The sequence below is a fragment of the Vigna unguiculata genome, chromosome 11 (genome assembly GCF_037176805.1).
Source record: "Vigna unguiculata cultivar grain cowpea cultivar isolate G323 ecotype 2 chromosome 11, ASM3717680v1, whole genome shotgun sequence".
In the NCBI taxonomy this organism is placed as follows: Eukaryota; Viridiplantae; Streptophyta; class Magnoliopsida; order Fabales; family Fabaceae; genus Vigna; species Vigna unguiculata.
This window is the reverse complement of record NC_140802.1, coordinates 14,536,895-14,608,983: the sequence shown is the minus strand read 5'-3', so window position 1 is coordinate 14,608,983 and position 72,089 is coordinate 14,536,895. Positions and strand designations below refer to the sequence as shown.

Below are 72,089 nucleotides of genomic sequence, written 5' to 3'. Positions count from 1 at the left end.
ACAATAGATGACTGTTATAGTAGACGAGTACAAAAATACAGTAAAAAAATACAGAACATAGCTAGTATTTAGAAAAACTCCTATCTATTTTAGAAAATATAAATACATGTTAAAAGCCAGAAATAAGGATAGAAGAAACATTTAGAAGGTGTAGACTATAACTATGAGTACAAAATATGAATCATTACCCATCTTGACTACTTTGGGTGTCAAGGAATGGCATCGCGGAACATTTATGGGAGAAGTTGTGGAGTGGCAATGTAATGCCCATGTTAAACAGAGTTATAGTGCAACACCCATGCGAAATGACAAAGTGGTAGCACAATGCCCATGCACTAAAACCCTAATGTTCTCTCTTTCCTTATCGTGAAACTTGTCAACCTATTTAGTGAAGCTTATTATACCAAGTTTTTCTTTTTTTCTTTAAAAAAAAGGAGTTGGGCCATACAACCTAGCCCAAACCTAACATTAAAATGTAATATTGACCTAGCATCGTACACACATTACAACAACCTCCTTTATGATTGCACAATGCAATTAGTGTTGTCGCCATGGTTGATGCCAGTTCCCAAAGATTAGAGTGAATCAAGTTAAATAAGAAATTACTCTTTTCACCTGAGATGGGATAAGATGCACAATAATGCTTTGACAGTTGACAATTATGATATGTAAAAGACTCTTTGTCGTCATTGGGAATTTGCCCCCATATCTATGATATTACTTGTTGGCTTATGACCTTTGTTTTATTTTGGTCTTTGGATTCCAAAAAACACAACCTACTTTGCTCCTTACCAATTAAAACCATCTTGAAATACAAAATAAGAAGACAAAAATGTTAAACAATTTCAAATCTTTTGCAAGCTTTTGTATAAAGATAAGATTATTGGTCAATTGTAAGACATATAGAACATCTTCTAATACAATTGATGATTCTAAAGTTATATTCCATAATCCACATACGAGTACACTATCACCACTTACAACTATAGTGAATTTTTCATTGCTCATTTTGACATACAAATTGAAGAGCTTAGGAAAATGAGTTATTTGATCAATTGCTCTTAAATCAAGAATCCAAAGAACTTGAGGCAAAGGGCCAATGGTATTGAATCTACTTTTACCTTTTATGTGTAGGGTATACAATTCGAAAGGCTTAGTCATTGATTTAATTATTGTTTTCAAATGATCAAGTTATTCTCTTAAAGCTTTCAAAACAAGCACTGAAAAACAAACACAAAACAAAGGGATAATAAAGATTCAAACCTTACCGCTTTGATTCATAACAAAAGAAATCAGTTTGGCAAGAGAACCAAATCAAAGTCAAATGAGATGTCACCACCCGTTGAAATGGGCTCAAGAGGTCATGAAGACCTTGTCTATAGCAAGCAGGTGAGTGGAACACACCTTTTTGGTCCACCGCTAACCTCAAAGACTATGGGGAACAAAAGTAACCACTATTAATGAGGCAACAAAAATAAGGCTCTCCAAAGATCAGGAGCACTGATATTAATTTGAACTATGTAAGAAAATAAAGAATTATTTTATTGTTAACAATCAGACCAATTACATTCTTATCATCTTTATTTGTAATAATGAAAACCATTAAAACGAGGATAAAAATATGATGAAATGAATACAAGAGTTTGAAGATATTTTTTCTAAATTACTATGAAGAAATTGAAAATATTTTTATCCTAATAATATATGCTTCCACATAGGAGTTCTTGGATGTTTTTAAGGTTGTTTTCGGTTTGGTTATGGCTTGGCCTTGGCTAGGGAATGTGTAGGGTTAGCCTAGGTTTGTTTAAGGGATTCATGGTGAGGTTAGGTTGGTTCTTGATGAAGTTCTTGGAGAGAACTTCAACAAGGGTTGGTAGAAGCTAGGTATTGACAAGAATTAGGTTCTTGGTTTCTTTGATTGGTGATTTTGGAGTTCTTTGGCTTGGGTTATGTTGTGGATGGTGGTGGGGGTTCTAATGGTAACATTTCTTGTGAATTATGGACAATTTTTTGGAGGCCTGAAGGGAGATGGGTAAGATTCAAGGAACCATGGTGTTGCTTATTTGTTTCTTGCATAATTTAGCTTGGGCTTTTTGGCAGAGTGATGTTTTTGTAATTTGGTAGGTTCTTGGCTAGCTTAGGAAGTGGAACAAGGGAGAGGATGAAAAAATAGAAAGAACACAAGATAATAGAAGCAAGAATGGAAAGAATGGACAAGAATAGATTCAACAATATGGATGGGGAAGAAGGATCTTACCTTTGACCACTTACACCACCCAAGAAGAGTGGGAAAGACCATTCAACTCTTGGCACACTCTTTTGGATGCTTTAAGAAAGGCAAAGAGGATGAGAGATTACTTAGGAAAACTCCACTTAGATAACTCACTACACAAGAACACACAAAAGGCTAATAAAACTTTCTAATGTATATTCCATTCAGAGGTGTTTTTTCACATGCTCATATGAGTTTCTTTTTATAAGGTCTTGGTTATTAGCATCAAACCCTATTTATAGATGTTCTTGCGGAAACAATAACAGAATATTAGGAAACACAAATCATATCTTACCTCAATCATTGACTTCTCGGACTGGTTTCTCCTTGACTTTGATGCGGCTTCTCCTAATGTTGGTGGTCTGGATCCTCAAGGGGTTACCTGCGGAAAGAACTCCAACGATCAAGTCAGCAAGGGCTCTCAAAAGTCAAATCTCAAATTAGTGAATTAATGAAAGTGTACCTCTTAATTATTGGGGTCCACGTGTATTTATAGAGTCATTAATTGTGTCTGCCTTTTCTCATGGGCTGGGCCCCCTTTTAATTATGTTGGGCCAATATTTAGATTCTAGATGGGCCTGGGCTAAGCCCTAGTCCTGTGTCTCTATGGGAAGACAATAGGAGCTTCGCTTGTAATTCCCTAAGTTTTGGAGTTAGCGGCTCTCCATTATACACTATACTTTATAGTAGGCGGCTTGGGCCGTCACGTGTGCTATTTTATTCGGTTGACCATCCGTCTACTCTTTCTATAACACGACTATATGTAGGCGGTTTAGACCTAGTAGTTGTTTGAATTTGTCTAGGTATAGTACAATAGAGGTGGGACTTGAATTCCTACCTAAGGTGTTAGCTCACATTCTTATTCCAATTCTAACCCAATATAAATTATTCTAGGTATTACTAACTTTTGTCTCTTTTCAAACTATTTTTGTTACAAGGTAGGCTAAGAAAACTTTCTAATGTTGTATATTCTGCTCAAAGGTGTTTTTTACATGCTTATACGAGTTTCTTTTTATAAGGTCTTGGTTATTAGCATCGAACCCTATTTATATATGTGGGACTTGAATTCTTACCTAAGGTATTAGGTCACCTTCTTATTCCTATTCTAACCTAATATAAATTATTCTAAGTATTACTAACCTGCCTCTTTTTACAATGTAGGCTTTCTTCTCTATTGTTTTCTCATCTATACCTTTTAACCTATCTTTTTGAGAATTCTCTTTTTCTTTACCTTGACCACATCATCCTATGGGATACTGTTAGAGATATCGCGTTAATTAGGGAAACATAAGCGTCGGTTGTTTATTAGGAAAAATAGACATGTTTGATATTGGTAGATATTGTTGACATTGTTTATTACAATATCTTCTATTTACCATATTTATGTTTGGTTACCATATATACTTGTATCACTTTTTATTATAAATACATTCACCCTATGAGTAATTTAGACACAAGGGAGATTAACCCTATACAGTTTTTCTCAATATTCAACACCTATGGGATACAAACACACCTATGACCATTGAAAAAATATTGCTTGCATTTTGTAGGGAAGTAGAACACATGGTAGTGAACCATGTTGACTTCTCATATTTGTTAAGTAAACTTATATTTTGTCTCTCAATCGAATATTGCCATTCTTGTCTACATTGTATTGCCTTGTTGATCTCAAAATTCTAATGCAATTATTGCCTAGTGTGACTTTATAACTTTTTTTGTTTTTGTTTTTCACTCTCTGTAGAGAGGATGAAATAGAGGACATTCAGAAGGTACTCATAGAATCTTACATATTACTACTACTTTACAATGTGCATCTTTTACCAACTATTTGATGTTCTTTGTTCAATAATTTCCATTTTTTTTTTCAGGAAATTTCTGTTCTGTCACAATGTAGATCAGCGTACATTACTGAGTATTATGGTTCCTTTCTTAATCAAACTAAACTTTGGATAATAATGGAATACATGGCTGGAGGCTCTGTTGCTGATCTAGTAGGTTACTTCTATTGACATGCTTCTATATGTTTGCTGCTTGGAAATTATGTTGATCTACTTTAGAAGTTACCTTAATTAATAGAACATCCCCTGCATGTCTTTGAATATTTTCATGTGTTGCATTCCTAAAGCACAATTGTTGAGTAGAAAGTGTGGTTGCATATATATTCATATTAACATGGTTAGTGAGTCAACTCCTAAATTTTCACTACTAGTGTATGTTCCTACACCGACAAATGGGCTAATGTTTTGGAGTAAGTTCAAACTTGTGTAAAGTTAGGTCTTTATTTTGGATTAATTTCACGGTTTTCACTCCTTTTCACATGTTCCATATATGTGTGGGACGACACTGTACCTTCCTGCTCTTTGTGTGCAGCTTCTACATATTATAATGTCATCCACATAAATTGGTAAATAAACTATACAGTTTTGATGACAGTAGATTAATGCTAAAGTAAGGTGGTCTTGAGTCTCTCTAACTAGGGATAAGGAGCTTGTTTGAGATTGTAAATGGCTTTGTGAAGCTAGCAAACCAGGGAAGCATCTTTGGCTGGCTTTGATTTCCGGTTGTTGAGACATGTCAACCGTCAATGCTCGTGCATTGACCACCTTCCAAGTCTCGTTCTTTTGCAATGATTCCATCTCTTCATGTATGATCAGAATCTAATTGTTGCCCTAAGAACAAACAAATGCCTTATGCAGCATAATTGTCCATCAAAACATTACCACCTTCCAACCTTTCAAAGTGGTAAACTAGTTTCTTAAGGACTCATGTGAAAGGAGCACCCAAAATCCAGGACCATGACCCACCTATTAGACAATTGTTGTCTTGAGGCAATGTTCAATACTTGATTATCATTAGGTGACTCCACCTTCTGAACGATTGTTGTCACTTGATCCTATTCTCCAATGTTGAACAATCCTTCTAATGCCTTGACTACTTGCAATATCTACATACATCTTTCGGATCAACCTTAAACTTTTTTTATTTGTTGACCTTTTCTTTCTTGAAGACCACCATGCATCTTAACACTCTTGAATCCTTTTGCTATGAAATTCTCTTGTATATAGATTGGACTTAACCTCTTCAAGTGTAATGCAATCCTCTACTCTCAACGAACTCACCAAGTTCTCGTAGGACAATGGGAAGAAGCCAACAAAATCATTCTGGTGTCTTCATGTTTTATCTTGATGTCTATGTCTTGGTGCCCCATCAAGTTAGAATTAAGTTCATCAAGATGAGCCTTGAGTGGCATACCCTCCTTCATGCAACACCCAAAAACCTCCTCTTCAACCGAAGCCTTTTGCAAATGGACTTTAGCATGAATAACTTCTCTAACGTCATCACAATGATTATGAGATCTTCTCCTTTGCAACCTCATAAGTATCCTCATCTGACTACGACAAACATCATCAAATAAGCCTTTTCCTCCATCTCTTTGGGACCTATCTATTCATTTGTGATGTGGTTCTAGAAAGCAGTGCTCACAACCCTTGCTCCTAGAACAAGGCTCTCATCTTAATTCTCCAAAGGTTGAAACTGTTCTTCCCATTGACATTATTGATCTTGGATGTGATACACATCTTCTTGCAAGACCTTTTTACTAATGTGCAATGAGACTGAAAAGTAGCTCTAATACTAGTTTGTTGTGCGCCTAGAGCTGAAATGAGCTCAAAGAACGACAAAAGAAACAATGCTATATTGATTTCTAATCATCCCAACTGGAGATCTAGAATAAAGAATGCACAAAAGCATAATAAAATTGACTAATCGTCTCATTTATTATCTTAATAACCGTTACAATACAATAATTTATTGTGTATTGTACAATGAATACATGTATAGGGCTACAAAATGGTTATATGTTGGTAAGAAGTACACAACAACAACTAACTAGCATAACATAACATGTAGAATAGACTGCTTGTTCACTAGACGACATAACATGAGTCATCAGACAACCTTACTATTGATGACATAGAAGTCCCTATTATGAGATAACATCTACGATCACTGAACACTATATCCTATAAATTGCTTGTTCAATATAACAAGTTTTTACTCTCTTTAAAACAAATACTAAGATACAAAGTGTATGGCTAGAAAAGCATAAGAAAGATAAAAGATGTAGTAGTTGATGATGATGTTGTTTGTCTTCATTATGTGTTTATAGTTGCTCAAAGTTTGACTGTTTTGAGCAATCTTCCATTGATGATATCATTGTTATTCTGATATTGTTCTTCAGTCTTGTTACTTGATTTAACTTGATTAAACATACTTGTATATTCTTATAGAAGGTCTTTCCTTTTTGTATCGATGCTATATAAAATTGGAAACATTCTGCAATGCATAATATCATAATATATTTATAATCCTTTTTGGCATTGTGTGGTAAGCATTCTCATTTGATCGGTATAAATTCTTTCTATATTTTAGGTAGAGTCGTTGCAAATAATCATTTAGATATTATCAACTAAAATATAGAAGCTTTCTTTATTACCAACACTATAAACGTTGGGTTGTCTAAATGTTTACAACATTTAGAAGGTTTTGTTATTCGGCAAGGATTTATTTCTTTCTTTTTACCATATATATAACAATGTCAATGGAAATAATCAATTCAATGTTTAATTATATTTATTATTATCGAAATTTCTTAACACAGAGGGTCGTCTAATGCTCCTAAACAATATTAGATATTCAGGTCTTAACCGAGAATGATAGTGCCATGTAGCTTGTATTGGAGTAACTAGTGGAGGAGGCAGAGGAAGCCATGGGAAAGGATGGGAGGATTAACATGCTCTTGATACCGTATTGCATAATAGAAAAAGATAAATGATTTAAGATAAAATGTACAAGAGACGGTGAAACTCCGGCGCAATGAGTATATGTATACAGGAGCATAGCATCATCACTAACCTACAGCTCTCAGTTTTACCCAACTAACAAACTACTAAGCAACATTGCTACATTGCTGGGTATTTGGGATTGTGTTGCTACATTCCACGTGTGTTGCTACATTCCACGTCGTCTCAGAATATTATTCAAAGTCTTTATTTATTTTATTTTCCTTCTCTTAAACACTCTAATCCCAACTTTTTTTTCATTTTTATTCTTTGTATATTTTTCTTGCTAATTACCAAAATGCTATATGGTGCTTTTGCAGCTGCAATCAGGTCCCCCACTTGATGAAATGTCAATTGCTTGCATTCTACGTGATTTACTTCATGCAATTGATTACCTACATACTGAAGGAAAAATTCATAGAGACATTAAAGGTATCAGCAGTGATTCTTTCCTTTTTTTGTACTGTACTTTGAATCTACTTTTCCTCTTCCATATTTGTAAATTTTATAATCTTGGACTTCACTTTTTTATTAGCTCTATAATTCAAAGAATTTGATGTCAATTTTGCAGCTGCAAACATTTTATTAACTGAGAATGGTGATGTAAAGGTATGTCTTATTCTGGAGGCTATAATTTACAAGTTCTTTTAAGACAGAATGATTTACTGAATAAAAGATAAAATAATTAGAAGTGTGGGCTAACATGCATTTGAATATGAATTTCTGTGTTTTTGTGACTTTGTTACAGGTTGCTGATTTTGGAGTTTCTGCACAGTTAACAAGAACCATATCAAGGAGAAAGGTAAAATTTAATTAATGTTTTATTCAGTGGAAATTTTTTGACTGGGTAGGCTAACTGTTTGATAACTGCAGACCTTTGTAGGAACACCATTTTGGATGGCACCCGAGGTTATTCAAAATTCAGAAGGATATAATGAAAAGGTTACCTTATAGTTATTACAAAAATAATTTATTGTATTTTCTGAGTCCAACCTATCATAGTTCTTTTTATTCTCTTTTCTGTTCCGTTTTTGTTTTTATCCCAGAAAAAACATCACTCTGTATCTTGTTTTTACAGGCAGATATCTGGTCTTTGGGGATTACTGCAATAGAGATGGCAAAAGGGGAGCCTCCACTTGCAGATCTTCATCCAATGAGAGTGCTTTTCATCATACCACGAGAGAATCCACCACAAGTTCTGTGCTTTGTTATATCAAATTAATTGGTCCTTCAAGTTGCTAAGTATTTTTAGTTCACGAAGTTTTCCTAATGGAGATGATTTTCTCCGGTTAAGAGTTAACATTTAATGATATTTTTGTGCAGCTAGATGAACACTTTTCTCGCTATATGAAAGAATTTGTTTCATTGTGCTTGAAGAAGGTTCCTGCTGAGGCAAGTGTCTATGTTTTACTTGATCTCATTTTCAATATTTACCTTTTTTGCTTGTACGCTAGATTAGTGTATATGTATTCTTAACCAAATTGCTGTTTCATTTTCTTTCTTTTTATGTTGTTAAGATTTTGGTTTTGTGTAAGATTTTTTTTTTTGTATGAGAAAACAATTTTTTTGTTTTCCTTAAGAACTGGGCTTTAAGCTTAACAATCTACCAATACCAAACCAGCTTACAAGTTGATGTTTGCACACACTTATATACTATAATTTTGTTTCATCTCTAGTTGATGTGAGATTTCTAACATACCATCCTCATATATATCTCAAGTGTGAGATACTTATGGGTAGTTCAATAGCGTCTTAATAGCGGGTAGCATGATAAGCCTAACAAACAACAAATCTCACTAGGATAGACTTTTTAAATGACTCGGATACCATCTTAAGAAGTGAACTTTCACCAATTCAACCCTAGAAAAGCAACTGATAAAGGGAGGTTTCCATCTACTTATATATTATATATTTGCCTTATTTTTAGTCAATGTGGCATCTCCAACACATGTCGAGGCGAGTACATCTTGAGTGAGACTAGATATTTGTGGGTGGTCTGATAGCGACCTGATAATGAGTGACATGTTAAACCTAACAAACAACAAATTTTGCTAAAATTGGCTTTTTAAATGACTTTAATCACATATTAAGAAGGTGGCTTTAAACTTAACTCTACAAAACTGACCTATAAAGTGAGGTTTGCATCCCACTTATATACTATAAATTTATCTTATCTCTAGTCGATGTAAGATCTCTAAAAATTTTATAATGCTTAATATGATTGTTTAAGGCATTTATTTGAAAGAGGTGTGATAACAAAGAATTATTTTATTGATAGCAATCACACCAATTACAACACTCCTCCAGATGTTGGTAAACGTATACTAGTCATTCCCAACTTGTTTACAAAATCCTAGAATCTGTCTTGAGGAACTCCTCTAGTGAAAATGTCTATTATATGATGTCCTGTAGGAACAATGATTGCACTTGAGAATAAAGAAAATAGGGATTGAGATTAATCTCCCTTGGGTATAAACCACACATAGGGTAATCTATTTATAATAGAGAGAGGTACAAGTAAAAAGAGTAACTGAAAATAAAAAGATTAAATAGAAGATGTTGTTTGATATTGTGGTTATCAATATCTAACAATATCTTAATAATATCAAACAATATCTAACACTCCCCCTCAAGCTGGAGCATACAAATCGTATGTGCCAAGCTTGTTACAAATATAATCAATTCTAGGCCTCGTAAATACTTAGTAAAAATATCTGCTAACTAATCACTTGAGTTAACAAATTCAGTCTTGATGTCTCCAGACATAACCTTTTCTCGAATGAAATGACAATCAATCTCAATGTGTTTGGTCCTCTCATGAAAGACAAGATTAGAGCTAATATGAATAGCAGCCTGATTGTCGCACAAGTGTCATTTGAGTAACATCTCCAAATTGTAACTCTTGAAGCAATTGCTTGAGCCAAACAAGTTCACAGGCAGCTGAGGCCATAGCTCTATATTCTGCTTCTGCACTGGATCTTGCTACAACACTTTGTTTCTTACTTTTCCACGAGATCAAGTTACCACCAATGGAGACACACTACCCAGATGTAGATCTTCTATCAGAAGGAGATCATGTCCAATCAGCATCTGAATAGCAAACAACTCTTGTATGGTTATTAGAACCATATAACAATCCTTTTCCAGGGAATCTTTTAATATACTTCAAGATACGAATGACTGCATTCCAATGATCTTCACATGAGGAATTAAGAAATTGGCTTACCACACTGACTGCAAAGGAAATGTCAGGACGAGTAACAGTAAGATAATTTAATTTTCCAACTAATCTTCTATACTGTTCAGGATCAGATATAGGCTCCCCCTGATTTGGTAGAAGTTTAGTATTGGGATTCATGGGTGTATCAACAGACTTTGAACTCACTAACCCAGTTTCCTCCAGAATATCCATGGCATACTTTCTTTGAGATATAACCATACCATCATTGGACTGTGCCACCTCAATACCCAAGAAATATCTGAGTTTGCCAAGATCTTTTGTCTGAAAATGGTGACAGATATGTTGTTTCAACTGAGAGATGCCATGATTGTTACTCCCTGTAAGAACGATGTCATCAACATATACTATTAAGTAAACACATTCAGCACTCGAGTGTTGGTAAAAGATAGAATGATCTGCTTCACAAGTCATACCAAATTGCTGAACAACATTGCTAAACTTTCCAAACCAGACCCTAGGAGATTGTTTTATGCCATATAGTGATTTGCGAAGACGACATACCATCCCAAAAGACTCCCCCTGAGCAACAAACCCAGGAGGTTGCTCCATATAGATTTCTTCTTGCAAATCACCATTGAGGAAAGCATTTTTAACATCTAGTTGATAAAGAGGCCATTGCTGAAGAGCAGCTATTGCGATAAATAAACGAACAAAAGCCATCTTTGCCACGGGGGAAAAAATATCGCCATAATCCAACCCAAAAATTTGAGTATAACCTTTGGCCACAAGACGAGCTTTGAGGCGATCAATAGTACCATCAGGTCCAACTTTGATAGCAAACACCCATCTGCAACCAACATTTCCCAGACGGTAACGGGACTAGATCCCAAGTTCCACTATTATGAAGAGCACTTAGTTCATCTGTCATGGCCTAACGCTAACCAGGATGGGCTAAAGCTTCACGAACAGTTTTTGGAATGGTCACAGAAGAAAGAGAGGAAAGACATGTATAAAAAGGTAATGACAAGCGATGATAACTCAAAGTAATATAATGGGGAGAGGGATTACGGGTAGAACGCATACCTTTTCGGAGGGCAATGGGAAGGTCAGACTCAGGTGTCAGAGCCAGAGGAGATAGAGCAGTTGACACTTGAGTGGAGTCACATGGTGGTAGTTGTGATCGGTTTCGGCAACTATAAACCTGAAGAGGTGGTGGAGAAGCGGACTGTGGAGCAGGAACCGATGGTGAAGAAGACACAATAAGAGGGTCACAAACAAGAGGAACATTAAAGGTATTAGAAGAGTAGTCAAGTCTAGATGGAGTTAGAGGTGAAGTTTGACTCTTAAAATAAAGGGAGAACTCATCAAAGGTGGCATCTGCAGACACAAAATAACGGTTAAGAAAAGGAGAAAAACATTTGTACCCTTTTTGTGATCTTGTAAACCCTAAGAAAACACACTTATGTGATCTAGGAGAAAGCTTGTCAAGACCAGGACTGAAATTATGAACAAAACATGTAGACCCGAAAACTCTTAGAGGTAAGGGATGAAGAGGGTCATGAGGAAATAAAATGGAATGAGGTATGTTATTCTTTAAAACCGAAGAAGGCATGCGATTAATGAGATAACAGGCAGTAAGAATAGCATCACCCCAAAAATGTTCAGGAACCTCTCCAGGAATTAAAAGAGTGCGAGTGGTTTCAATAAGATGTCTATTTTTACGTTCAGCTACACCATGTTGTTGAGGGGTATAAGCACAAGAAGTTTGATGCAGAATACCGTGAGAAGCCATAAATTGTTTAAAAGAATGAGAAAGATATTCACGGCCATTATCACTGCGCAAAACTCTAATAGAAACACCGAACTATGTTTTAATTTCATTAAAAAAAGATTGAAAGATATGAAATAATTCCGAACGATGTTTCATTCATCTAGAATAATCATCAATGAAAGTAACAAAATATTGAAAATCTAAAGTAGACTTAACGCGGCTAGGACCCCAAATGTTAGAGTGAACCAAGGCAAAAGGGGATGAAGCATCATGTGTGACACTACGAGGAAAGGAAGTACGACTATGCTTGCCTAATTGGCATGACTCACACACCAAATGAGATAACTTGGACAAGGCAGGGACAAGCTGTTGTAACTTGGCAAGGCTTGGATGACCTAACTGAGCATGAAGAAGAGAGGGAGACTCCATAACTGCACCAACTTGTTTAGAGGGACGGAGATGACAAAGACCATGAGACTCACATCCTGTGCCAATCACCGGTTTCGAACTCCGGTCCTGTAAACACACAGAATTGTGGGTAAAAGAAACAACACAATCAAGAGAACGAGTTAGACGACTGATGGACAACAGGTTAAAAGGAGACCCAGGGACATAAAGAACATTATCAATGGTTAAAGAAGGAAAAAGTTTAACAGTGCCAACACCATGAGATGAGACTCTAGAACCATCAGCCAGTGTAACAGAAGGTAAATGATTAGGAGAGGATAAAGAAGAGAACAAAGATTTGTTACCAGTAATATGATGAGTGGCTCCTGAATCAAACACCCAAGGACCAAGAGAAGAAGATCGAGTCAGACCAACAAAAGATGTACCTGTGTGAGCGATAGATGCAGTGGAACTAGAAGACTCCTGGTCCTTATACCATTTGAGAAATTTGTTGAACATAGCAGGTGTATCAGGTGAAACAGAAGGAGGATCCCCAGTAGAGGAAGGTGGGGAAAAGTTGGTCTGAACAGCTGCACCAGAGCGAGGAGGACGTCCATGCAATGCATAACACTTGTCAATCTTGTGACCTGGCTTGCCACAATGTTCACACTCATGTAATGCATAACACTTGTCACTCTTGTGACCGAGCTTGCCACAATGTTCACACTTAGGACGCCCTTTTCCTTGTTTGCGAGGGCGAGTCCGGTCATTGCGGTGAGATACCAATGCAGAAGAATCATCAACAGAAGTAGGTGTATCAATGTTAGGTTGTTCTGGTACACGCAAAAGAGTAGAGCAGGTTGAAGTTAAGGTGGGGACAACCGGGGAACCCAAAATTTGATCACGAATATGTGAATATTTATCAGCAAGCCCGTGTAATGCTCCGAGCATGAAGAACTTTGAGCGTTGTTCGATCTCCGTGGCAGGGTCGGGGGAAGGAGGCAATAATTCATTGAATTCATGAAATAGAGCATGAATTTTGCCCATATAATCAGTCATAGAGTCTTGATGTTTAGAGGAAATAAGTGTAGCAAATTTAGAACATAAACCATAGAGACGTTGAGTATCATTGGTGTATAATAACTTGGCATGCTCCCAGATTTGAGCACATGTTTCGTAGGAACAAAAAAGTTGCTTTAACGAAGGATCAAGAGTACCCTTGAGAACCACACATAATTGAGCATCAATGGTTTCCCAACAGTCGTTCTCAGCAGGAGTGAGAGTAGGTGCTTTCGGGGCAAGATGATCAAGATACCTCTGACTCTTAAGCCATAATCGGATGTCTGATGACCATGTGGCATAATTATGGCCAGTTAACTTGTCAATGGATAAGTGTACATTAACATAGTGTAGATGGACGGGTCAGACACACCAGGAGAGTTTTCAGAATGGGAAAAGGCAACGGAAGACGCCATGGAGGAGGCACAACTTCAAGGTTGCCGGTCAAAATTGGCACTCCGGCAATGGAGGTCCGACGACAGTGGTCTGGCGAAGGTCCGGCGAAGTTCCGACGAAGGTCCGGCGAAGTTCCGGCGGAGGTCCGGCGAAGGTCCGACGGCGGCGACGGCGGTCCGGCGGAGGTCTGGCAGAGGCGGTGGCTCCAGTGGCGATGCAGAGGCAACGACGACGAAAAGAAAAGATACCTTAAGCTCTGATACCGTGTTGAGAATAAAGAAAATAGGGATTGAGATTAATCTCCCTTGTATATAAACCACACATAGGGTAATCTATTTATAATAAAGAGAGATACAAGTAAAAAGAGTAACTGAAAATAAAAAAATTAAATAGAAGATATTGTTTGATATTGTGGTTATCAATATCTAACAATATCTTAATAATATCAAACAATATCTAACAACAACAATTAGGCCCTTGTCAAGATTATCTTTGATGAAGTACTAGTCAATTTCAATATGTTTCGTCCTATCATCTTGAGTTGGATTAATGGCAATGCTCATGGCTGACTTGATATCACAATACAATTGCATAGGGATATCAACCTTTATTGTAAGGTTATCAAGTATGATCTTCATTCAACAAGGGCTTGAAATTCATTTTCTACACTAGAATGAGATACAATACCCAGAGGTAGATTGTTTGTCAATAACAAACTGCAGAGTGTCTTTTTTTCCTAAAGAGGATTCCCTTTCCTAGTATTCATTTCAAGTACCGAAGAATTCTGTTAATTGCTTTCATGTGTCTTTCTCTATGATCATGCATGAACTGGCTCACCATAGTAATTGCACAAATACTGTCTAGTTTCGTGTGATAAATAAATAAGTTTTCCCACCAATTTCTAATGTCTTTTTTTTTCCTACAGAAGTAATAATTGCATAAAGTGTCTTGTCTCGTGTGTGATAAATAAATAAGTTTTCCTACCAATTAATAATATTTTCTTTTTCTACAGGAGAATTCTCTCCAGTTCCAATTATGTTCAATAGGAACTCTTGATGGATTACGTTCTAACCTTTTTGTTTGGGAGATGAAAATCTCCTTTTTGATTACGGAACCTTTATTTCAAGGAAATATTTTAATTTTCCCAAGTCTTTCATTCAAATTGGGCCGCTAGTTTTCCTTCAATATTCATGTCATCCACATAGTATAACTTTACCTGTATTGGAGTACTTTATGAATAAAGTATAATTCCTTGACTTTACTTTCGTCCTAGTGAAACCGTTGCTTTAGTAAATCTCCTAATCCATGCTCTTGGAGATTGTTTAAGATCATATAAGGCCTCCATTAGGATGCATACTTAATCCTTCCACTATGAGTGTCAAATCTAAGAGGAATCTTCATTTGCACTTCTTAAAGTTCCATGAAGAAAGACATTCTTTACATCCAACTAGTGTAAGTCCCATCCAAAATGAGCCGTTAGAGTAAGACCAACATGACATAATCTATCTTTGCTACAAGCAAAAAAGTCTCCTCATAGTTAACTCTGTGAGTTTGAGTATATCCCTTTGCATCTAATCTAGCAAACACTTATCTATTGACTTTGCCTTATGTTTCACAGTAAATATCCATCTGCATTCTAAGATTTTTATCTCTTAATTTGTCAACAATCTCCTATGTTGAGTTTTTTTCTAATGCATCCATCTTCTCTCATGGCTTGAATCCAATGTTCACTTCTCATGGCTTTTTGAACTTGGGTGTAGGAATCTCTATAGCATCAATGGCAACAATAAAGCTTTAGTGTAGGCATATTGAGAAATAGGATATTTAACACATGATATTTTCCCTTTCTCAATACAGTGGGTAAATTTTCAGTAACATTTATCTCCTCAATGTTGCCTTTAGGGCTCCTCACTTCTGAGCCACAACTCTAACTCCAAAGTTAAAGTAGGTTTTCTATGATATTTTTTACCAAAAAATTCGTCTTCTTCCTCACTGATATTTGGTTTGATCCAATTTGTGGTGACTTCATCAGTTGGATCTTGAGCATCGTACAATGATAAATATGGTAATCACGAGAAGGAAACCTTCCCCGCATCAAATGCTTTATCCCCTTGAAGTGTAGGGCTGATAAAAAAGGATTTTGTTTCATGAAAGGTAACATCCATGGTGATAAAGACACGTTGACTGCCAGGATGGTAACATATGTATTATTTCTTATTAGAAAGATAAGTGATAAATATATGTTTAAGAGCTCTAAGATCTAATGTATTGTGATTAAGATTATGAAAGTAAACAAAATAAGAACATCAAAAGACTTGATAAGGTAGGTCTAACACTAGTGGAGAAGAGGGAAATAAAGATAAAGAAGACTCAGTAGGATTAACATTACATAAGATACAATTGGGTAACTTGTTGATGAGGTATGTGATAGTTAACACAACTTCTTCCCAATGGGTTTTGGGAATAGACTTCTAAAAAAGCGTGGCTCTAGCTACTTCTAGAAGATGACAATTCTTCCTTTATACAATTTTTTTTGGTTGTGGAGTGTTAACACATGTTAGTTCATAAACAATACCATTATGAGGCAAAAATTTGGAGAATTTATGATTCACATTTCAGTACCACTACCAGACCTAATCCTATTAATGTTCATTCCGAACTGATTTTTGACAAGACAGAAAAAAATTAATAAAGATTTGAAAGATCTTAATAGATTCTAAACTTAGTAACTTTGATCCAAACTTGAACCATGTAGAAAATAATTACTTATTTTAATGATAACAATCACACCAATTAAACTCTTCATTTCTATTTGTAATAATGATCAAATCCTTTAAAATAAAGAAATAAGATTATGCTAAAATGAATTGGAAGATTTTGGAGATATTTTTTTCTAATTACTATAGAGATATTGAGAATATTTTTATCCCGATAGTATGTTGTTTACAACAGGTTGGAAATTGTATTTATTTGTCTGGATTCGTCCTATTGAAAGTTGTATCCTTCAACGTGGTTCAATATATATAGGACTTTTCCATAGTTGGTCACTTTGTATTCTGAACCTATATCAGAATAGATAAATCTGGTTCTTTTTTGTCCGTATCTTCCCTAACTTCTCTCCCATTTAATGACTTTAATTCCAGAGACCAAGTGCTAAAGAGCTTCTTAGACATCGTTTCATTCGGAACGCCAGGAAGAGTCCTAAGCTATTGGAGAGAATAAGGTATTAATTATTACTTGCAACTCTGCTATTTTGTGTTCTTTGCTCTACTTTTTTTCCCTTCTGTCTATGTAGTTTTTCTCCACATTTCTTCTTTTTCCTTTTTGTTTGGTCATTATTAGTTTGTTTTATTTGAATTCAAAACATGTGATGTTTGGACTGACTATTGAAACCCTTTTGCTGATACTCTTTGAACACTTTGCATGACCAGAAAATAAGCTAAATCAAATTATTTCCCAGCTTGTGATTGTCACGATGCTTTGTTATTTCATGACAGGGAGCGTCCAAAGTTTCAAATAAAGGAAGATGAGGCAACACCCAGAAATGCCCCAAGGGGGGTGGGCGAGGCATATGATACTGTTAAGGTTGCGAAAGATTTAAGGGTTGATGAGACTAATCAGCCTAGGTAGGTTACAATTGTTTAGTTACTGCTTTTTGTTTTACACGGTGGATTCTCTAATGGACATTGTATTAATTAGTTGGTTCTAGGGGTTAGTTAGATGCAGATTTGTTATTATTGTAAATTGAGAATTGGCTCTTTTAGAAAGGAGAAATCCTTTGTGAAGGGGAAACCCTTGGAGGAGAAATTTCCCTCCTATTTCTTGTTCTTTTCATACTATTTAATATATTTTTTTTCTCTTTTCAATTCTTGATTCCTAACTCTCTGCCTAACATGCAGTGGCCAAGGTAAAACCCTGAAAAGTTCTGGGTGGGACTTCAGCATTAGTGGATCTCAGGGTACTGGAACCTTTCGTAGTGTGTCACGACCACCTCAATTTAGAGACAAGAAAACTGAAGTTTCAAATCATCAGCTTACCCAAAAAAAAAGTCCAGAGAGTGGCTATCAGGGGGGATCTGGCAATAAAAGTGAGTTGCTAGAGGCTTCTTTTGGAAAAGATTCAGGAGTTCCCTACCATGATGAACATCTGGATAATCATCTTGAAGATGTAATTGACTCTCACTATGTTGGTCTTCCCTTTTCAAATTAAATGATATATCTCCACAAAAGGAATGTGAGAGCCTTTTGATTTGTTTCAAAAACTTTTAAAAATATGATAAATGCTTAGCTGTGAGTTGTAACCGCTGCAGTTTTAGATATTTTTAGCCGAAGCTGATAAAAATTTCTTTCTCCAATTTGCTTCACTTATAGCAGACATATAAACAACAATTAAAGTGTTTACAGCAGTATAATGATTTAAAGAGTCTTAACAGTACACAAAGAATTGCATTAACCATCAAGTATCGCAAAAATCCCATGAACTAGATTGAACTTCCTTATATACTTGAACATATTTTGATATATTGAACTTGCCGTTTAGCAGGATGAATTGTTTGGGAATGGATTAGGAACTGTTGTTGTTCGGTCTCCAAAAGGACCACAGTCATCACTGTTTCGTGACCAAAGTTCCCGCGTATGTTTTTAACTGATATTTTTTAATTTACAAATGGTAGTTATTGTTTCTCTTAAATGCATTCACTTATTGAAAAATTTATTGTCACAGTCTAGCAGCAGCTATGCTTCTTTTGAAGACGTTTCTACAAGCGGAACTGTTGTTTTGCGTAATCAGCACGATGATTCTGATTCTCCACAGACACCAAGGTCCCGACTTGGACTTAATAGCAGAAATTCAAATGCCTCATTTGAAGATAGTGCTACAAATCTTGCTGAGGTTCTATTATTTTTTTTTATCTAAGCTTTGAATTTGACTTGAATGTTAATTGTGGCAAGACAATATGTTTTTTTTTTCCTTTGCTAGTGTATCTTTTAGGAAACGGTATTGTATTTAGTACTAGTTTACATATTTTATACGTTACCCATGTACATTTTAGATACATTTTAGCTCTATTAATTTCTTAAACCCCATTTAAAGTAATTTTGTTTAATTATTTGTTTGTTGGAAGTTTTACATCTACTAGCGATAAAGAGATAAAACAATTTCATAATATATAAATGAGTACAAATTTTATCTAAGGGTTGAGTTAAACTTAAAGTCTACTTCTTAACAGTTTTATGTGTTGATTTATAATTTTACTACTTGAATGCTTGACATATTTGTGATTACTGTGGAAGTAATTATATTACTTGGTCCTATCGTAATATCTTATCTTTACAATATTTTTGTTTCTAGGCAAAGGCTGCTATCCAAGGTGGATTGAAGAAAATGAATGTCCGGGATAGATTTGCACTGGGAAAACTCAACAATGATGTACAAGAAAGCAGGAGAGATCAAATGTCAACCAGCTCTGATTCTTCCAGGTACTTCCATTTGCCGTATTGCTGGTGTTTTGTAAATATTGCTTATATGAAAACAGTGATTTTTTATTTTTCAAGAAATATTTTTTTTCAGACCATCTCGTGAATACATTGATGCACAAAAGGGGATTTCAAGATCACAGAATGATATTGATGATGAAGAAAGTGCCAAAATAATCTCATCATCTGTGCCGTTATCTGTTTTGCTTATTCCATCATTAAAAGAGGTGAATGCACGCATGGTTATGACTTTCTCCTGTTTGAATTTAGTTTGTTATGCCACATGAATCTGCTTGCACAATGCTGATTGAAGTTGGAAAAGATACAAGGTTTCTCAATTAGAATTGTATTTGATATTCTTCACTTTTGTTACATACCTTGTAAATACTGAGTCATTAATTTCTGTGGAAATGAAGCAAGATTATATAATGTGCCATTGACTTTGTTAAAAAGATGATAATGATTACTATTCCAACAATTTTGTACTCTTATAGACAGTAGTGCATTCAGAAAAGAGAAGGAAAGTAAAAATGAAAAAGCAATTAAATAGCCAGCAACATCTCTGGCTTTGACCATAATGAAATTATCTTTAGCAACTTAATTATACCTAGAATAGATTTGATTAGTTCTTATGAATTTTGTTATAGGATTTTTGTGTTCTTGTAGGCCATTGCTGAGGATCCAGAAGGGCCAATTGTGCAAATTGTTATCAATGCTCTTTTGAACATGGAGAGGACAAAGCCCCAATCCTGTGATGCTCTTGTCAAAAACTTGCTTCAACGGTTGGCAAGGTTTGCATTCTACTACATTCATCATTGAGCATGCTAAAGGAAAATTAAATTTCTCTATTATCAATCATAATTCATGATAACCCTAGAAGAACAATTTGTGCAGTTCAAAGGAATTATCATTGAAGGACCTGCAAGAACTGGCTGGCCGATTACTCAGCAAGACTAAGTCAGCTGAAGAAGCCCGAAATGCAGAGACAGATCTCAAGAAGAAACAGAACAAGGAAGTTCATTCAAATAGCAATTTGAGTCCCCTCGCAAGATTTCTTCTCTCAAGGTTTGTGGAAGCTATCATTTACACTGATTTATTGATTAATAAAAATGGATTTTTTATATAATAGTTATTTATTAAAAGAAACAATAGATATACATGAGACTGACAAAAGACTCCTCTTGGTTAAATTAATATTTATTGGCTTAAATATGTTAGTAGTTCTTGAAATATGGTCATATTTTGTTTTTGGTCCTTGTTATTTTATTTTGACTCCTCTAAAGTATTCATTTTGTTATCCTTGTATATATAGATTATTTGCTTTTAGAGTCAAATATTTTCAAAGGGACTAATTCAATATTAAATAGTATTATAACAGCATGTATATTTTAGGGACTAAATGTATTTAAGTCATATTTCTTTTGTTATGTCCCTTGTACTTGCTTTTGGGACTAATAGTTGCCTTTTTCTTCCTGCACCCTCATAATTTTTAAAATGATCATTTTATCATTTGTAAAGGTCACCTCCGAATTATCTATTTTGGAAATCATTCAGAAAAAGTTTTCAAGAATTTTTTGGAACATGATTTCTGGAGCAAGCTTTCCACTGTATCATTAAAAATATTTTATTAATATAATCTTTTAATGAAAATACTAATTTAATTATTGGATATACCGATGTTTATCTAATTTGTTGGGTTCTAGATACTTCTTGGTGTGGATTTATACCTTCGTAAAAATAATCAGTGTATGGGTGTTTTGTTTAGGAAATTTGTTTAAGTATTTACTGCAACTTTTATCAGCAATATATGTGGATATAAATATTTTTGTCATCCTAAAGTTATAGACTTGTAAATCATCCATCATATTAAATGTGTTTGTAAATAATATGGTTTTTCTTTTACAGATGGCAAGGCCAAGCTTCACGGGATCTAAATTCATCTTGAACAGAGTTAGAAGTTAATTTTTGTGTGAAGCTTTTCTTTCTACGTTATTCTGATTAAATGTACATATGTCGTTATCATTATATAATTTTGGTGTTGTTTTCTTCATAAAAATTTTCTCAGTAATAGTGACACGTTGTATAACTAAGGGTGTGTTCCTAGTTACGACAAAATTGTAACATCATACAATGTTTCTATTTACTAACTGTTGTATCTTTGCATTTTGAGAGACTGATCCAACGTATGACCATCTACTTTTGAATTGTTTATATTTGGTGTTTTTTCTTTAACCTATTCTTCCTTTATCATTTTTAGCCTGTATTTTGGCAATGGGTAGTGAAATGAGACATAGTCCACTCATAATGTCTCATGATTTAGGGTTTTGGCAATAGGCTAAAGTTGTGGTTTAGGGTTTTGAGAGACCGAGTATAATAGTTGATGGGAAGACTAAAAACAATGACACTGAGATTTGAAAATTTTATAAACATTATTTAAGTACAAGTGGTTGTCCAATATTATATGATTATTTAATCGAGTTTATAATATATTTAACCATTTCTTTAACTAATTTAATTCAGTAGTTTCTTGTTAAATTTGTATATGAATTAACAAAGTCTTGTTCTTGTAACTTTTAATTATTAAAAACCATTCAAACAACAAAGAATTGAAAATTTTATGAACATTGTTATTGAAGTTGAAGTTGTTTAAAGTTATATTATCATTCACCAAGCTTATGACATTATGAGTGTTTGTGGCTAAATGTATATGTATGCCTTAATAAATATGCCTTAATAAATTCTTGTTCTAGAAAATTTCAATTGAAAATCATTCAAGAAAGTTAATATTAAATTCTTTAAAATAAGGACTTCTAAAAATACTAAATTTGAAATTTGAGAGGATTGATTTATGATAATTTATTAATATGTTGATTTTTCTAAGCATATAAAGTTCAAAGCTTAAAATGCTTTTCATTAAAGAAGTTATAATGAACAATATAAGTGGTTTTTATCCATTTATTTATCTAGTTTCTTTTTCTATTTTTTATAGTAGGTATTATTTACTTATGTATGCAATGTAATTTTGTCATGAATTTGGTGTGGTCTTCATGTTTTTTTTTTTTCAATATTTAATAAAATTTTCATAATGACAGTGATATTTAGCATGAACTTATTTGGAATAAAATCTTAGTGATATCTAGTATGAGCTTATTTGGAATAAAATCTTATTCTTGAAACTCTCCATCACTGAAAACCATTCACGCAATAGGAAACTGAAAACTTAATAAACATTGTTATTAAAGTTCAAGTGGTTTGCCAATATTATATGATCATTTAATCATGTTTATAACATATTTAACCATATTTTTAAACTAATTTAGCCCAACAATTTTTGGCCAAATCTATCCATGGATTAAAAAAGTCTTGTTCCTAAAACTCTCAATAATTGAAAATTATTCAAGTCACAAGAAACTAATTACAAACATTTATATTGAAGTCAAAGTGGTTATCCAAGGTTATATTATCATTTAGTCAAGTTTATAACATATTTTAACCATTTTTTCTTAACTAATTTAGCCCATGTGTTTCTATTTAACCACCATTAAGAATTTATTGTGACAATTTTGTAGTTGTTTACTTTTATAAGAATGATAAGTAGTCGAAAGTCGAAAGGTGCGAAACATATGGGTTTTAAGTACTTATCTATTAAATAAGAAGTGCAAAAACATAAAGTGTTAAATTGAGCATATTGGTACAAATTTAATAATAGCGGATTCATTAACTAAAGGTTTGTCATCCAAAACATTTGTTGGTCGTGTTGAAAGGATGAGTTTCTTAATAAGTCCTTGTTATAAATGTAATCTGGTATATATACATATACATAATAATGCTCTCTTTGTTTAACATTTTGAATTCAATTAGAGTTACATTTTTTTCATTTATTTGTCATTTACAATAATATTGTTTTGTTTATATGGAATGTCAGAATGTATCTTTGAAAAGAAAATAAAGATACATATTATGGTTTAATTAAAGTAAAATTGAGTTAGATGATTTGTGATACATGAAAGGAACTATGTTGTTGAATAGCTTGCAACCACCATGATCCATCATCCAATTCCACTATTAAAGAAAGTTGACTTGATAATTCCATAATGGTGCACACTTAAAGTTTTGTATTGGATCTTAAAGTAATCACATGAACTAAGGGGGAGAATGTTAAAGTATATTAATTTAATATTTGGTTTATGTAATTTAAAGAATGACTTTAATGTAAGGATTCTAAGTGATGATTATTAGAATATAAATATATTAAAGTTATGAGGATTATTTTAGACTTGTTAAATTAATTTTCTAACTTCTCACTTCATAGGGGTATTACAATATTTTTATACATTTTTTAAAATACTAGAAGTTAATGACAGTTGCGCCTTTAACAAGCGAAAAAGAGTTACATTCTTTAAAGAACAAAAGGGAAAGTAACTTTGACCGGAGAAGACTTTGTACTAGACAATTCTATATCATCAAGAACGTCATTAAAGGAAGTAAGAAAAGGGAAAACATTGATCAAGAGAACTTTGTAATGGATTCAGGTAATTTCTTGAACTCTTCTAATAATATAGTTGTGAGAATCATATATCCTAAAATTCTTGTATAATAGAGTAATTTCTTGAATTGATTACAAAATTGAAACTACATAAAAGTTTTACAACAAAAAGCATATATAAACAATTATTTGGTTACATATTATCTAGTATTGAGTGTCTAGGGATCAGTTACCACTCCAATTTTGTTTTTTTTCCTTTCTAGAAATTTCTTTTTAGTTTGAATAAATATTTATTTTTTTTGGATTATTTAGTTTTAGTTGTTTTCTTAGGAAAATTTAGTTTTCATAAAAATATGGTAAAAATATTGTTTTAGCAGTATTTTATTGTATTTAGTTTTATTCCTTTAGAAGTTTTCTTTACATAATAAATTAGCTTTGTCAGGAAATCCTTTAATTGTTCTAACTTGAATTTAACCCTTTGATCTAACTTCTCTTTTATTGTAGGCATGCCCTTGGTCAACTCATTTGTTGGGTCAAAATGCAAAGCTTCACTAAATACCACAACCCAAAACACATTGTTTCACTAGGTATTGATCCAACCCTTGTTAAGTTGATCAAGGGAGGCACGACTCTAATCCAATTTCCATCGTGAAGAGTCAAAACCTGATGAGCGCTCCATCTCGGAGGGGAATTTGATGTGTGAAATTTGTTCTAAACGGAGGGAGCCAACGCTGATCGTGGTGGGTGGAGATGATTTGAAGATCAAAATGGAGCGAGAGCATGAGCAATTCATGATGAACGAAGAAGGAGAATTCAAGTTGATCAAGGGCAACGAAATTGGCTACAAGATCTGTGATTCTGGTTCGAGAGCAAGAGGAATCGAGTTAGGGTTTTTTGTTTTGTAGTTTCTAAGTTTTGTTTTAGGGAGTTTTTAAGAAAAAAAAATATGTTACTGTAAAAGAGAGTCCTGGATTGAGAGATAGCGAGAGATACTAAGAGGCTAGGGTTTGAGTGTTTTTCATGTTCTTATGAGAGATGTAAATGGTGCATTGTAAAAGGGTTTCTCCATCTTTGATGAGCACAAAGTGGCCTTCAGAGACTGGGGTTTCCCTAGTGTGTGAGTAGCTCCACTTGGTCTTTCACGATCACAAAGTGGTCGGGATTGCTTAGTGAGCTTCCTTGCACCATTTTAATTTCAACATATTTCTTAAACTCGTGTAATCCTTTAAATTTTTAATGAAATCTATTGTTTCAGTTTCAATTTTGCGTTCCATTTTTTGAGTTTGGTTGTTCTTATTTGTTGCATTTTTTATGTTTCTACAGTCTTTGAATTCAATCCTTTAAATTTCTCTTCTCTTGCAAGTGTTATCTTAGTTTCATGTTGTTGTGATAATGATTTAAGCATGGTTCAAATTGCACATTTCAATGTTTCCTTTTGGGAACCAAGTGACCCAAAGTGGACACAAAGTCACAAGATGTCTTCTTGAGTGCAAAAGGATCCTAGTTTGATTACTAAAATAATTTTCAAATTCATGCTAATTTTGTAGTGTTTATCCCTGTTATGACACATTTTCTGCTTACTTTGCTGCTATTGTTTATTGTTTTGAGATCAAGCTCATGTTTTAGATTCCAATTACTGCATTTTCTAGCATCCATGAATTTCGTTAGTAGTTGTTATTAGGCTTACTTTTCAACATTTGAGTAGCATCATTCCATGCATAGTTAAATAGTGCACATGTTTAAAATTACATTCTGAAGTTGTTGAGCTGAGTCTTTAAATTTTGTTATGTTGTTCTTAACCTGTTACCTCATTTCAATTACATACCACATTTGCATCTTATACCACATCTACATCATTTATATTTCCATTCAGTCATCTAAGCCATTTTTGCATGTAGTTAGAGTAATGCATATGCATGATTCTACATATGTTCATATGTTGGTTGCTTGGTATTCAAAATTAGGGACTCAGTTGTGAACCATTATTGTGAGAATCTGCAATTTAATTTGGTTGTGTTTAATTATGCATTTCCAGCAATTAACCCCCAAGGCATTCTATATTCCACTACTATAACATGTGCTTCCATTAAATTTGTTGTGAGTTGAACCAATAATGTTGTTCTTGTTTTATATTGGGTTGTTTTTGTCATATATTGGTTAATATACATATATAGTCATGTAATCTCATCTAGCTCGTGTATTAGTCACTCTAGTTTCAGCTTGCAAAATGTCGTCACTATCTAAAATCTTTGATGCCATATGATTTCTACTATGAATATACGTAAATTGAACTGGGCGTGTTGCTGAGTCAAAAATTTTTATGTGAATTTGAGCTGAATTGCTTGTCACTATGAGTTGAGTCCTAAATCCGCCATTAGTATTTGCATGACTGTTTGATATAATTCTGGTCATGAAAATAAGTTAGTGGAATTGGGTAGTTGCTGTGATGGAATAATTTTTGAATTCATAAAACTACGTTAGATTGGCTGCATAAGTTCACTCATTGCAAGTCCCATTTATTTCTAGTAGTGTTATTGATATCGGATAATGGAAAATATTGGAAACTCAAAAATTCGTTATAAAGTTATAACGGAAACCATAACGGGTTATAGCGGAAACATCAATTTCAAACGAAATATAATCATACCACATGTAATTCTAATGGAAAAATAATAATAATATAGTGAAAATAGGTTTTTCTTTTGAAAAATAGTCATAGTGAAAGTGCAGAAGAAGAAAAATTAAAAAAATAAATATATAAATAAGCAAGCTTGGACGGTGACGATTGATAGTGGCGGGGAATGGAATAATGATGGTGGTGGTGACCAGCAAGTAGTGGCGGCAGTGGTGGCGATTGGTGATAGTAAGTTGCAGCTAGAGAAGAATAAAAGAAAAAAAATTAAGTTGTGGGTATTAGAATAGAGTGGGCTTTAAATTTTTATAGGGCCTCGCCCAATTTTTAACTATATTTTAAACACAATAAACAAAGGTTGTTGCAATTAGGGTTTTACTATCGTTGTTGCCCCTCCCCTTTCTTCCACTTTCCAATTATTTTTCTCCATGTAGTTGTCATCTTTCTTCTCCACCCCGCTTATTTCGTCATTATCGTTATGCCACCGCCAACCGCTATGCATAAAATGGCCACCATGGGCTGCCATAGAAAACCTGTTTCGCCACCGCCTTGTTGTGGCAGCAGGTCAGAAAACCACCACCGCATTCTACCATGGTGCCACCACGGCTGAAATTTGATAACATTGATTTCTAGCATCTTAACATTGGACTCATCATGTTAGGAATAGGTTGCATTAGTTTCTACTTAAATAGATTCTGCATGTGAATCTTTGGATTGAAATTGTTGTCACGTGTTGGTTTACTATTGCCATGTAGGTTCCATTTATAGTTCCATTTATTAACCATCATTCTAGATTATGGTAGATCCTATTTACATCCACCTTCCAAAATAATTTGTGTAGTTTAGGTGCTTATGCAAGTCAGTCAAATAAAGTTCTGATTTTGAGCTTTCTTTGCATTTGAATGTGTATATAAGTTGATTTTGGTTTGCTGTTGCACATTGAGTTCAATTATGTTCAAAGGTCGTAATGCACACATGGCATCTAGCATTAGATCTTGCAGTTCTGCTGTCAAATTGTTGCATTCATGTTAAGTTCTCTATTGCATACCATAATCATTCCACTATGAAATTCTGCATCAATTCTGCAAAAATGGGTTTTGCATTGTGTAGGTAGTCCATTTCATACCTACACTACTTTGGCTCACACCTGATATCATAGCTTAATGCCATCTGCATTATGCACTCATTTGTAAGTTGTCAATGTTACTCTGCTGCCATGGATTTTTATGTTGTTCATATCCTACAGTAGCATTTTATCATGACAAATCCAATTGTGTATGCTTCATTCGTCTAGACATTTCTTTGTTCCATTTTAGATTCAATTTACCATTCCCATTATCCAAGCATACTACATTTGGCATCAGTTTTTCATCTCATGATTTAGTTCATTCATGCATTTAGTTTAATTTTAATTGAATAAAATTTTGCTCATCATCTTCCTTATAGAAGTAACACATGCATTTGCATCCTATGCATTTAGGATCTTTTGAATAGTCAAACACTTTCTGAATTTTACTCAAATTTAATTCCCGCCCTTTGTTTTCTTTTATATTTTCCAGCGATATTTAAATTATACAAGCTAGACTTAACACACATTGTTTCCTAAGATTCGGATACATATGGTTTCCCAATACTTCACTAGGGGGATTTTGGATTGTTTGTTAAATTCTAAGCGTGACTAAAAAGGGTTTAACATGATCAAATACCTTAATACATGTAATATACTTGCCTCATCAACAACAAATGAGTAATTAAATATCTGTATATGTTATTCACGGTATCTATTCAAAATATCCAAAACATAATTTATCTATTGTAAACACCCAATTTCTTTCAGATAAGTAAAAATGTTTTAGAAAATTTGAAGTCAAATTCTAGAGGTAAATAAGTAAATAAAAACAAGGAAAAGTAAAATATAAAATTTGTGAGATTTAAAAAATTATTTTATGCTTATGTATTTTCTTTTTTGTGGTCTTTTATTTTCTTTTTTAAAATGGGTTGCCAGCAACCCAATTTCCTTTTTTCACCATTTTTAAAAATTTTGCATCTTTTTTAAGATTGGGTTCAAAAGCATGTGTCTAATTATAAAATTATGAATGTGTTGCATCTCAATTTAGTCATAATGTTATGACTGGATAACTGTCAGTGTGCTATGAATTGTGTGTTGTGTGATTGGGGTTCATTAGAACCTGTGCAAAAGGGCCAAAAACCAGTAGCATTGCGCTACTGGTATGGCGCCTGGCGACGCGGGATGAGCCGCTAGGCAATAGAAACCCAAAATAGTGATAGTGGCCACTGGATGCGCGTAGCGCTTGGCGGCAGGGTTGGTTTTGGAAGGCGAAAGTTGTGTGGCAGAAGCACTAGAAGGTGCTTGGCGCCTGGCGGCATGAGGGGCCCGTCAGGCGGTTTGGAACCAAGTTCTGCCTAGCGACGTGAGAGGTGCGCCAGGCGATTTTGGGTGCAGAGTTGGATCGCGAGGAGGATTTCTGCAAAACTTTGGATGAAGGTCATGATGTGATGCTTTGGTTGGGGGCCCAGTTATGAGTGTAACTTGTATTGGGGTAACACGTGGCTACTCGAGGTTGTAGCCTGGTGGTTTAGGAGGTCTAGTGGAGTGTACGAGATCATGGTTCGTACGACGAGATTCCGGAAGATTGCCCTCTTCAGTGCAACTAAATGAGTTTGGTAGTCTGGGAATAACTACGGACTGTGGTTCGTTTTGGGGAACTCCACTTGGTGTCGCGGAATGTGGTCGTGGCAATTTATTCCTGCGTGTGGACTATTAGGTGGTGGCATGTAGTCGGAGGGACGAGTAGACACTCGTGCAGCAAAGATCGATCAATGTACTCATCAAAGGGTGTAGAATCAAGAGGCGTCCAACAGAAGGTTTGGAAGTGAGGATTGAGTAGTAGGGTGCTAACACTAGTCATGGTTTTGAATGCTTTATTACTGCATCTTGTAATTTTTAATGTAATTTAGCTCACCCTATCTGTGTGTTTGGCAACGATCATGTAACTTGTTACATGGGAGCAGATGTGGATGCAGGTGAGCACATGGATGCTTAGAGCCGGAGCGGAGCCAGTTATGGGAGTTTTTATATTAGTTTTCTTCATGAAAGTTATATGGACTATTTTGTAATGGTTTTATAAATAGTTGATAATTGTAATAATTGAACGCCTTGGACTTTAGTTATAATTGGCGCTTGAAATAAATGTCTTAAAATTTCCCATGTTTTTGGGAAAGTAATTTATTAACAAATGAGGATTATTATTCTATTTTCTTATTTAACCTAATATTGGTTAAATTACTATTTTGGTCCATCTATTTGTCAAGAAATTTCAGTTTGGTCCTCAAGTTTTTCATTGTCTCAATTTGGTCCTCATTTTCTTAAAAATGATTCAATTTGGTCCTTACGGTTAGTTTGATCAGACAATGTTAAAGTCAACGTCACGTGTCAATTTTTGGTTTTTTTGAATTTCTTTTTGAATTTTTTTTTTGGATCCATTGGCATTGGGTGAAATTACAAGGAGAGCCCTTAATAGTTGTTGATGCATAGTTTGGGTCAATAATGTCGGGTACCACATACTCTATGGGGGGTTCTGAGTATGTAGTATCCAATAAGCAGTTATGTGGGTTTGAAGGGCTGATACTTCTTGGGCTACTTAGCCATTTGAGTAGTCGAAGTTGGATGTAAGGGTCCTTACTGTGTACTAAGGAACCTTACTGTGTACTAAGGAATTTCTTAGTACAAAGTAAGCGGCTTAAGGGGATTGCTGATGGTTGCTTAGCGTGTACTAAGGGGTTCCTTAGTACAGAGTAAATAGCCTAGAAGGATTGCTAGTGGTCGCTTACTGTGTACTAAGGGATTCCTTAGTACAAAGTAAGCGACCTAGGAAGATTGTTGGTTGGCCGCTTACTGTGCACTAAAGGTTTCCTTAGAATAGAGTAAGCGGCCTAGGAAGATTGCAGGTTGGCCGCTTACTATGCACTAAGGGATTCCTTAGTACAGAGTAAGCAGCCTTACGAGGTACCGATGGTCGTATATTGTATACTGTGTGTATTTGCCCTTGGTTCGTGGTATGGTTGGGACAACATGTACACAATTTCTATCTTTATCTTGTGTTTGGATGAAACATTTCAACAATGCTGAGAAATTGAAATGCATTGTATTTGAATTACTTGCAATTAAATTCTCTTCATTTTCTAAATAACTTGTGATCGAGATCGTACCCAACCAAATAAAATATATAAATACAGTACTCGGGAGTTAACCCAAGGTCGTCTCTCAATGACCCCTTTTTTTCAATTAAAGCAATCCAGATTCAAACCAAACATAACAAAAAGGGGGGGTTGCCAGATTCAAGTACTGACAAAATGCTACCAACAAATTAAATGAAATGAAACAATGATTAACATGTACTGACTTTCTTGATTTAAATACAATTCTACTTATCATAGGCCACCAAATTAATACATTTGCCTACTCTCAATCCACTAAAGAATAACCCATTAAGTGAAAGTTACAAACAAGTTTCAATACACAATTAAGCAATGCATACATTCATGAATTTATGACAGCCAAGATACATACATTAAGCATGAACATAACCCAACCCAAACATATGCACTTAATTTGTAAATTAAGCATAAACAGAATAACCACATACACTCCACGAATTCAAGATAAGATGGCAGAATTTACAAAACCAATAGAACCTCAAAGCTTCATTGCATTTTTCATCAAGGAGTCAATACACGAATTTAGCAAGCCATGGAAATGGATCAATTAAACACTTCAAAGTGGAAATACCTCATGGGAGAAGATTCAAAAACGTAAACAACCAAAATAGAACATCAAACCATAAGTTGGGTCATATTGAAACGTAAATTCAAGAGCAAATGAGATTTATAAAGCTTTAATGGAACAAAAATGGTTGTTATGATATAAAAAATGAAAACTCCATACATAGGTGTTGTTCCAAGTCACTACAATCTAGAAAAGGAAATGCCCAGGCTAGCAAATGTGCTAAAAACGTAAAACCCACATTGGGTGCTATCAATAATGCATAAAAATGTTAATAATGAGTGCTAAAACGTGAAAAATGAAGAAGACATCTCCATGGGTCACTAATAAAAGCTAAGAAACGTGAAAATAGAGTGTGAGGAAGAAGAAGGTGGCTGCTACCTATAAGGGAGACCTAATAGTAACATCACCACAGATCCACATATATACAAAAATGTCATTCTAGTCAGCAGAATTACAAAAATGTCACAATGAGCTCAAAATGTTGGTCCAATCATTAAAGTGACGTGGAAATGACATGGACAGACGTGGCAATGATGTGACAACTTTCTTTTCATCTTAAGATTAGTGTCCAAGCTCCAAAATTGCTTCTATAAATACCAAGAAATAATTAGAAACAAAAATTAGACCAATTAATGTCAAATTATTCAAAATTCGGAATAATGGCCCAATGAAGCCCAATTGAGGAAAATGCATAAACAAAAGACAATTAAGCACTACAAAATCATCAAGATGGGCACAAAAAGGCAATGGAATAAGGGAAAATAATGACTTACCAACTTGTTTGGATAAAGAAATTAAAATACCTTACATTTTATTACTGTATAAAATAAGAAATTTCATTAGAATTTAAAAAAAATTAAAGTAAATACACATTTAAAACAATTTTTTAACTTGTTTTTCTTTTATATTTTTTTAAAATAAATTTTATCAGCTAGGTTTCATTAGTGTTTTCAAATTTAATTAATGTTTTGTTCTCATGAAATTTTATTTGGTATTACAATTTAAAATGCATACAATTATAATTTCTTTCTAAATATTTGATATTTGAAGAAACAAACCTCATTTTGATATTGAATATGTGATAATATTATATTTCCTTTATTGTAATTTTGTATTATTTTATAAAAAAATTTAATTAATTACTATTGAAACCGTAAAAAAGTGAGTACGAGTATATACTCGTTACTCGGTGGGGTTGGGAATGAGACAAAAATTTGATACATGTTGTGTTTGTGTAACGTCCCATTTAATAAATAAACTTAATTAAATGAAACATCACACAATATAATATGAAGAGCAAAGTCTCAGAGTATTAACGCCACTCTTTATAAATAGCCAGGGTACTAAAGCTGAAATACTGAGGCACACCACGATGCCAATACAAAACAAAGTATGAGGGTCAACAGTATTCAAAATAATTTCCCAAGAGGCAGACAAATACATGGGCTATAACCCTAAAAGAAACTTGGACAGCGAAATCTAACCTAGAAAGACTATGCAGTGGAATCTCCATTACCCTGTTGACCACGAGCAGTTCTCGCATCTGCTCACATCAATAAATTAATGATCATCACAAAAGGAGAAAACCACACACAACACATACAAACAAGAAGAAAGGGTAAGCTAGAGTAGAAAGTGATTTTATCATACAATTGCATACATTTTCATGGTTCAAGATACATACATCAACCAATCATGTGATGACTTGCAAACAATACACTAAGACTCAAGACACGACTTATCCGGGTACATATAATTAGTCGGATTCACTGGATGCTTGCACTTGTAGTGGCCTCTACTGCTCTACCGAGCTAATTGTCAAAAGGTCTCATCCTACCACTCACAAGGTTAGCCTTAAAGTGTTCTAGGCCTTCTACTACTCTCACCACTTGAATCAGTATGCTCTATGTGAGACTAATTGACTTTTTAGAGTGTCAGGATGCAATCCTTACCTTGAATCCTTACTAAATTATATAATGAGGCACCACCACAAAACTCCCATTAACAGGGGTCATGGAATTACGTCCTGACCATGAGGCACTACTACACAACCAACGTCGAATTACGTCTTCACCAATGAGGCACTACCATGAGATCTCACCTAGAGATTCATGGAATTACGCCTTGACCAATGAGGCACCACCACGAAACTATCGTGGAATTACGTCCTGACCACACCAACATCATGTTCCATCAATCCATATAACATTATTGCTCATACCAATTCCATGTCACTTTTATAACCAACTATCCCATACATGTCACATGCCAAAATCATGTCAAACTTATCAATTATAACCCATAAACCATTTCACTCGTGCATATCCACCCAATACATGTTTTAACATAGTGATATAATCAAAAGAAGTAGCAAACACCCAAGAACAGAGAATAAAACAGGTTCCAAACACTTTCCCGCATAGCTCTCACTCAGGCCGAAAGGCCTTGCTCAAGCGAGAGGCTTCTCTCGCTCATGCGAGCTCCTATCGCCTAGGCGAGGGCTCGAAAAGTGGGAACAGTGGCTTTCACGTTCTCTCGCTTAGGTGAGTCCTCCTCGCCTGAGTGAGATGGACTCTCGCTCAAAACAGGAGCTCGTCGCCTGAGCGACAACTCGTGTAGACAACTAGGTCGAGTTGCTACTAATCTCGCCTAGGCGAGATGTGGTCGCTTGGGCGAGAAAACCAGAACCCTCCACTGTTCATGCGTGCTTAGTTCAGTCATTCAACCATACCAACATACAGTTCATCTTCATACCATCAGAAACTTCACCCAAGCATACAAAATAACGAAAAGCAACAAGAACAAGCAAATATGACTTAAAACGTGAAACCCTAACTTCCCTTACCTGGAAAAAGCTAGCAGAATATCCCGACACTACAAGAAAAATACAAATTATCGACGGATCCTGATCCGTCGGTAAACTCTGCATACTGACGGATTTACCGACGGATAATGACTTGATAACACTACCGACGGATATATCCGTCGGTAATGTTAAGGAAAGAATTGACTAGCACAGATCGACGGATACATCCGTCGGTAATGTCAACAAAGGAATGGACAGGAACGGACCGACGACATAATCCGTCGGTAATATCCAGATTAAATTAGTCTGTCATTTATCGACGGATTGTCGACGGATTGAATCCTTCAGTAAATAAAAACCCAATATCAGAATCCAATTTCACTTTCTTCTTCCCCCAATTTCATTTTACCCTGAAACGCGAACGAAGCTGCCGCATTTCACCTTGCACACTGACTCCATCCAACCTCGTCGGCCACCAGCCGCATTTCACCTTGTCGGTGCATTGACGCTGCCATAGCCATCGATCGTGCCGTCCGCCGCTGCCATTCCCCCAAATTTAGTTTCTTCCCCCAAAACACCGATCAAAAACCCTACTGCTGCTGATCACCTCGCCGTTGTCGTCATTGTGCCGCTGGCATCACTGCGCCGCTGCCGTCACTACGCTGCTGCCGTTAGCTCTCCGCTACCGTCACCTCATCGCTCCCACCGTGGGTCTGGGTTCCACGACACAACTTCGTCGTCGGTGGAGGAAAAACAACGTCTCTGCATTTGTCGGCCATCGTGTTCTTGGTGAGTTTAATTCATTCTAGTTTTTGCAATGCTGATCCCTGCTATTCTCTTTCTCATAGCTTCTTTGATTTGTAAGGGATTGCCGCTACCGCCATCACATCTGTATTCTCATTGGCTACCGCGGCTACCACGTTGTTCGACGCTCACCGTCGTTTTGGTGAGTTTACTTTATTGCTTTGATTGCTGATTATTGATTGATGCTTAGTCCAAATTGAATTTGTTTGAATGTTGATTGTTGATATATGCATTTGGACTGGTTGTGTTATTTGTTTGATTGCTCAATGGATCAAGGGTCATTAATATCTTAACAAAACAGTATGGTTCTGCAATGTAAGACCTTTGTTTCAAGATTTTTATCTCAAATTGTTAGCCATTTCTTAGTTTCATCTTTGTGGCAACAATGATAATGTGTTCTAGCATGGAACTGGTTTCTTGGGGGTGTTAGTGAAGTAACTAATACCAATCTGTTTACTTCTCTGTAACTTCTATTATTGCCATTTGACTTGTTCTTTTCCTTTCTATACATTATTATAATTACTACCCATTTTAAAGCTTCAAATTTAATGATTTACTTGTTATGCTTTATGTTTTTCAAACTGTATTGATTGGTAATTTGGAGATTTGCTTGAATTGAATGTGTTTTGAAAGCGTTTCTATTTTACTGTCATGACAAAGGCATTTTGGCTTTTCAATATACTAAGAGAGATAAGGTTTGGTGCAGCCTATGTACAAGAAAAATAGGCTAAACTAGGCTAACTAGTTAGTCCCAAACTAATAAAGATCATATTAAGGGTTAGTTTTTAGTAAATGGAAAGCAAAATGTAATCTAAAATGAGTCAATAACAGTAATGAAATATTAGAAAACAGCAAACACATATCACACTCTCATCTCAACTTTTAAAGGCTTAAAATGAGGATTTTTCTTCAAATTGAGTGTGTGGGGTTTCAAATTGGGTATGAAAATGGTTTTTTTATCCTTTGGCCATGCATAATATGAAGCAAGTGAACTTTAGAAACAAACAAATGAACAAAATATAAAGAGAATTACAAAATGACTAGTTCAAGTGTAAAATGGCTAACAAAGAGTGCCTAAAATGCATATGAACACAAAAAATGAGTTTCAAGTGCTTTAGATACCTTGAACACGTTTCAATATGTTGAAATGTGTAGAATAAATAGTGAGGACCCTCCAACAATGATAGGTTCACGAAATCACTATCCAAACCCCACTTTCAAGTAAGAAAAGTAAGTCAATCATGCACATGCTTGTGTGATCAAGGGTCAAAACATGTAGCAGTGTGCAAATGCATAATTCTACCATCTAGACATGGTTAATATGATGCTAATGAGTTACTAAAACAGTGAATTTTCCTAAAGAACTAGTGGAGAATAAAAATCCCAATTCTAGGTAGTCTAGAAAACCTAAAATGAGCATATCACACTCAAAACTTGTAAAATGCTTAGAATGAGATAATTGATGGCTCAAACATGTTACAAATCACTAAACCAAGATGCTAGGATGCTTAAACCTTGAGTTAAAACTTTGATTTGAAAAGTCAACCTTTGGGTCAACTCTCCATCAAAAGTGACTTGTAGAGGTGGAAATCTGAACCCATGCTGAATTTTTAAGTTCAGTAACCTCTAATCACTTTTAATTTGTTGAATTTGGGTTGCTAAGGTGCACTAAAGTCACACAATACAAGTTTGTGTGTTAGTTCCCTATGTTTATGCTTTGAATATGATATTGGATCCATCTAGGATCCATTTTTCTATCATTAGGTAATTATTATTGGGATTCCTATAACTAGGTAATTCCAATTACTACTTTTAGTCTGCATAGTCATGGGACTTGCATTCATATTAGAATAGTGATGTTTGGTTTCTATTTGGATATCTTACACAATAAATGGGATATATCCCCACATTGCTCCACTTAATTCAAATTCTCCCTTTAACAATCTAATTTAAGACCTTTATTGTTTTATAGAACATGGGCGAACCTCCTTTCAATCGTGCTTGGATGTATGATCGTTGTTATAGTGGTAGAAGGGGGTTGAAGGAGTCTTTTGTCTTAGGCGTTGAAGAGTTTGTCCGAGTAGCAAGACAATCTAGATATTTTGAACTTGAAGGTGGGATTAGATACCTTTGCATTAAGTGTGACTGTATAAGGATTTTGACATATGAGGTTGTCAAAGTTCACCTTTATAAAAAAGGGTTCATACCAAATTATTGGATTTGGACATTACACGATGAAGATATGCCAGCTATTGATTTACATGAAGGTGATAATTATGTACTTAGAAATGGTGTACATATTGTAAAAATGGAGCAATTGTGTGACATGGAAGAGATGGTCAATAACGCTTTGTGTCAATTTCAATCAACCCAACAACCCAACGACACTAACTTAGAAGAGTGTCCTAATGAATCCACACAAAGGTTTTATAATTTGTTGGCGGAGGCAAATCAACCTTTATTTGAAGGGGCTAGAAACTCTAAATTGTCAGTATGTGTTAAACTTCTATCTTATAAGTCTAATTGGAATATTCCCAACCAATGCTTAGAGGCTTTCACCAAACTTTTGTTAGATCTCACACCACCAAATATGAGCTTGCTGAAGAGTTATTATGATGCTAAGAGGTTAGTATCAAAGTTGGGATTGGAGGCTAAGAAGATTGATTGTTGTGTGAGTGGTTGTATGCTCTTTTATGACAATGATAGTGGAAAAAAAGATGCAGCATTGCTTGAATGTAAATTTTGCCACAAACCAAGATATCACCCACTTCACCAGGGATCAAGGCGTAAAAAACCAATTGTAGTTAAGTCAATGTTCTAGTTGCCTATAATCCCAAGATTACAAAGAATGTTTTCTTCTATGCAAACCACGCCACATATGACTTGGCATCATGATAACCAAAGTCAAGGAATGCTACGTCACCCATCTGATGGTGAAGCCTGGAAGCACTTTGATCGTAAACATCCTACCTTTGCGTCTGATCCGCGCAATGTGCGACTAGGTCTATGTTCAGATGGATTTAACCCTTACATTCAGGCTTCATCTTCACCATATTCTTGTTGGCCCGTGATTGTTACTCCATACAATCTTCCTCCTGAAATGTGCATGTTAAAGCCTTATATGTTTTTGAGTTGTCTTATACCAGGGCCATCCAATCCAAAGGCCTCTATTGATGTTTACTTGGAGCCTTTAATTGATGATTTGAAGAAGTTGTGGGTTGGTATCTTGACCTATGATGTTTCAAGGAATCAAAATTTTATGATGAGGTCATGTTTGATGTGGACTATTAATGACTTCCCTGCTTATGAGATATTATCTGGTTGGGGCACACATGGTAGATTGGCTTGTCCGCATTGCATGGAGCACAATAAGTCATTCACATTAAATTATGGTCGCAAAAGTTGTTGGTTTGACTCACATCGTAGGTTCTTACCTAATGACCATCCCTTTAGGAGAAATATTAAAGCCTTTCGAAAAGGGCAAGTTGAAACAAATGGGCCACCTCACCATTACAAGTTTGGAGAAGAGTGAAACATTTTCCAAAAGTCACTGAAAACGGTGTAACATGGATAGATGGATATGGAGAGTGGCATAATTGGACAAAAAGAAGCATTTTTTGGGATCTTCCATATTGGAAAGATAATTTGTTAAGACATAATCTTGATGTAATGCACATAGAAAAAAATTTCTTTGAGAACATATTCAATATTGTTATGAATGTGACGGGAAAGACAAAAGACAATGAGAAAGCAAGAAGGGATTTAGGATTGTATTGCAAGCGAAAAGACTTGGAGTTGAAGGTTCAAGATAATGGGAAAATATTAAAGCCTAAAGCGAATTACACTTTAACTCCAAATGAAGCTAAATCAGTTTGTCGGTGGATAAAGGAACTTAAGAGGCCGGATGGTTATAGTTCCAACTTGGCTAGATGTGCTGATGTTGAAAAGGGAAGAATCCATGGAATGAAAAGTCATGATTGCCATGTATTTATGGAGTCATTACTTCCTATTGCATTTAGTGCTTTGCCCATTCATGTTTTAAATCCTCTTACTGAAATTAGCCACTTTTTCAAAGATTTGTGCTCTGCAACATTAAAAGAGGAATTCCTAAGAAGAATGGAGGAAAATATTCCAATTATTCTCTACAAATTAGAGAGAATATTCCCTCCTGGATTATTTGATTCCATGGAACATCTCCCTATTCATCTCCCCCATGAAGCATTGTTGGGTGGACCAGTGCAATACAGATGGATGTATCCTTTTGAAAGGTACGAAAGGACCTCCCTATTCATATTTATAATTAATTTTGTCACCAATTTTTTTCATCATGATGTATTTTTTTATTTGTATAGATTCATGGGTGATTCAAAACGATCAATAAAAAATAAAGCAAGAGTTAAAGGTTCTATTTGTGCATCTTATTTACACCGTGAGACAACATACTTTTGTTCTCATTACTTCAACAACTTCATGTTGTCACCACGCAATTGGAGGAATGAAGTTGAATGTCAAAGAGATGTGTCAACGTTGTCTGTTTTTCAGCAACAAGGTCGACATGCAGGGAGAGAATCGATTAATTGGCTAATTGATGTCGAGTTCAAATCTGCTCATGTTCATGTGTTAATCAATTGCACTTAATTCAAACCATATCTTGAGTAAGTTATGTACCACACCTAACCGAACTCAATCAATTAAATAAGAAATACATCAAGGCAGCCAAATATTCAGCCTAGGCCGAGTAAATCTAACTCATACCGGACCTGGTCGACTTAACCATATAAATGATAAACCTCACGAACATGCCAGAGACAACCCAAGTACACGACCTGGGCCGCCATGGTCTCGAATTTAAATGAACAAAGGTTAAAATAACAACAAAATGGCCAACACAGATAGTACACGGCCAAGGACGACATTTGATAAGCCAAGAAATAAACGGATCAGACCGCCCTCGAAGACTTAGTAAGATGGAGGTCCCCGCGTTCGATAGACCTTGATGGGCCTAGGTTTAGGCCTAGGCCCACTCATAACCCAGACTAGGGCCCAAACCAAGGCCCATCCCATTAGGTAAACGAACATCATTAATACTCTATAAATACGCATGGACCCCACGAATTAAAGGGACGCATTCATTAATCACTGATTTGACTCTCTGAGAGCTTTGACTTACTTGAGCTTCGGAGACTCTTCTGCAAGTAACCCCTCCTGGGTTCAAGCTGACATGTATCAACCGGGGAGAGACCAACTGAAGAGATAGCGGACTACATGGTAAGGTGACACTTGTGCCTAACTCATCTTATTTGTTCTCTGCAGGAACAAGTTATATCCTCCTTTGTCAACAAATTTGTGGTCAATTATATGTAAGTCTATAATTAATTTACCATTGCAATCTATTTTCACCAGCTCATTCCTTACGGGCTTGCAAATACCTAAGAGCAGTGCTTCTGCTCGTATTCATTCTAAGTTTCTTGAATGGTTCCAATATCAAGTATGTATTGTACCATTAATTATGCAACAAATGGATTTTAATGTATCATAATTTTATTTCTATCTTTCTATACTTGTAGGTTTATAACGAGCCATTAAGTGTTAGAAACCAAGACCTAAGGGATTTGTCAAATTGGCCAATGAAATGTGTCAAAGAATGGCACACGTACTTCGTGAATGGGTACAAGTTCCATACTAACGCATGGAGCAAAGGGAAAAAGACTATAAATAGTGGTGTTCATGTGAAGGGCCTTACCGAAGGAGGTGAAGATGATTTTTATGGGATCATTCATAGAATATATGAACTAGAGTACAATACTTCTAATAAACCGAAGAAAGTTGTACTTTTTTTTGTGTGAATGGTTTGATCCCTCAAGAAAAGGTACAAGAGTGGATCCTAAATATAACATTGTGGACATTCACATAACTTCAAGGTACCAACCATTTGATCCATTTATTTTAGCATACAATGTTAGACAAGTATATTATGTACAATATCCACCATCTCGAAAAGACAACCGTGGTTGGTGTGTTGCAATTAAAACAAAGCCGAGAGGTCGCATTGAATCAAATGAGGTGGAAGACGATGTCCCTTACCAAGTTGATGAAATGTCCCATGTGAATGAAGTAATTGAAGTAGAACGTGTATCGAGATTTCATCATATAGAAGGTCATGATGAAGAGTTTGAACAGCAAAAGGAGGAAGAAGAAGAAGAAGAAGAAGAAGAAGAGGAGAAGGATGAGGAAGATCTAGATGAAGAAGAAGATGAAACTGAAGAAGAAGAAGTGGAGGAAGAGGAGGACGACGACGAGGGTGAAAGTGATGATAATGACTAACTTTGTCTTTTTTGTTTTAGTACTTAACTTTTTAATATGTTTGTTTTTTTTCATTTCATTAGAACTTTTTGTTGTTGTATTTCAAGTTGTGTAATATGTCTAATGAATAGTTATTAAGTTGGTATATCTGTTTTTTATTATACACCATCTTAATTTGTTTGACACTTAGATCCTATACGCCATACACCATGTCATCGGGCGATCCACCTCGACCACCCCCAGTTGACAAGGGGAAAGGTATTGCAAAAACAAGAAAGAGACGTAATAATTATGTGCTTCGGATTTCAGTCAGACCCATCACCCCTACCCTGGGCTTACATATGCCATCTTTATCTTCCCCACCTTCATCCACAGGGTTACATAACCCAACATCTATCCCGGCAATTCATATGTCGTCCTCCTCTTCTCAACCTCCACCCACAGGGTTGCATACCCCTGTTGTTGCTCCCAGGCCCCCTTTCTGTACCACCCTCCCATATACCATCCTCATCTTCCTCAGCTCCACACACTGGGTTACATACCCCTTCTATAGACATTGGAGCATCCCCATCACCTCATACTGTACCATCCCCAGCCTCCATTGGTGGCCCATCTTCTGCCGTTGGTCAGCAGTCTGCACCATCCCTAGTTATAGGTGATATAGTTGTCCCACAGCCTATGGTTGATGCTGATTTAGATGCAGAACCTGACCCTCCTCTACAGGACCGCCCGATGATTGAACCTGTCGATCGAGGGTAATATTTAAATTCAATTATTCTCATTGTTTATATTATGTAATTCTTTCATTTTTTGACAATTTTCCATGAATTGTAGGTTTGTTCCATCTAGAGTTGCTTCACAGGCTATCATAAAGATAATCAAGCAACAATTTCTTAATCCTTGGCCATCATGGGGATCAATACCTGAAAAAGATAAGGAAATTTTCTGGCAACGTTTCAAGGTAACATGTTTTAACTTATTATATAGGTAAATTAAGTTGTTAACTATTATTCCATGTTTAATATACTTATAATGTTTTATATGTTTAAATTGTGTTATAGAGGAGAGTTTAGTGGGCACCAGAGCATGAAATTGCCATTAAGAGAAATTTCAACAGCAGAGCTTCCCATCGTCTATCTGAGCTATTTAGATATGCTAGAATGGCTAGAGAAAGGCCATAATGGATTCCTAATGATGTGTGGACAAGGATGTTAGAACATTGGAATTCTCCAAGTTATTGGAGCAAATGTATTACAACAAAAAAGAATAGGGCTTCTAAAATAGGTGGGACCCTACACACAGGTGGATCCATTACCATTTACGAGCATGCCCTTCGTATGGTAAATACATAAACTGTTTGTATTTGTCACATTTGAACTACATTTTTAAAGTTTGAAATCAAATCAAATCTAACTCTATAACATTTTGTTGCAGGCACGTGAGTTGGGACGCCATGTGTTTCTTGATGAAGTCTTTCAGCAGACACATATCCGGAAGGGTACTAGCGAGTATGTGGATGAGAGGTCTAGGAAGACAAATGTAAGTCTCTTTTACTGTTCAATATTATTTACTCTTAAATGTATCCCACTACAGTTGTGTAATTGTTCATTGTTTACTTACAGGAAGAATTTCAAACTAGGCTTTCTCAAGTTAGATCTGAGGTTTCCTCATGTGCTGATGGAACACAAGAGCAGTCCTCTGTTGATCCTACACAGGACGAGAATATCAGGACTATGTGTTGGATTGAGATAGTAGGAGGGAAAAAGAAAGGAAGACTTTATGGGGCTGGTCAACTTGTTTCAAAATATACAGGTCCAAATGAAAGCTTGAACCAAGTACCAGCTTTTTCCTCTTCTAATACTAAGGACCTCACTAATATTAGGCAGCAACTTTCACGCAGCCTAGAGGAAAATGAGCAATTGAGGTCTGAGTTTCGATCCTTTCAGTCACTAGTCCTGCAATATCTCCCTCCTGATGCTTAGGCTCGTCTTCAGCAGCCACAGCCACAGCCATAACAGCCAAACCCTACTCAACCAAACTTTGAAATTCCTCCACCCCATTCTCAACAACAAAATAATGAAGAGGATCATAACCTAAATGAAGAATCTTCTCCTGATTATGAAGATTATTAGCTTTTCATGTTCTGAAGAAAAACTTTGTTCAAAATTTACTTAATAAACTTATGTACTATTAGTCCTTCTTGGTATTGGTCGTGCTTATGTAATATTTGACAAACTTTCCTGTGATACATATTATTTTCTCCGTTTTATGAACAATTTAGTGTGTCATTTGATATATATTGTCATGGAGTTTGATAATGATACAATATTTGATATAGTGGAATGCTGGAAAGTTGGACTGCTAAATTTGTCTGTATTGCAATTTTCTATATGCAGGTATTGTGGAATGTCTAAAAAACAAATCAACCCAGACCAAATTTTTGATCTTACTGACGGATTATCGACGGACCCATCTGTCGGTAAATCCATTCGTGGAGTCCATGTCTTTACCGACGGATAAATCCGTCAGTAATTACCAACGGATGACTCCCTCGGTAGTTACCGACGGATGTATCCGTCGATAAAGACATGGATGCCACGAATGGATTTACCGACGGATAGGTCCGTCGATAATTACCGACAGCCTTATCCGTTGATAATAACCGGCCGAAAGGACGACGGATATTTCTGTCGGTAACTGATTACCGACGAATAGTTTACCGACGGATATTTTGCCGTCGAAAGTCTGTTGGTAAAACATCATTACCGACGAATTATGGCTATTACCGACGGTTTCTGACTGTCGGTAATTAACGTTTTTCTGGTAGTGCGACACCCAAACAATGGAGCACAACAGCTCTAAGAATAGATAAATGAGGTGGAAAAATAAGCAGAACAAATCTTAGAACGAGCTTACTACGAAACCCTAACTAGAAGTACGAACATATGACTAGAGAGGGGAAGTATGAGCTGGAGAATACTTATATGGAGCAAGAAAACGTGACTGAGCTAACTTAACCAAGTTTGGGACCAAACCCTAGCAGAGAAACGTTGCTGTTCTAAGAGAGGAAGGAGAAAGTTTTTCTGAAAAGTGGAGAAAATGAGAGTGTTAACTGGTTTAGGGGGCTTTGGGGGCACCCTATGGGCCAGCCCCTAGGCTCAACTGATTTGGGGCAGCCCTTAAATATTGTGGCTGAATTAAGAGGGCCTTACAGTTTGGGTATGAGGATGGGGATAAATTTTTTTCTCTAGGGATAAGTATGGGATAACAAAACCCATCATCGCCCCACCTTGTTGTCATCCCTATCGCTCGCGTTGCATGACACTTATTTTAAACATATAACATTAAAAACAATGTTCTTTTATTTTCTTTTTGTGTCTACTTGACCACTCGCGTCACATGACACTCAATTTCAAAATATTAAATGTAAAAAGGCTTCTGGTGTCTACTCGGCCGCATACGTCGCATGACGCTAATCTTAAAAAAATGTAAACATGTAAAAGGCAACTTTAAAAAATTGACAAAGTCAAGCCTTTTTAACAAATAACTATGTAACCCTAATTTATCATTTTGATTGAGAATATGTAGGACCAATGTTAATCTTACTAAAAAAACATTTTTGGGCACTAATTTCTTATTTTGGGAAAAAAATAAATATGTTAAAATAAACACATGTTTTTGCAAATTTAATTTAAGATACCACATATGAACGACGATATAGGGCGCTAATACCTTTCCTACACGTAATTGACTCCCGAACTTAAAATCTGACTTTTAAAGACTATGTTTTTTTTTTCATAGTTTTTCGGAATAAACTACGGTGACGACTCTAAATCTTTCTTTCTAAACCATTTCTTTTTAGTTTACCTCTAGTCACGATTTAGGTTGCGACATCTATAAATATTAATAGAATTTATTTATTAATTGAGAAATAACAAATATATTTTCAATAGATTTTTACATTTTTTTTAAATTTCCTATTAATTTTACGAATTTCTTATAATTTTTTGAAAAAAAATTTGTTGACAAAATTGACAAAATTATTAAATAGTAATTTTTAATTTTTTTTATAGAAGTTACAAAAGTAAAAATTTGAATTTATTTTTATCAAAAATAATTATTTGTTAAAGTTTACCGAACAAAAACTTATCAAAATATTATTTACCATAATCTATAGTGAGGTCTGTTTTTATGATTTTTGCATTGCCTAAAAATGTTAAAAGCAATTCTTTTCTATTCCATTTATTTAAATGGATGTTTTAAAATGTGGAGAAAAAGTAAAAGAAGTCTCAATCTGCACATACGACTACAATAGAAGATCTGGCCGTTGAAACTTTCTATCAACGTTAAACAATTGCCCAATTAGCAGTCCACGGATCGCAAAGATGAACCGTCGATCAATTCTCCTTCCAACGACGGAGATCGAAACTCAAAATTTGGAAGCATCTACAATAAATACCCGTATATCTCTCTTCCGAAAATCATTCCAAATCTAAAAAAGCAAAACAAAACCCTACATTTTCAAATCCTCTTGCAAATTTTCTCTTCAGTCTAGTTCTAGTTCCAATTTGAGAATGTCTGGTCGTGGCAAGGGAGGAAAGGGATTGGGCAAGGGAGGTGCGAAGAGGCACCGGAAAGTGCTTCGCGACAACATTCAAGGCATAACGAAACCTGCAATTCGGCGATTGGCGAGAAGAGGTGGTGTGAAGAGGATTAGTGGATTGATATACGAGGAGACCAGGGGAGTGCTCAAGATATTTTTGGAGAATGTGATTCGTGATGCAGTGACTTATACTGAGCATGCTAGAAGGAAGACAGTTACGGCCATGGATGTGGTGTATGCTCTGAAGAGACAGGGAAGGACCCTTTATGGTTTTGGAGGTTAATCCAAATGTTTTGGTGAATCCTTTTCTCTGAAATTGTCCTGTGAGATAAGAGTTGCTTGTTCCTTTTGAATTCTTGTGATTTTCAAAGAACTGTTTGGTTCTTTGTGGGGTGAAAAAAGGAAATTGGAACTTCAATTGATTTTTTGAGAAATGAAAAGTAAGGTGCAGAACACATTGGAATGTAGTAACACTTTTGCTTGGTTCACTCCTTTTTTAAAGTTTTTGGTATTTTTATTTGTATTAAATTTATACCTGGTAAAATTTAGGTAAAATTTTGAAAAGGTTAAATTGAATAAAGAATGATGAATATAGTGTTGCAATATTCTGTATCAGAGAAAAATGTTAAGTGATTAATGTGGTTTTAGTTTGCGTGTTCTGTTTTTTGATCAAAATAGTAGAATAAGAAACTTCACTAATTAGAGTTACCGGTTGTTCTGATTAGGAATTTGTGATAATAATGGTGGAATAAGACCTTCACTATTGAGGTCTTGATGGTTGCGTTTAAGAATTTGTAATGAAAATAGTGGAATAAGAACTTCACTATTGAGGTCTTGACAGTTGTGATTAGGAATGATTGTTCTTCTTTGAAAGAAATTTCAGTATCTTGAAGGGTTTTATCGTTGAGGGAAGATATGTAACAACTTGAAAAAAATTTACCCTTAATTCTTTTATTCTTCTATTTAGGTTTGGCTAACTTGTGTTTGTTGTTTGGAAAGTAAAGATATGAGATATGAAGAAAAACATAAGAGATTTTCTTTTTGTTTTTTTTAAAACTAGTATCTATAATATATATATATATATATATATATATATATATATATATATAAATAATTTAAGAGAAATTTTTTTTGTGTTTATATTTTAAAATATTAATTTTATATTTTAAAACATAATTATTTATTAAATTTTTGAAAATTGATCATTATTTTTATAAATTATTAAATTATTTTATAAAATTGTCTATATTTGTTTTTTTCTTTTTCTCTATTTATCAACTTTTATATATACTAGTGTAAACACAGGAGTTATCATGTTTGTGTGTATGTATTTTTAAATATGTGTAATATTATATTGTAATGTTATTAAGTTAATATATAAATTAAAATTATATTTATTAAAAATAAAGTGAAATATGTCAGAAACATAAAGAAGAGGAGAAGTAGAGACATCTAATTTTATAAAAAGCTTGTAAAAATAACGATCAATTTTTAAAAATTTAATAAATTATTATATTTAAAGGATAAAATTGATATTTTGAAATGTGGATACACAAAGAGAATTTCCTTTATATATTATTATAGATTCATTTTATTGATAAAAATAAAGTGAATCTATAATAATATATTATAGATTCACTTTATTTTTAATTAATAAATATAATTTTATTTTATATATATATATATATATATATATATATATATATATATATATATATAAAGAGAATTCTTTTTTTAAAAAATATAAATTTTTGAAAAATAAAATATATAATTAATTGAAAGGCTTAAATATACATTTGGTCCCTATTTTTTGTTGATTTTATTCAATTTGGTTCCTATTTTCGTTTTATGTTCAATTAGGTCTTCATTTTCGTCAAATGGTGATCAATTTGGTCCTTTTCACTAACGGTGTTTAAATAGTTAACATTTTTGAACAGTACATGCCATGTGTCAGCTCCTGATTTTTTTGATTTTTTTTTTTAATTTTTTTTTAATTTCAAAAAAATGATCCACATGTCAAGTCACAATTGTGTCACGTGTCAGTTTGTAGTAGTATTAATTTTTTTGTTCAATTTAGTTCTTATATTCATTATTTTTATTCAATTTAGTCCTTATATTCGTTATTTTTGTTCAATATAGTCTGACACTGAATTTAATATCTTTTATACAAATTATATTAATATCTTTTCTAAAATTAATTTAATTATAAATTGAATAAATTCTTATATTTAATTTCTAAATAGAATATAATTATTTAAAATATTATGAAAATATAATTATTTTTTTTCTAATATTTATATTCTAAAATATTTTTAAAATTGATATATAAAAATATTTTAGAAAAATAAACTAATATTTGTAAAATTAACATTTACATATAAAATATTTTAGATTTTAATATCTAAAATGCAATAAAAATATTAAATATTTTAAATTTAAATGTAAATTTACAAATGTTAATATATATTTTTAAAATTTTAATAATATTTTAATAATATTTAAATAATTATATCCTATTTAACAATTGAATCTAAGAATTATATTCAATTAATAATTAAATATTATAATTTATAATTAAATTTAAAAAATAAGTAATAATAATGTCAATTTTAAAAATTAAATGGTTCTATTTTCACAAAATTTGGGACTAAATTAAACAAAAATAACGAATATAGAGATTGAATTGAACAAAAATAACGAATATAGGGACTGAATTGAACAAAAATAGCTAATATAGAGACTAAATTGAACAAAAAGAATAATACTACCAGAAACTGACACGTGGCACTAGCATTGACACGTGGCACAATTATGACTTGACACGTGGACACTTTTTTTGAAATTAAAAAAATTTTAAAAAAATTAAAAAAAATTAAAAAAAATTAAACAAAAAATAAAAAAAAATAAAAAAAAACAAAAAAAATCAGGAGCTGACACGTGGCATGTACTGTTCAAAAACGTTAATTATTTAAACACCGTTAGTGAAAAGGACCAAATTGACCACAATTTAACGAAAATGAGGACCTAATTAAACATAAAACGGAAATAGGGATCAAATTGAATAAAATAAACAAAAATAAGGACCAAATGTATATTTAAGCCTAATTGAAACGATATTAAAGCACAGCTCATTACAATATTGAAAATAAATTACAATGAACAATACATATTAAAATAAATCATTCTCTTTGTCATGAGATAAAGAAAGTCGTAACATTTGCCGTGATTTTGCCATTCTATGTATGTAAATAATCTTTTTGAGATGTTATTTCTACAAATTGTACAAACAAATACATCCGGTTTTATATTAAAATTTCAAACTACTTTTCAATGACATCAATCATTGACCTCTGCATTAAGCCTAAGGTACTTGAAGTATCATAAACGGTGTTTGAATGATAGAAAGAAACTTGGAATCGGTTGAAGTGAGGTGAACATCATTTCTTAATTCTTTTTCTAGAAATAATATTTGGAAAGATTAAATGTTTTGTTGTGTCTACATTAGTAGTACAAAGATTGAAATCATTATCTCAAATACTAGTGCTTCGTTATGTTCACTTCTGTTTTGCATTTTTGTACCTATTGTTTGATCTATTTGCCGCATTTTTTTATTACTTAATTGTAAGAATTATGTTATAATATATATATATATATATATATATATATATATATATATATATATATATATATATATATATATATATTCAGGAGAATACAAAATATATCCGAGTTAAGGAGTTCCAAGATTATATGAGTAAGCTAGTCTTCCGTTTCTTCCTCGTTGTGATTTGCTTTTGAAGTATACTCTTCATATGTGAAAGGTAACCTCTGCAAGAAGTCCGTAAAGTCACTTCGACATCCAAATCAATTTTTAGATAACAGAGATAAAATAAAGTAATAATGAACAATCTATTTTATACCTCATGAATAATATCTTTTATATTACCTAGACCTAACTTCATGGGCCTAAGTTTATGATGACTACTGATTTTGGGACTTCTTTAATTGATTTTTATTAATCTAAATCCTTCTCTTATTTATTAATTTTGTATATCTGCCTTTATGGATAAAATTTACATAAAAATTGGAACGGAAAAGAGTTGCATCGGGATCCTTCCAGTAAGACCATTAGATGAAAGATCCCTGTGGAATGAAAACACGTCAGTTATAATATTCAAGATCAAGGTAGAAAGAACATAGGGAATGGACAATGCAATTAATCTTCGTAAAAGATAATTCCACACTCAGTGTGCCCCAAGTCCAGAGAGTGCCTCATTGAGACTTGTAAGAAAATTGTTGGATCTCAGCAACCAGTGCTACAAACCATTATAAGAATCCAACCACTAGAACCAATGGCTTCAGCATTTGCAGAACATGAAAGTTTAACTACATTGCCTAAGTCTGGTGTTCAGCTAAGGTTAAAAGGCAACTCAGTGCCAAGCTTCTGTTGAACAGGAATACAAACGTGCAAATAATTAATACAAGTATCAATGAAAGAAAGCTTTAAAAAAAAAAAACAAGTTACTTAATAGTGTACCAAAATTCACTTACGACCTTCTTTTGACTTGAGCTAAGACTTGGTTCTTGGAATCTTGCTATTCTTATCTCCATTCCACAGTCATTAAAAGTTAATCAGTGGGAGAACTGGTCCATTTAAACTAAATTGAAACCATAAAATTAATTGTTCTTTTCCACTAAGAATATGGGTTGCCAAGCAAAGGGATAAGAAACACATGCAAACAACTTAAAAAACTAAAAAGAATATTTGCCATAACAAAGATGTATCGTTATATTTCTTACAATAACAATATATCTTACCATAATAATATTTGCTTCTATGAAATTTGTATTGTATATTTTAATTCGTTACAAAGTGTAATAACTCGTGTTTGATATGACGTAAGTAGATAATATAAATGGTTTATAATCACATATGATCTATATTAGTTAATGTTGTATATAATAATTAACTATGCCTTCTTATGAATAATAATAATAATAATAATAATAATAATAATAATAATAATAATAATAATAATAATAATAATAATAATAATAATAATAATAATAATAATAATATTACCAATATGGTTGAACGATCAAAATCAATAGTTAAACTTTTTGCCCTATATATTATAATAAAATTATATGTGTATGTACTGTAAAATCCCATCTAATTAATAACTCTAATTAAAGGAAATGTCACATAGATAATATAAGAGACAAGGTTTTGGAGTATAAAACCACTCCTTACAACAATTATCCAAAAGAAATCAGAAATGAACTAGGACACACTATGATGCCAACAACAAGGTATAGAAAAGGGTTAACATGAATTCAAAATATAGCCCAGAAACAAGGCAATACATGGACCATAATCCTAAAGAAAAGCCCAATTAAACGTAATCCAGTCCAGGCAAGCTATGCAGTGGAGTCACCATTTCCCTGTTAACCACGAGTATTTTTCGCATCTGCTCACATAAATAAATTGATGATCATCGCAAAGAGAGAAGACCTCATGCATAACAATCAAACAAGCAAAGGGTAAGCTAGAGTAGAAAATGGTTTATCATATAGTTACATACACTTTCATAGTCCAAAATGCTTATGTCAACCAATCATGTTATGACTTGCACACAATACACTAAGATTCAGAAACGACTCAATCGGTTAAATATAATTAGTTGGACCGGTCAAAGTCAAGAACTATGTGTTAAGGATCGACAGTTAAAATATCAGCTCGATCCAACGGTGAACGAAGTAGGAACCTTCATTTTATGAAAAATGTGCAGTGTTGTCAAAAACCAAAATATAATGACCTTGCATAAAAACTGCTCTCACTATAGAGCTCCAATTCAAGATTCGACCGGTCAAAGTCAATATTATGTGTTAAGGATCATCTGTTAAAATATCAGCTCGATCCAACGGTTACCGAAGTAGGAACCTCCATTTTACGAAAAGTGTGCAGTACAAAAAAAAGTAGCGCCACAACAATCAAACACTCATTCCAGGACAAAAATAAGTACACTGTATTTCAAAGAAAGAGGAGTTCTAGCTTCTCTTACCTGGAAAATGCTAACTCAAGCGAATGAGATCCTTAGCGGAGTAGCACTTAAAGCGGAAGCAAACAACGAAACTGAAAACAATAAGAGATGAACGAAAATGAGCTATGACAGAGACTAGAGTGGAACTAAAGCTTGAAGAAAAGAAGGGAACGTAGAGAGCTCAACTTAGTTGGAGGGAATCGTTCAATGGAGAGGAAAAATAGGGGAGCTCACTCAAACCCTAGGAGAGCTTTTAAAAACAGTTCAAGGAGAGTGTAAGGTGGCTGTTGGCAAAGTGAGAGCTAAATGAGAGTGTTTTGGCTACTTTAGGGTCTTTGGCACCCTATAGGCCAGCATTTAGGCCCAATTGATTTAGGGTGGACCTTTAAAATAAAGGCTGAAAATAAAGAGGGCCTTACATTCTCCCCGACAACAAAAATTTTCGACCTGGAAAATGAAGACTTACCAGGGAAACAAATACGGATGTGACTTCCTCATATCCTCCTCTAACTCCCAAGTAGAGTCACCTGTCCTCCGATTCCAAATGACTTTGACTGGTTTTCCCCGACGTTCCTCAACTCTACTATCCTCTAAAGCAAAAGGTAGTACTTCCATAGTGAGATCCTCCCCGATCTGTACATCCTCGGCTTCCAGTACATGAGATGGGTCAAACACGTATTTCCTCAACTGTGACACGTGGAATACCGGATGGAGATTAACTAACTATGGAGGCAAAGCAATCTCATAAGCCACCAGCCCAATCCTCCTCGAGATCTGGTAAGGGCCAAGGAACTTAGGAGAAAGCTTCCTCGAGCGGAGAGCCCTTCCCACACCAGTGATTCGGGTCACCCTCAAGAACACGTGATCTCCAGCCGCGAATTCCAAAGTTCTCCTCCTGCGGTCTGCATAAGCCTTCTGCCTACTTTGAGAAGCCTACATCCTATCCCTCACCATTCTCACCTTCTCGGTAGTCTGCTCCAATAACTCTAGTCCAACTAGCACCGCTTCCCCATCCTGGTACCAACATAGAGGGGTCCTACACTTCCTACTGTATAGAGCCTCATATGGTGCCTTGCCAATTCTTGCATGAAAACTGTTGTTGTAGGTAAACTCTATCAATGGTAAAACTTTATCCCAAGCTCCCAGATGATCCAACACACATGTCCTCAATAAGTCCTCAAGCGAATAAATCGTTCTCTCAGACTGACCGTCGATCTGGGGATGGTATGTCAAACTTATAGTTAGTTTGCTACCCAAAGCACCCTGCAAAGTCTGCCAAAATCGTGAAGTGAACTGTGGATCTCTATCTAACACTATACTCGACGACACCCGATGCAACCTCACTATCTCCTTAATGTACAATTGGGCCAACTTGGCCCTGGACATCCTTAGATTCATTGCCAAGAAATGAGGACTCTTGGTCAATCGGTCCACAATCACCCAAATCGTATCATGACCCCTAAAGGTTTGTGGCAAATGGATCATAAAATCCATAGCGATGCTATCCCATTTCCACACCGGTATCTCCAAAGGCTGTAGAATTCCACCAGGTCTTTGATACCTTTGCCTTCTAACATGTCAAACAAGCGGATACAAACTATGCAACATCCTTCTTCATACCCTGCCACCAGAAGGTTTCCTTGAGATCTTGGTACATCTTAGTCATGCCAGGATGCAAGCTAAGACGACTTTTGTGTCCTTCCTCAAGGATTAACCTTTTCATCTCAACATCATCAGGTATACACACTCTACCTTGGAACCTTAGTATACCATCATTTCCCAAGGCAAAATCCTTTGCTTCATCTGTTCCAAGTTGTTCCACTACTATTTTCAAACTGGCATCCAACAACTTTCTCTCTTTCACTAAGTCCAAGAAGTCACTAGATATAGTCAAGGTACTACATCTAATGAACTCATATCCCAACTCAATCTGTAGCTTCATGTCTCTGAATTTCTCCAGCAGCTCCACCTCCTTGATCATAAGGTGTGTAGTATGCACTGTTTTCCTACTCAGGGCATCTGCCACTACATTCGTCTTTCCTGGATGGTACAAAAGTTCAAAATCATAGTCCTTCAGGAATTCCATCCACCTCCTCTGTCTCATGTTCAGTTCCTTTTGATCGAACAAGTACTTGAGACTCTTGTGACCGTTGAACATGCAAAACTAGGCACCATAAAGATAGTGCCTCCAACTCTTCAAGGCAAACACTATAGCTGCCAACTCCAGGTCATGAGTGGGGTAGTTTCTCTCATGCACCTTAAGTTGCCTTGAAGCATAAGCCACCTCCTTCTTCTCTTGCATCAACACATAGCTAAGCCCTATATGAGAGGCATCACAATAAACCTCAAAAGGTTTACCAACATCAGGGATCACCAGTATCGGAGCATTGGTCAACCTTCGCTTTAGCTCTTGGAAGCTTTCCTCACACTTATCCGTCCAAGTGAAAGGTTGGTCCTTCCAAGTAAGTTGTGACAGAGGTGCCACTATCTTGGAGAATCCTTCTATGAATCTTCTATAGTAGCCAGCTAAACCCACGAAGCTTCTAATCTTTATTGCTGACTTGGGACTTTCCCACTTAACTACTGCATTAACCTTCGCTGGATCCACTGCTATACCCTAGGCGGATATCACATGCCCCAAAAATTGCACTTCGTTCATCCAAAATTCACACTTAGACAACTTAGCATATAACTGCTTCTCCCTCAGGATACTAAGCACCAACCTCAGGTGTTCTACATGTTCCTCATGCGTCCTAGAGTAGATGAGTATGTCGTTTATGAAGACTACGACAAACTTATCCAAGAATGGTCTGAAGATCCTGCTCATGTAGTCCATGAACACTGCTGGAGCATTGGTCACACCAAAAGACATAACCATGTACTCGTAGTGTCCATATCGAGACCTGAAGGCTGTCTTCTGCACATCATCTGCCTTCACCAATATCTGATGGTATCCTGACCGTAGATCTATCATCAAGAACACCGCTACTCCATGTAACTGGTCCATCAAGTCGTCAATTCTCAGAAGGGGGTACTTGTTCTTGATGGTCATCTTGTTTAATTGTCTGTAGTCCACACACAAACATGAACTCCCATCCTTCTTCTTTACTAACAACACTGGTGCTCCCCATGGCGAATAGGTCGTATAAACTGTTTCCTCAATAGCTCCTCTATCTGACTCTTGAGCTCTACCAACTCCGCCGGAGCCATACGGTATGGGGCCATCGACACCGGATCGGTTCCTGGTACCAGGTCAATAGAGAACTCCACCTCTCTACTAGGAGGCAACCCTGGCACTTCCTCCGAGAACACATCCTTAAACTCATGCACGACCATTATAACAAATTTCATCTCCTTTTTCTCCACCTCTAGATGCATGAAGATTATGTTGCACTATGCTCCATCTTGCATCTCTTTCATAACCCCTTGAGATGACAACAACTCAGGCTCCTCTGAGTTGGGGAACAACAATCTCTTCTCTCGGCAATATATAAGAATGCGATTGGCAGAGAGCCAATCCATCCCCAAGATCACCTCCAACTCTTGTAGAGGTAGGAATATCAAATTCACCTTGTATGTGTGCCCTTCCACCTCCACTGGACATCTAGCACACAAGGATGATGTTCTGACCAAACTCGATGTCGAAGTAGATACCACAAGTTTACACTATAGTTCACACACCGACAAACCCAACCATTTAACACATGCATCTGACACAAAGGAGTGTGTCGCTCCAGAATCATACAGTACAAAACATATCATACCAACTATCGCACAACAACCTATAACCAGGTTACCTGAGCCTGCTGCCTCTGCTCCTGACATCGCATACACCTAACCTGCTGCCTGAGGCCTGTTGCCTCTTCTCCTCTGCTGATTATATGCAGGAGTCTGAACTGGAGCACGCGTCATTGCCCTTGCAAGGGTGGGGCAATCCTTGCTAAAGTGGACTTCTTTGCCACAACTGTTACATCTTCTGAAGCCTTCCATTTGCGGGCACACACTCCTCAGATGAAGGCCTCCACACTGGAAGCACTAGACTCTGTTCTACTATGAAAGGAAGTTCCTAGACCCCTAGGGCTGATGGTGAGGTCTATCATATGACTTCCTCCTTTCTTCATGCCTCGGCTTGGACCCAAATTGTCCGCCAATCCTCTGTTGCTACGGACGCTGAGTCTCTACCTCATTCTTCATCTTTGCCATCACTCTAGCCTTCTCCACCAGTTGATGGACGTCCTTGGTTTAGGAGAGGAAGGAGATCCATGGAAGACACCAAAAAGAAGATGAAATGCAGCAGAAATGAATATAAGAGCAAGAAGAGCTCTAGGAAATGGAGGTTTTTGGTGAAGGTGAAAAGTAGAAGTGAAGTTATGGTATGGAAGGTGGCTAGAGGAGATGAAGGAGAAGGTTAGCCATGTATACTCTCAAAATAATAGAAGAGTGGAGTGATCTCAACACAAACATTCTATTAGAAATTTCAAGAGTTAAAATGTACAAATGGTCTACTTTTGGCTTTTATATGTAAGCCTAAAAGCTAGACTAATTCTTGGCCCTTAGGTCAAGCTTGGAGGAGAAGCTTTAATCATCACCCTTGGATGGTGGCTTGGAGAAGGAATCATCTTCCTAGCCTTTGGATGAAGACTTGGAAAAGAAGACACTCTCTTAGCCCTTGGATGAAGGAGGCACATGGGTGAAGTGTGGACTTGGCTCTATGGGATGCATGATCCATGAGGTGTAGGAAGGAATGTTGACTTCCACTTAGTCCACCTTTGACCTTTGGTAGCTCATGGCCAAATCTTCTATTGGGCTTAGTCAAGCCCAATTTTATCAATTCAACTACACATTGTTTGACTTATTATTCTAGAAAAACAAGGCCTAAACAATGGCCTAATTTAAATCTATACTACATCCTTCATGCATCATCTCATATTTTAGAGATTTCTTTAGCCCATGTGAATAATGTAAAAAGTCCATGATTGACTTGATCATCTTGTGAGAGGTCCATGTGAATCTTTCTCATCATGCTTCTAGTGATTGGGCTTGTTGATGCACTTGAGCTTGGGCTTGTTGGGGTCACATCACCAGTGTAGCAAAATCCTTGATGGAAAGTGGGGCTACCATCGAACGAATGTCTCCACGGAGACCATTCTCAAATTTCCAACATCTCCACTCTTCATCGAGTTGCATCGTGTAGAATCGGCTGAGGTGTTTGAACTTCTCAGCATACTCAGCTACAAACTTCCCTCCCTAGGTCAACTGAAGAAACTTCACCTCTTTCGCATATCTGACGTTGTCTGGGAAATATTCAGAGAGGAACTTCCCCCTGAAGGCCCCCCAAGTAACAGGTTCCTCTCTCTCTTCCATGATGGATTTCATGCTGATCCACCAATGCTCCGTCTCTCCTGTAAGCATATACACTGCAAAAGCCAATCTGTTCTCCATAATACACATCTTGGCGTCGAATATTCTCTCCATGTCGTTCAGCCATTGGTCTGCGACATCAGGACTAGTCTTACCGTTGAATTTCACTGAGTGGTGCTTCAAAAAGTCTTCCAAACTCCACTCCCGGACTGGAGGTCGTGGCTCAGGACCAAAGGCAGGGGCAACTGTACTATTCTCCTCCAACTTTCAGAGGGCTTGCATATGCTGCCTATGGGCACCCACTCAGCTACTCTTGCAGCCTCCATCTGTTGTATCACCAATTGTTGGTGGTCCAGCGATGTTACCTGTCGTTGCATCGATGCATCATGTTGTTGCATAATGGCAGTACTCTGCTGAGTCATTGCTGCCACCATAGCTTCTATTGCTCTGGCTATGTCTGACACATCATCCTGAGAAGATTGAGGATTTCTAAGTGCAGGTGCCATATCACTGGCACATAGGAAAACCATTACTCAGACTTGATAAGACAAGAAACTTCGCTAAGGATACTTAAAAAGACAGAGAAAGCTAAAAGACACACAAGTCCACATACTTTAAGGAACGACTGCTCTGATACCATAAATATAACACCCCATTTAATTAATAACCTGAATTAAAGGAAATGTTACACAAATAATATAAGAGGCAAGGTCCTAGAGTATAGACACTACTCCTTACAATTATATAAAAGAAACTAGAAATGAACTAGGGCACACCATGATGCCAATAACAAGGTATAAAAAAGGGTCAACAATAATTCAAAATAAAGCTCAGAAACAAGGCAATACATGAGCCATAACCCTAAAGAAAAGCCCAATTAAATGGAATCCAATTCAGGCAAGCTATGCAGCGGATTCACTATTTCCCTGTTGACCATGAGTATTTTTCGCATCTGCTCACATCAATAAATTGATGATCATCACAAAGAGAGAAGACCACACGCATAACAATCAAACAAACAAAGGGTAAGCTAGAGTAGAAAATGGTTTATCATACAGTTACATACACTTTCATAGTCTAAAATGCTTATGTCAACCAATCATGTTATGACTTGCACACAATACACTAAGACTCAGACACGACTCATCCGGGTACATATAGTTAGTCAAATTCAGCGGATGCTTGCACTTGTGGTGACCTTTTTACTACTCTTCCGAGCCGTTCTATTGAGCTAATTGTTATAGTGTTTCATCCCCTCACGCACAATGTTAGCCCTTAAAGTATTCCAGGCCTCCTGCTACTATCACCACTTGAGTTAGTACGCTCTATGTGACACTAACTCACTCTTTAGAGTGTTAGGATGTGTTGAGAATAAAGAAAATAGGGATTGAGATTAATCTCCCCTTGTGTATAAACCACACATAGGGTAATCTATTTATAATAGAGAGATGTACAAGTAAAAATATTGTGGTTATCAATATCTAACAATATCATAATAATATCAAACAATATCTAACACTCCCCCTCAAGCTAGAGCATACAAATCGTATGTGCCAAGCTTGTTACAAATATAATCAATTCTAGGCCCCCGTAAAGACTTAGTAAAAATATCTGCTAACTGATCACTTGAGTTAACAAACTTAGTCTTGATGTCTTCAGACATAACCTTTTCCTGAATGAAATGACAATCAATCTCAATGTGTTTGGTCTTCTCATGAAAGACAGGATTAGAGCTAATATGAATAGCAGCCTGATTGTCACACACAAGTGTCATTTGAGTAACATCTCCAAATTGTAACTCTTGAAGCAATTGCTTGAGCCAAATAAGTTCACAGGCAGCTGAGGCCATAGCTCTATATTCTGCTTCTGCACTGGATCTTGCTACAACACTCTGTTTCTTACTTTTCCACGAGATCAAGTTACCACCAATGGAGACACAATACCCAGATGTAGATCTTCTATTAGAAGGAGATCCTGCCCAATCAGCATCTGAATAGCAAACAACTCTTGTATGGTTATTAGAACCATATAACAATCCTTTTCCAGGGGATCTTTTAATATACTTCAAGATACGAATGACTGCATTCCAATGATCTTCACATGGGGAATTAAGAAATTGGCTTACCACACTAACTGCAAAGGAAATGTCAGGACGAGTAACGGTGAGATAATTTAATTTTCCAACTAATCTTCTATACTGCTCAGGATCAGATATAAGCTCCCCCTGATTTGGTAGAAGTTTAGTATTGGGATCCATGGGTGTATCAACAGACTTTGAACTCACTAACCCAGTTTCTTCCAGAATATCCATGACATACTTTTTTTGAGATATAACAATACCATCATTGGACTGTGCCACCTCAATACCTAAGAAATATCTAAGTTTGCCAAGATCTTTTATCTGAAAATGGTGACAAATATGTTGTTTCAACTGAGAGATGCCATGGTTGTTACTCCCTATAAGAACGATGTCATCAACATATACTATCAAGTAAACACATCTAGCACTCGAGTGTTGATAAAAGACAGAATGATCTACTTCACACCGAGTCATACCAAATTGCTGAACAACATTGCTAAACTTTCCAAACCAGGCCCTAGGAGATTGTTTTAGGCCATATAGTGATTTGCAAAGACGACATACCATCCCAGAAGACTCCCCCTGAGCAACAAACCCAAGAGGTTGCTCCATATAGATTTCTTCTTGCAAATCACCATTGAGGAAAGCATTTTTAACATCTAGTTGATAAAGAGGCCATTGTTGAAGAGCAACCATGGCGATAAATAAACGAACAAAAGCCATCTTTGCCACGGGGGAAAAAGTATCGCCATAATCCAACCCAAAAATTTGAGTATAACCTTTGGCCACAAGACGAGCTTTGAGGCGATCAATAGTACCATCAGGTCCAACTTTGATAGCAAACACCCACCTGCAACCAACAACAGATTTCTCAGACGGTAACGGGACCAGATCCCAAGTTCCACTGTTATGAAGAGTACTTAGTTCATCTGCCATGGCCTGACACCAACCAGGATGGGCTAAAGCTTCACGGATAGTTTTTGGAATGGTCACAGAAGAAAGAGAGGAAAGACATGTATAAAAAGGTAATGACAAGTGATGATAACTCAAAGCAATATAATAGGGAGAGGGATTACGGGTAGAACGCATACCTTTTCGGAGGGCAATGGGAAGGTCAAACTCAAGTGTCAGAGCCGGAAGAGACAGAGCAGTTGGCACTTGAGTGGAGTCACATGGTGGTAGTTATGATCGGTTTCGACGACTATAAACCTGAAGAGGTGGTGGAGAAGCGGACTGTGGAGCAGGAACCGATGATGAAGAAGACACCGTAAGAGGGTCACAAACAAGAGGAACATTAAAGGTATTAGAAGAGTTGTCAGGACTAGATGGAGTTAGATGTGAAGTTTGACTCTTAAAATAAAGGAAGTACTCATCAAAGGTGACATCTGCAGACACAAAATAATGGTTAAGAAAAGGAAAAAAAACATTTGTATCCTTTTTGTGATCTTGGAAACCCTAAGAAAACACACTTATGTGATCTAGGAGAAAGCTTGTCAAGACCAGAACTGAAATTATGAACAAAATATGTAGACCCGAAAACTCTTAGAGGTAAGGGATGAAGAGGGTCATGAGGAAATAAAATGGAATGAGGTATGTTATTCTTTAAAACCGAAGAAGGCATGCGATTATTGAGATAATAGGCAGTAAGAATAGCATCACCCCAAAAATGTTCAGGAACCTCTCCATGAATTAAAAGAGTGCGAGTGGTTTCAATAAGATGTCTATTTTTACGTTTAGCTACACTATTTTGTTGAGGGGTATAAGCACAAGAAGTTTGATGCAGAATACCGTGAGAAGCCATAAATTGTTTAAAAGAATGAGAAAGATATTCACGGCCATTATCACTGCGCAAAACTCTAATAGAAACACCGAACTGAGTTTTAATTTCATTAAAAAAAGATTGAAAGATATGAAATAATTCCGAACGATGTTTCATTAAAAATAACCAAGTACATCTAGAATAATCATCAATGAAAGTAACAAAATATTGAAAACCTAAAGTAGACTTAACGCGGTTAGGACCCCAAATGTCAGAGTGAACCAAGGCAAAAGGGGATGAAACGTCACTTGTGACACTACGAGGAAAGGAAGTATGACTATACTTGCCTAATTGGCATGACTCACACACCAAATGAGATAACTTGGATAAGGCAGGGACAAGCTGTTGTAACTTGGCAAGGCTTGGATGACCTAACTGAGCATCAAGAAGAGAGGGAGACTCCATAACTGCACCAACTTGTGTAGAGGGACGAAGATAATAAAGACCATGAGACTCACATCCTGTGCCAATCACCTGTTTTGAACTCCGGCCCTGTAAATACACATAATTGTGGGTAAAAGAAACAACACAATCAAGAGAACGAGTTAGACGACTGATGGACAACAGGTTGAAAGGAGACCCAGGGACATAAAGAACATTATCAATGGTTAAAGAAGGGAAAATTTTAACAGTGCCAACACCATGAGATAAGACTCTAGAACCATCAGCCAGTGTAACAGAAGGTAAATGATTAGGAGAGGATAAAGAAAAGAACAAAGATTTGTTACCAGTAATATGATCAGCGGCTCCTGAATCAAACACCCAAGGACCAAGAGAAGAAGATCGAGTCAGACCAACAAAAGATGTACCTGTGTGAGTTATAGATGCAGTGGAACTAGAAGACTCTTGATCCTTATGCCATTTAAGAAATTTGTTGAACATAGCAGGTGTATCAGGTGAAACAAAAGAAGGATCCCCAGTAGAGGAAGGTGGGGAAAGGTTGGTTTGAACAGCTGCAGCAGAGCGAGGAGGACGTCCATGCAATGCATAACACCTATCAATCTTGTGACCTGGCTTGCCACAATGTTCACACTCATGTAATGCATAACACTTGTCAATCTTGTGACTGAGCTTGCCATAATGTTCACACTTAGGATGCCCTTTTCCCTGTTTGCGAGGGCGAGTCCGGTCATCGCGGTGAGATACCAATGCAGAAGAATCATCAACAAAAGCAGGTGTATTAGTGTTAGGTTGTTCTGGTACACGCAAAAGAGTAGAGCAGGTTGAAGTTAAGGCGGGGACAACCGGGGAAACCAAAATTTGATAACGAATATGTGAATATTTATCAGCAAGCCCGTGTAATGCTTCGAGCATGAAGAACTTTGAGCATTGTTCGATCTCCGTGGCAGGGTCGGGGGAAGGAGGCAATAATTCATTGAATTCATGAAATAGAGCATGAATTTTGCCATATAATCAGTCATAGAGTCTTGATGTTTAGAGGAAATAAGCGTTGCAAATTTAGAATAGACACCATAGAGACATTGAGTATCATTGATGTATAATAACTTGGCATGCTCCCAGATTTGAGCACATGTTTCGTAGGAACGAAAAATTTGCTTTAACGAAGGATCAAGAGTACCCTTGAGAACCACACATAATTGAGCATCAATGGTTTCCCAACGGTCGTTCTCAGCAGGAGTGAGAGTAGGTGCTTTCGGGGCAAGATGATCAAGATACCTCTGACTCTTAAGCCATAATCGGACGTCCGATGACCATGTGGCATAATTATGGCCAATTAACTTGTCAATGGATAAATGTACATTAACATAGTTAGTGTAGATGGACGGGTCAGACACATAAGAAGAGTTTTCAAAATGAGAAGAGGCAGCGAAAGACGCCATGGAGGAGGCACGACTTCAAGGTTGTCGGTCAGAATTGGCACTCCGGTAACGGAGGTCCGGCAGCGGTGGTCTGGCGGGGTCCGACGAAGGTTCAGCGACGGTCCGGCAGAGGTCCAGCGGCGGCGGCGGCGGCGGTCCAATGGAGGTTTGGTAGAGGCGGCAGCTTTAGTGGCGACAGCAGAGGCAGAGGCAACGATGACTAAAAGAAAAAATACCTTAAGCTCCAAATACCATGTTGAGAATAAAGAAAATAGGGATTGATATTAATCTTCCTTTGTGTATAAACCACACATAGGGTAATCTATTTATAATAGAGAGAGGTACAAGTAAAAAGAGTAACTGAAAATAAAAAGATTAAATAAAAGATATTGTTTGATATTGTGGTTATCAATATCTAACAATATCTTAATAATATCAAACAATATCTAACAGGATGCAATCCTTACCTTGAATCCTTACTAAATTATATAAATGAGGCACCACCATGAACTCCCACTAACAAAGGTCATGCAATTACATCCTGACCAACTGAGGCACCATCATGAGATCTTACCTAGAGATTCATGGAATTATGCCCTAACCAATGAGGCACCACCACAAAACTATCATGGAATTACGTCCTAACCACATACAAATCATGTTCCATCAATCAATATAACATTATTGCTCATACCAATTCCATGTCACTTATATAACCAACCATCCCATACTCATTACACGCCAAGATCATGCCAAACTCATCATTCACAACCCATAAACCATTTTACTCATGCATATTAACTCATCTCATGCTTTAACATAGCAATCCAACTTAAGAACACATTATGCAAACGATTTTGGGATTTTAGAAATAAAACTGCAGCTTGTGTAAAGCTAAAAAATTTTGTATTTATATTCAAATTAAATATGATTGAATCAAGAACCAAATGAAACAAGAACCAACTTAATTGAATAACTATAAAGAAAGTTATGCACCAAACAAGCAACAAAGGTTAATGCTGTCAACAACCAAACTACAGTGATCTTGCAATAAAAATGGCTCTCACTACAGAGCTCTGATTCAAGATCGGACCGGTCAAAGTAAAGAACTAGGTGTTAAGGATCGATTGTTAAAATATCAGCTCGATCCAACGGTGAAAAAAGTAGGAACCTTCATTTTACGAAAAGTGTGCAGTGTTGTCAACAACCAAACTACAGTGACCTTGCGATAAAAACGACTCTCACTATAGAGCTCTGATTGAAGATCCGACCTGTCAAAGTCAAGAATTATGTGTTAAGGATCAGCTATTAAAATATCAGCTCGATCCAATGGTTAACGAAGTAGGAACCTTTATTTTACGAAAAGTGTGAAGTGTTGAAAAAAAGTAGTGCCACAACAATCAACCATACTCATTCCAGGACGAAAATAAGTACACTGTATTTCAAGGAAAAAGGAGTTCTAGTTTCCCTTATCTGGAAAATGCTAACTCAAGCGAATGAGATCCTTAGCGGACTTGAACCTAAAGCGGAAGCAAACAACAAAATTGAAAACCATAAGGATGAACGAAAATGAGCTATGACATAGACTAGCATGGAACTAAAGCTTGAAGAAAAGAAGGGAACGTAGAGAGCTCAACTTACTTGGAGGGAATCGTTCAACGGAGAGGAAAAATAGGGGAGCTCACTCAAACCCTAGCAAAGCTTCTAAAAATAGTTCAAATAGAGTGTAAGGTGACTGGTTACAAAGTGAGAACTGAATGAGAGTGTTTTGACTGCTTTAGGGTCTTTGACACCCTATGGACCAGCCTTTAGGTCCAAATGATTTAGGGTGAACCTTTAAAATAACGAAAAAAAAAGAGGGCCTTACATGCACAAATCGTTCTTATAAGAAATATATGTATATCATGCATTATGTATTCTCTACAAATTTTTTAATAATACTAATCAAAACAACAATGCAAGATAATAATAATAGTAGAATAACATTAATTTCAATAATAAAAACACTGATAATACTAAATAATTATTAATGCTAATAATATTAATAGTAATATTAAGTCAAATAATAATAATAATAATATTTATTATTATTATTATTATTATTATTATTATTATTATTAATAGCAATAGTAGTATAGTCTAGATATATTGTGAATCATGGATCGTCTCAAAATAATAATAATAATAATAATAATAATAAATAATAATAATTATAATAGAAGAATAATAGTAATACTAACTACTCCTAAATATTTATTAATATTAATAATATTATTGCTAATAATGGTAAGATATTATTAGTTATGTGTAGCAAAATAATATTGTAAGAATAATACTTAAAATTATACCTTTAATAGTATTGACATATATATATATTTGACTAAGATGATATTTCTTTCAAAAGAGTCACCTCTGCACCATTATTTTCTCTTTAATGATTTTGTTATAATTTTTGTCAAACTCGTAATGGTAAAGCTCTACATTCAACTTTGTTAAAGGAAAAATATTTTTGATGAGAGAATCCAAAAACATGTTTGATTTGTAATAAGAGACATCCAAATTAATGTATACAAAATATTTATTTTTAATAACTTGTGTATTAAAAATAATTTTTAAAATGAACATTTACTTTTAATAGCAAGCTAATATCATAAAAAATGATTTCTAAATTTAATTTTACTATGGATTTTCATAAATAAATGATAATTTTATACATTATAATATTTTTTTTTGTGAATATAAAATAAATTAATTAAGAATTACAAAATTAAAAGAAATAAAAAATAAACATAATAAAAGAAATAATTTAAATAAATCAAAATTAAATGATTTATAAAAATTATTACAAAAATTTAATATAAAACATCAAAATTCAAATATTAAGGAAAAATATTCTACTAACATAAATGATCATATACAATTATTAATAATAAAATAATAAAATAATTATTATTATGTGGTGAAAAATATTTAACAAATTTATTATTATTATAGTTATAATTTGAATGAAAATCAGAGCACAGTTAATCTTGATTCTGCAAATAATGCCCATCCTTCCAAACACCAATAGAGCCGATCTTAAATTTTTCTTTAATGTCCCTTCTAATGTATCAAATAGAAAGTTTTTTTGGAATTAATATAGGAATAACAGAAAAAATCCAATAAAGAATTTTGACTTAGTGAAAAGAATTTGTACTTAATGAAAATACTGTTGATAAGGATACTGATCATTGTAAGGCCCCATTTCTTTTCTGTCCTAGAGTTGGTGGGCTGCCCTTGTAAGTGGGCCTAAGGGTTGGCCCAATGTATATAAGCCCTGCTATGTTGCCCTAATCCTATCTCACACTCACTCTTTCAGAAACCAGCCGCCATCCCTTACTACCTCTCACGAAAAGCTCTGTTAGGGTTTACCCTAAGGTCCCCCTCCTTCAAGCTCAAACTCAGTCCTACTTCCTGCACGACGTAAGTGACCCTAAAACCTATCGTCTCCACTTTCCTTCTTCGTATTCCACCGTTTAATGTTGGTTGATGACTCTGTTCTTCCTTTTGTGCCGCTGTTAAACCAGTTCCTGACCCGTCTCCCGAACTGCTGTGCTCCGGAGTCCAGTGCCGAGGTCTGTAGGAACCCATTTCCAGGTACGGGAAGTTAGGGTTCTAATTTCGAGTCTTTTTGGAACTGTTTATGCGTTGATGGTTGATTGCATGGTTGGATCTGTCGTTTTGATGTTTGGTCGGAGAACATGGCTGTTGCAGTGAAGAACAGTGGCGAGACCTGTTAATCTCGCCCAAGCGAGTCAGTCTCGCCTAAGCGAGATGAAACAGGGAGCTCGCCTAGGGCTTCTGCGCGAAAGGTCGCCCAGGCGACCAGCTCAACGTTTGAGCGAGCGAGCACCTCGCCCAGGCGAGAGGGGTCTCGCCTAAGCGAGATCCCGCATGTGCCCCTGCTCCCCTTTTTAGCCCTCGCCTAGGCGAGGGGGAAGCTCGCCTGAGCGAGACCCCTCAGCCTGAGCGAGGGGCTGGGCGAGACAGAGTATGGTTCGCTTGTTATGTTACCTTGGATTGAGTGGTAATTACTTGGGTTTGCTTGTACGTTGAGATGTATGTATATATATATGAGGGACTGCCATGTGTGTGTGAAATGATTCTTGAATGGAATGATGGGTGTTGTGGAAGTTCGGCATGTGAAATTTATGAGTGAGTTGGAACTTATGGGGCACGTTATCGATATGAGGTGAGGCCCTAAACTCATGGGGAAGTGGTGATAAATGGTATAGATTCAACATGCGATACGGAAGAGGTGCTATTTTGTTGAGATTGACGTGGGATTGTGAGCATGATTGCTATTCTCTTATTTGTGGATTTTATGCTTGTTGGGTCTGTGTCAGTGCGTAAGTCCTTGGGGATCTCTAGGTGAGATTTCCAGGGCTGCGCTTCAGTGGTCGGGACGTAATTCCATGGCCCCTGTTAGTGGGTGTCCATGGTGGTGCCCCATCTGTATAACTAGGTAAGGATTCAAGGTAAGGACTGCATCCTGACACTCTAAGGGGCCAGTTAGTCTCACTTAGAGCGGACTGACTCCTGTGGTGAGAGTAGCAGGAGGCCTGTAATTCATTAAGGGCTAACCTTGTGGTGAGGGAGATTTGATTCATTGTAACACTTGTAACACATAGCTCGGGGGTGAGCAGAGGTATCCATCACAAGTGCAAGCATCCGCTGAATCCGACTAAATTATATGTATCCGGATGAGTCGAGTCGAGTCGTAGTGTATTGAATGAAGAGTCATAACATGTTTGGTTGCTGTGTGGATATGAGATGATGAAAATATATTTGACTGCATGATGAATATGTTGTTGGCTCTAGCTTACCCATTCTGTTGCATGGTTGTGATGTATGTGGCTGATCTTCTTGCGATGATCATCAACTTGGTTGATGGGAGCAGATGGGCGAGATTCTCGTGGTCAACAAGGGAATGACGACTCCGCTACTTAGCCATCTGGGCTGGATCTCACACTTCTTTCTTTCGTGTTTTCTTTAGGGCTATGGCCCCTGTATTCGTGGTTATTAGATTGTAAACTTTTAGTTAAATAGCTATCCTACTTTCGTTGGCATCGTGGTGTGCCTAGTTTTGTAGGGGTGATGTTGAGAACCCCAGGACTGCGTTGTTGTGCTATCTTATGTGTGGCGTTTCCTTTAATTGCGTTTATAAATTAAATGGGACGTTACAATCATTGTTTTATCAGTGCTCCTAATTCAATCATTAAAAGATGTAAAAATTAACAACCCTGTTTCTCCATTTATAATAACAAATGGATACAATATATACATAACAAAAAAATATCTTTAAATGTTATGATAGCTACAATATGAATGCCACGTTTATATTAACAATTTTCTCACTTTGCATAGCTTCCAAACTTGTTTGTTTTTAGCTAATTCATAAAACATCAATATCTATACTTCATGTCCCATACTTCATCTCCTGATTGAGTTTTTCACGCCCCTGAACACATATATTTGACTGCATAATTGTTTAATTGCTTATTATCATTTATTGTCGGGTTAAATATGTTTTTGATCCCTTAACTTTCAGTGAATTTTGGAATTAGTCTATTTTGAAACTTTAGACCAATTTAGTCCTTTATCTTTCAAAATATGTGGATTTAGTCCTTTTAATCAAATTTTGTTAGGTTTATTTGATGTTTTATACACATTTTAGGATTGCATTTGAGTTGTTTATACTGTTTGACACATTTTTGCTTTAATGCACTAGTGCAGGGAAGGGATTTGACCGCGGTTATTTTGACCTTTTGACTTCGGTTTTACACCCGAGGCATATACTGACGAGGTAAAAAAGATCTGTTTATGCCTCGGTTATGAACCGAGGCATATGCGAGGGTTACTGCGTCGGTTCTGGAGGGAACCGATGCCTAATGGGTATCACGAATTTAAAAAAAAAAAACTTTCTGACCCACCCTCCCTCTCTAAAGTTAGGGTTTCCTCTCACCGACTCCGGCGCCGCACACCACGTCAGCAATCTCAGCACCATCCTCGTTGCTTCAATTCAAGATGCCAAGGACCGCATCGCGTAGATCGAGTATGTCTTCTGCTCCCAACTCTATCCTCAACTTAAATCTGACGCGGCATCAAAACGGCGCCGCACCGACTAGCTCCAACGCGAGGTCGACGAGAACATGGCACTGCACAAGAACCTCGTGGAGTTGGTGTAGTCCAAGGTGTCCGCTCTGAGAAACGAAACACTGCGTTTTCGAAATTTGAGGACTACGAGAGGGAGAAGGTGAAGTTGCTCGCAAGAATCAAGGAGTTGGACGAGAAACTAAGGAGGAAGACGCGAGAAGTTGAAGAGGAAGGGGCACGAAAAACTTGTTTCTGCAACGAGACTTGCGTTCGAAAATGGAAGAGAGAAAAAATGCTACTACTAACGCAAAGAAGACGAACAATGACGCGATTTCTTTTTAACCCTAAGAAGACTTATTGCCTCGGTTGATTTTAAACCGAGGCATAAACATCTATATGCCTCGGTTACATTCAACCCGAGGCATATTCCACTCGAAAAGCAATCAAATATGCCTCGGTTATAAGAGACCTGAGGCATAAACATCTATCTACCTCGGTTATAGGAGACCCGAGGCATAAACATCTATCTGCCTCGGTTAGATTTGACCCGAGGCATAAAAGTCTGCCACCTGTTTAAAAATATCAAAGCAGCGGGAAAAATAAAAATTTGGGGGGGGGGGGGGGGGGTTATGCCTCGGTTCTATGTACAACTGAGGCATAAAAGTTCGAAAAAATTATAAAAGTGCCACCGCGTCTTCATATACCTCGTTTGCGCATGAACCGGTGCATATTGGGCGCTGTAAAAAGTTTATTCTGCACTAGTGATGTTAAGTCAAATACTAGTATGAAACACGCTTGAAATGTCAAATAAATTTAACAAAATTTGATTAAAATTACTAAATCCACGTATTTCGAAAGATGAATGACTAAATTAGTCCACAGTTTCGAAATGGACTAATTCCAAAATTCACTGAAAGTTAGGGGACCAAAAATGTATTTAACCCTTTATTGTCTGAATCACTATGTCCCATTTTTCAAAGAATATGAATCGGTATGGTTCACTTCCATTGGTCTTGAAAGATTATGCTCTAGTGAAGTTGGTGCAACTTTCTTATGGCAACTTCCTTCAAGTTTGGATTTGTTTCTATGTGCATTATGGAACCAAAATTAGTAAGAACATTGGTTAAATACATAGTCATGATATACAGACTAAGATAACATATAGTGTGATTATTTAAGTGACAAAACATAGTATGATTAAATATATACATTTTAAATAACTTAAACTTGGAATAAAATATTGACCTCATATTTGTTTACTTATTCAGTGATCCAGATTAAATATATACATTCTAAATAACTTAAACTTAGATTATGAATCAGTCTATCTATCCATCCTTACAGTTAATTCTTCTATGCAATGGAGAAAGCTTTAACATAGAAAGGTTGTTGCATGATGTTTATAGTATGGTTCAACCCATGTTTAGTTAATGAAAAATTATTTTACCTTAGGTAAAGGTAATGTGATTGAATTTCCTAGATGATCTTTATGTTAGGTTGCTTGAGAGAAAAAGGAAGCACAACACAACAAATATAGTCCCTACAATTGCAAGTAATGGGATATTTGATCTCTAAAATTACAAACATGATATTTTACTCCTTAAAATGAAGGCCTACGCGATTATGCAAGGTTTCATCTCATCTTGACTTAAAGATATAGGTTTTATAGAGTCTGCTTCATGACATGCAATAAAATACAGTTATATATAGAAGGATGAACACAAAAAGATACATGATTTATAGACAAATAATATCGTATCATAAGGATAATATTTATTCATATTGGGACATGGACATAGTCTTCATTAATGGCACGCTCAAGTGCATCGCGTCTTTAAACCACGTGTAACTGGTTGTTTGCCTTCAAAAATAATCAAGTCCACTATTTAGATCAGAAAATAAAAAATCTAATATATGACCAATAAAAGACAAGAAATCAATTATCAGTAACAAAGTAGAAAAGTAACTTGATTTGAGCAAACATATTTTGTTTGAGAGCCTCTAACATATTGGTCAACCTTCAATTTGACCCTTCAAAGTAGCAACAATTTTCATGTAAAGGATGAAAGTAAATAATAAAAATATAAACAAACTAACTCTCCTACAAACTTAGTCAAAACTAATCAACATATTTCTAGGAATTTAAATTAAACAGCTATAGATGCAAACATTCAACACTCCTAATTACCTTATTAGTAACAAACAAAAACTTTTTCTCTTGTTCTCAAACTTTCCTGTGAGGAGTACCTTCATTAAGATTTCAACCCACTGTTAAAATGAAACTACTCCTTCTTGCTGTACTTGTATAACAAAATAATGATTGGCATTAAAGTGTTTAGTCTTTGAATTATAAACTTGCTACATGATTATCTATAAACAACTTGGTTATATTAAGTTTTGTACTTTTGTAAAAAAATAAAATAAATTGTCATGTCAATACTATAAAGCAAAGAAAATCTACAAGAATATACAAAACAAAAGCACACCATCAAGGGACATTGGCAACCAAGGCATAAAATTATTGCCATAAAAGATAGTGATGAATTAGAAGTTAAAAGAAAAAAATAAAAGAAATATCAATATCAAAACTTGTGCCCTGAAGCATTAGCAATTAATATTATGGTTAGAATCCTAAGTCATGGATAATGGATAACAACAAAAATATACCTATCACTCTTCTTGACTTTGGATCCCCTCATGCCATCACGAATGATTTCATCTTCTCAAGTGCATCCCAAAGTGGAATTGGATCATTCTAATTAATATCTGGATTATGAAACTACACAAAATATTCTGGCTGAAATTCAATCTACTATAATCAATAAAGAAGCTAAAAAAAATACAAACAATTAAACATGGAAATATGGGTACTAAACAAAAAAAATAGAAATTTGGCTCACAAAACTTCTTCCAGAGAAATGTTTCAAGCTTTTGGGATATGCTTAGTGAGCATTTGATAATCTTAGTGAGCATTAGAATTGAAACTGCACATAAAATAGACACCT

The 72,089-nt window shown here is 35.7% G+C and overlaps 3 protein-coding genes, 1 long non-coding RNA gene and 1 pseudogene across 8 annotated transcripts in view; 4 read left to right on the top strand and 1 right to left on the bottom strand.

The window, feature by feature from the left end:
* Window positions 1-21,595, top strand: part of LOC114169627 (uncharacterized) — a 25,428-nt gene extending 3,833 nt beyond the window's left edge. For 2 of the 5 annotated variants that reach the window (XM_028054863.2, XM_028054864.2), the window contains exons 4-21: window positions 4,017-4,044; window positions 4,144-4,266; window positions 7,437-7,548; window positions 7,688-7,725; window positions 7,865-7,918; window positions 7,990-8,058; window positions 8,195-8,311; window positions 8,440-8,508; window positions 17,054-17,133; window positions 17,408-17,536; window positions 17,810-18,077; window positions 18,450-18,542; window positions 18,633-18,800; window positions 19,260-19,387; window positions 19,479-19,611; window positions 20,051-20,175; window positions 20,279-20,449; window positions 21,290-21,595. In XM_028054863.2, the coding sequence (XP_027910664.2) occupies window positions 4,017-4,044; window positions 4,144-4,266; window positions 7,437-7,548; window positions 7,688-7,725; window positions 7,865-7,918; window positions 7,990-8,058; window positions 8,195-8,311; window positions 8,440-8,508; window positions 17,054-17,133; window positions 17,408-17,536; window positions 17,810-18,077; window positions 18,450-18,542; window positions 18,633-18,800; window positions 19,260-19,387; window positions 19,479-19,611; window positions 20,051-20,175; window positions 20,279-20,449; window positions 21,290-21,329 (1,945 nt within the window). In that variant the 3' untranslated portion in view covers window positions 21,330-21,595. Of the gene's footprint in view, window positions 1-4,016; window positions 4,045-4,143; window positions 4,271-7,436; window positions 7,549-7,687; window positions 7,726-7,864; window positions 7,919-7,989; window positions 8,059-8,194; window positions 8,312-8,439; window positions 8,509-17,053; window positions 17,134-17,407; window positions 17,537-17,809; window positions 18,078-18,449; window positions 18,543-18,632; window positions 18,801-19,259; window positions 19,388-19,478; window positions 19,612-20,050; window positions 20,176-20,278; window positions 20,450-21,289 lie in introns of those variants that run through there. The other 3 variants (XM_028054865.2, XM_028054866.2, XM_085668559.1) reach the window with 3 other exon arrangements.
* A 15,299-nt stretch (window positions 21,596-36,894) lies between these two features.
* Window positions 36,895-41,243, top strand: LOC146881548 (uncharacterized; annotated as a pseudogene).
* A 4,456-nt stretch (window positions 41,244-45,699) lies between these two features.
* LOC114168810 (histone H4) lies at window positions 45,700-46,296 on the top strand. Its single transcript, XM_028053766.2, has one exon. The coding sequence runs from the start codon at window positions 45,797-45,799 to the stop codon at window positions 46,106-46,108; it is 312 nt and encodes a 103-aa protein (XP_027909567.1). The 5' UTR covers window positions 45,700-45,796; the 3' UTR covers window positions 46,109-46,296.
* Window positions 46,297-57,116: 10,820 nt separating this feature from the next.
* On the bottom strand, window positions 57,117-62,970 carry LOC146881547 (uncharacterized). Its single transcript, XM_085669227.1, has 8 exons — window positions 62,709-62,970; window positions 61,306-62,325; window positions 60,520-60,695; window positions 60,142-60,249; window positions 59,875-60,033; window positions 59,429-59,631; window positions 57,596-57,740; window positions 57,117-57,494 (listed from the first exon to the last, which is right to left on the bottom strand). The coding sequence occupies exons 1-8, from the start codon at window positions 62,968-62,970 to the stop codon at window positions 57,117-57,119; spliced, it is 2,451 nt and encodes an 816-aa protein (XP_085525353.1).
* A 3,218-nt stretch (window positions 62,971-66,188) lies between these two features.
* Window positions 66,189-68,177, top strand: LOC114168264 (uncharacterized). The gene is made up of 3 exons (XR_003600650.2): window positions 66,189-66,411; window positions 66,516-66,585; window positions 67,889-68,177. It is a non-coding gene; the product is annotated as an uncharacterized LOC114168264 (long non-coding RNA).
* Window positions 68,178-72,089: the final 3,912 nt, after the last annotated feature.

Coding starts and splice junctions, on each gene's coding strand:
- LOC114168810 (XM_028053766.2), top strand. CDS start 45,797: ATGTCTGGTCGTGGCAAGGGAGGAAAGGGATTGGGCAAGGGAGGTGCG.
- LOC146881547 (XM_085669227.1), bottom strand. CDS start 62,970: ATGGCGTCTTTCGCTGCCTCTTCTCATTTTGAAAACTCTTCTTATGTG. Junction 62,326..62,708: donor ATTATGTGTGGTTCTCAAGG/GTACTCTTGATC, acceptor TGCGTGTACCAG/AACAACCTAACACTAATACA. Junction 57,495..57,595: donor ATGCATCGATGCAACGACAG/GTAACATCGCTG, acceptor GCCCTCTGAAAG/TTGGAGGAGAATAGTACAGT.